The 67381-nt window shown below is 40.8% G+C and overlaps 2 protein-coding genes across 2 annotated transcripts; both read right to left on the reverse strand.

Moving 5' to 3' along the window:
- Positions 1–23955: 23955 nt before the first annotated feature.
- On the reverse strand, positions 23956–46749 carry LOC123738257 (uncharacterized). Its single transcript, XM_082977242.1, has 14 exons — positions 46540–46749; positions 46107–46168; positions 45418–45566; positions 45095–45223; positions 44855–44966; positions 44704–44770; positions 44569–44615; positions 34960–35141; positions 34705–34819; positions 34297–34307; positions 27831–28117; positions 27601–27699; positions 24806–24877; positions 23956–24431 (listed from the first exon to the last, which is right to left on the reverse strand). Exons 1-14 carry the CDS (start codon positions 46545–46547, stop codon positions 24428–24430), a joined length of 1344 nt encoding a protein of 447 aa, XP_082833368.1. The 5' UTR covers positions 46548–46749; the 3' UTR covers positions 23956–24427.
- A 10355-nt stretch (positions 46750–57104) lies between these two features.
- LOC123738258 (globoside alpha-1,3-N-acetylgalactosaminyltransferase 1-like) lies at positions 57105–59713 on the reverse strand. The gene is made up of 2 exons (XM_082978077.1): positions 59584–59713; positions 57105–58169 (listed from the first exon to the last, which is right to left on the reverse strand). The coding sequence occupies exons 1-2, from the start codon at positions 59622–59624 to the stop codon at positions 57479–57481; spliced, it is 732 nt and encodes a 243-aa protein (XP_082834203.1). The 5' UTR covers positions 59625–59713; the 3' UTR covers positions 57105–57478.
- Between the last annotated feature and the right edge of the window lie 7668 nt (positions 59714–67381).

Below are 67381 nucleotides of genomic sequence, written 5' to 3' on the forward strand. Positions count from 1 at the left end.
AGATACATTTAAGTAGCTATGGAATAAGACAATGAGACATTTAGTACTCCCCTGCAATGCTGAGACCTTGATGAGTTGGAAGTAGAAGGAGGAGAGCATAAGCAAGGAAGAGAAGATAAAAGTGAAACAGAAGAATTAGATAACGGTTAGTGAGTGACGACCAGCATAGTTAAATTATAAACAGGTGAGGACATAAATGACACTGGGAGAGACAGAAAATACATAAGAATAGAAGATAGAAGGATAATTTAGTTAGGTTCGTTTAGATAGTCACTCCATGTATTAATATCCTATCAGCTCCATTGGCATGTATTTTAGTTTTGATTTTAAGTTTATGTTTGGTAAATTCTATCAGGAGAGATATAACTATTTACACAGACAAGCACATAGGCATTTAAAACCACACAAAGCAGCACAGATAAATCTTAAGACACTTGGTAGAGAATTGTTACAGGGTAACTAAGGATGAATGCCCCAGGGAGAATTGGACATGTGTAAAATGAAAGGGGGCAATCCTACAAGAGAAGGGCTGAAATAAGGATAATTTACTGATCTTACCAAAGACATTGTTTAGATATGCAGTAAAATTGATACATGGCTTGAGCCATGTATAAAAAGGGGGAGTATGGTAGAGCAGGCGATAGAACAGGATAGGATGCTACTAGAACAAAAACATTTTTTGTAGAATTTCCATTCCAACATTTGGAAATGGACTTATTGAACTATTCCGAATTGAGGGGAAGAAGGGGTGTTTAACAATAACAGATAAGTATAGCAAATGGGTAGAAGCGTTCCCAACTTACTTGGTGGACATGATTATGGTAGCTAAAATATTAGGACAAGATATAATCCCTAGTGTTGATACTGGGATCTATCTTTTTAAATGATGGATGACAGTTTAGCTAATCAGGTAGAGCCTATAGAATGCCAGAGTTAGAGATACCAGAACAGGTAGACAAAGACGTTGAAGAAATACTAGCAGAGCACATGAGAAGACTGTTTGTTAACCAAACCCGTATGTCCAAGATTTTGTGTCCAACAGGTGAATTACAAGAGAAGGTGATTCACTCAATCCAACTAGGAGACTGGGTGTGGATCCAGTCCCTGAGGAGAAAAAACTGGAAGCAGTCCCGTTGGGAAGGCCCATACCAGGTGCTGTTAAACCATTGCCTTTGCCATTAGAAAAGCTGAGAGAGTCACTTGGGTCCACGTTACCCACTGCAAGAAGGTATGTACACATATGAACACTGCTGATCACACACAGAGTTAGGAGAAGAACCGAGAACCAACAAGGTCCGGGGGTTACCTCCTTAACAAAGATTTCCTATCCCGACCGTTCATCACTGTGTGTGCTCCTAGAGGTGTGAGTATGGGGTGGTACCAAGCAGAGAGACTAAGGGCAGGAGAGGGTTGACGGTTTTTGGGAAGAGTAGAAACTCTGAGCTGCATCATAGTCTAATCTTTCTGATATATTCAGATCCACCACCTACTGGTACTAATCATAGGATACCATTGTCATTGAGAAGAAGTAGAAGATAAACTATATAATACACTGATGAGTGACGTACAGAATAAGGAATCAAAGAAGATCAAGATGTAGAATTTAAGGTAAACATTAAACAACTTCCTGGGGAAGCAGACAACTGTACAGGAATTTGGGGTTGGCCAGATTGAAGTACTCAGCCAACCCACCTCGGTTCACCTAAATTCCGGATGAATGCCAGTGTTATAGATACAAGAAGGGCACCGAGAAAAAATATGATTTTAATGGCTGGAAAGGTAATCGTTGATGCGACTGACTTAGGTTTGAAAGCACAGGAGAAAATGTGTAACCTCATAGCACCTATAACTGATGAAGGGTGGGCTAGTACCAGCAAAGGACGCATACGACAGAAATGACCACAAAGGGTGGTTAGGAACTTGCGCCCTGGGGATATTGGTTCAACCAGTTCGAATTAGTTATCAGAGACCAGTTATAGGAGGCTAAAGAAGGCACAGGAGGAGTTTTGACCAGGACGGGAATAGCTTTGAATAAATGGATGCTATTGGCATCCTAAGGGAGGTTCCAGATGAATACAAAGTTATGAATCAAATATGTGAAGGCTTTAACACTATATTATTTTGGTAGTTGACAATAAATAAAAATATCCGCCACTTCCCTCATGACCTGGTAAAATAGACTGACTCTTGAAATGATACGGGCAAAGAGGATGGTGTAGGTAGAATGATTAGGTTCATTGCTGTACGTACATTTCTGATAACACAGCTCATGTTTGGGAAATGGAAAAGTGTTGTAGGAACTGTATTATGGGCTGCTTTCACCTGTATGAGTGTGTTTGGGTTGTGTGGTTGTTGTTTGGTCCCGTGTGCGAGAGGTTTAATCACCAGAACTCTAGAGAGATGGATAACGGAGCAGATGGTGAGATACGGACCGAGTCAAAGTTCAGACCAATGAGACGACAAGTACCTACCGCCGAGCAAGGTGGAGGATTCATTCAAATATCAGGAGCACATGTTAGATGAGACCATCTATTGGGATGCATGAATTAGTTTGAATTTGTGTGAAATTTCTGAATCCAATAAAAATAGATGTGTTATAATGTATGTGAAATATCTAGCAAAACAGGTGGATTGTAATGGAAATATGATTTTAAGGTCCCAGCTAGCACATTTGGTTCCTTGTAAGTTGTGGGAAGGTTTGTTTTTGTATTGGTTGTGAGAACGAAGCCATACGTTTCCTGACTGGAAAAACAGAAAGTTTTTATGCGTTCTGAGAACAGAAGCGAACATATCACCTGTTCTGGGAATGTTTATTTTTAGGATGCAGGGAGGTTCTGAGAACGTCTTACTATGGTTCCAGGGAGGTTCTGAGAACGTCTTACTATGGTTCCAGGGAGGTTCTGAGAACGTCTTACTATGGTTCCAGGGAGGTTCTGAGAACGTCTTACTATGGTTCCAGGGAGGTTCTGAGAACGTCTTACTATGGTTCCAGGGAGGTTCTGAGAACGTCTTACTATGGTTCCAGGGAGGTTCTGAGAACGTCTTACTATGGTTCCAGGGAGGTTCTGAGAATGTTCTACTATGGTTCCTTGAAAGTTTTCATGGGAGGTTTTATTAACGCTCAGAGAATACACATTTTAGATCATTTTGAGGTTTTTGAGTGTCCCCACTTGCGCCAGCGAATAGGTAGCTTTTCGCGTGGCGCCGACTGGTAAGACGATTTAGGAGGGCGGTCACATGTGCTAGCAAGGCAGAGGTACTCGCCAAGCAAGCAGCGTGACGTCCTTAAGGGCTGAGACAAAACATTGTTGTTGGAATGCAGTGGGAATTTACCATTCCCTTGTTATTCAACATCTGTTTCCTCATTTCATTACTATTATTACTGAGGTAAAAAGGCCTAGGACGCTGCAACTGGGCACGAAGATACTATTATTACTGAGGTAAAAAGGCCTAGGAGGGTGCAACTCAGCAAGAAGATACTATTATTACTGAGGTAAAAAGGCCTAGGAGGGTGCAACTCAGCAAGAAGATACTATTATTACTGAGGTAAAAAGGCCTAGGAGGGTGCAACTCAGCAAGAAGATAAATGCCTATAGGCCACACCCTCTCATACAATGCCATGCAAATATAACACTGGCTTACAAACTTCTACATGCCAACTTCAACATGAAGAGGACCAGAGGACCACCAGGTTACTTGAGAAAGTCATGGTACTTTAAACACTGTTGTTTCCTATCATCCATTATATCATGTACGACGATGACATAATATTACAGAGATGTTACTAGTGGGCACCAATATTGATCCTTCTGTATGATATGGATATCGTTTGATATCGATATGAACAAGGTATATCGTCATGTCTGTTTGTCCTTGCTGTTAACCTACACTATTATGAAAAAGAGCCAACATTACTTTTCCCGCAGGTTATATATGGGTTCTGATATGTACTGACAGCATGGGTTAGTGATTATTGAAAACATCACGCTCATATTTGATTTAGCCGTTGACACTCCATAGGAGCTGGGTGGGTGTAAACTTACTGTCATATGGGATGACGCTGGAGAGACGAAGCAGGTACGGGGGAGTAAAACATTTAATGAATAACGGACATGGAACGAGACAGGAACAGCGTCAGCAAACAGGTAACACAAACAAAAGACAATCAATGGAGCAGCAGGGAACAAAGCAAAGGAACTGACAAATATAGGGGAGGAAATAAACAGATGAGTGAGTCCAATAACGCTGACGTGCGTGACGAGGGACGGCAGGTGTGCGTAATGGATAGAAGGAGTGCGTGATGCAGGGCAGCCTGGTGCCCTCATGCGCCAGGGGAAGGGAAGAGTGGGAGAAGATGTGACAGTACCCCCCCCCTCTTGTTGCGTAACCCGGCGTCCCACCTGGGCGAACCGGCCGAGACATGGGAGCTGGGCTAGCCGGTTGGGGCGTGGGAGCCTGACGAACCAGCAGGAGCGTGGGAGCCTTACGAGCCGGCTGAGGCATGAAAGCCTATGGACCCTGGTCAAATGTAGTGGACTGCACTATGTAGGGAATAGGGTGTCATTTGGAACGGAGGAGGAACAGGGTGCCATTTGGAACGCAGACGGAGTCCCCTGACCACCCACTCATTGATCTTTCTCTCAATCAGCATTTTTACCAGCTAGGAGAGAGTGTCTATGAGGAGCTGAGGCAGGTAGGGGTGAATTAATGCAGTCTGACTTCTACTATTGACCAACCTTTATATTTGGCGCTCTCATGTGGTAGTCAGGGTGCATTTCAGATATAAATATATATTCTGGATCTTCGTGATTTGGACAGTTCTAATCTTACCGTGAAAAAGTATAGCGGAAAACACATATTATGACTTTAAATGGAGGGGATATATTGTATAACATAAATACAATGTAACTTCAATATCCTTGTTGTAGGAAGTGCATGATTTTGGGAGTGGGAATGCTGCACAACAACATTTTGTCATTCGGAAAGTATTCAGCCCCCTTGACTTTTTCCACATTTTGTTACATTACAGCCTTATTCTAAAATGGATGTGATTAACCTGTTAGGGCTAGGGGGCAGTATTGACACGGCTGGATAAAAAACGTACCCGATTTAATCTGGTTACCACTCCTACCCAGTAACTAGAATATGCATATACTTATTACATATGGATAGAAAACACCCTAAAGTTTCTAAAACTGTTTGAATGGTGTCTGTGAGTATAACAGAACTCAAATGGCAGGTCAAAACCTGAGAGATTCCTTTACAGGAAGTGGCCTGTCTGACCATTTCTGGAACTTCTTTGCCATCTCTATCTTTTACTAAGGATCTCTGCTCTAACGTGACACTTCCTACGTCGTCCATAGGCGCTCAGAGCCCGGGAAAAACCTGAATGTCGTCATCCCAGCCCCAGGCTGAAACACATTATCGCCTTTCTCAAGTGGCCGATCAAGGGACTCTGGGCTTAGGCGCGTGACCTGACCGCCCCCGTCTTTGTGATTTTTTCCTCTGTTTGCCGAAAAGGAGATTCCCGGTCGGAATATTATCGCTTTTCTACGAGAAAAATGGCATAAAAATGGATTTTAAACAGCGGTTGACATGCTTCGAAGTACGGTAATTGAATATTTTGATTTTTTGCATTACAACGAAAGCAAAACATTAGATTATGTCAGCAGAGTACCCAGCAAGAAATAATCAGACACCCATTTTTCAAGCTAGCATATAACGTCACATAAACCAAAACCACAGCTAAATGCAGCACTAACCTTTGATGATCTTCATCAGATGACAATCCTAGGACATCATGTTATACAATACATGCATGTTTTTGTTCAATCAAGTTCATATTTATATCAAAAAACAGCTTTTTACATTAGCATGTGACGTTCAGAACTAGCATACCCACCGCAAACTTCCGGTGAATTTACTAAATTACTCACGATAAACGTTCACAAAAAACATAACAATTATTTTAAGAGTTATAGATACAGAACTCCTTTATGCAATCGCTATGTCCGATTTTAAAATAGCTTTTCGGCAAAAGCACATTTTGCAATATTCTGAGTAGATAGCCCAGCCATCACGGCTAGCTAATTTGACACCCACCAAGTTTGGCCCTCACCAAACTCCGATTTACTATTCGAAAAATTTGATTACCTTTGCTGTTCTACGTCAGAATGCACTCCCAGGACTTATACTTCAATAACAAATGTTGGTTTGGTTCAAAATAATCCATAGTTATGTTCAAATATCCTCTGTTTTGTTCGTGCGTTCAAGACACTATCCGAAGGGTGACGCCACCGACGCGTTTCGTGACAAAAAAATTCTAAATATTCCATTACCGTTCTTCGAAGCATGTCAACCGCTGTTTAAAATCAATTTTTATGCGATTTTTCTCGTAAAAAAGCGACAATATTCCGACCGGGAAACCCTGTTTAAGTTCAAAGACGAAAAAAAAACATGGTGTCGCCTCGTGCACGCACCTCAGTCTCATTGTTCTCTGATCGACCATTATCCAAATGCGCTACTGTTTTTCAGCCAGGGCCTGCAAAGACATCATTCACCGGTTTGCCGCCTTCTGAGAGCCTATGGGAGCCGTAGGAAGTGTCACGTTACAGTAGATATCCTCAGTTTTCAATAAAGAGAGTGTAGAAGCCCAAGAAAGCGGTCAGACAGGCCACTTCCTGTAAGGACTCTTCTCAGGTTTTTGCCTGCCATATGAGTTCTGTTATTCTCACAGACACCATTCAAACAGTTTTAGAAACTTTAGGGTGTTTTCTGTCCAAAGCCAATAATTATATGCATATTCTAGTTTCTGGGCAGTAGTAATAACCAGATTTAATCCGGCCGTGCAAATACTGCCCCCTAGCCCCAACAGGTTAATTAATATTTATTAGTGGTTAATACTCTGATTTATTGTGTGGGGTATTTTTATTTTGGTTTTAGGATGCTGTACACAAATTACATTTTCTGAAGTTTTGGGTTCACATATGTAAATTCTCTTGATTAGAAGAAATGTACTGAAAAGTCCAATATAAACCTGATTCACAAAATGTTTGAAATATCTGTAAATAATGTCTTAGGTACAGAAAAACAAACACTCACGTTTTTCAACAGAATCGGCAGAATGAATACACCCTGATCACACAGTTCATTTTCATAGCAGCTACATAAAAACACCATGATCAGTTTGCTCTCTCCTCCACTCACCTTTTTCCTTCGCTTGTGAACTTCAACACATCATCTGTCTGTGAACAGGCAAAAAAACCTTTCCAAGCCAAGCCTTCATATCATTACCACAAACCGCTACACACAGCCTACATCGTTGTGACCATATTAGCTAACGTCATACTCAACATAGCTACTAGAACTAATGCGTTAGTAAGCCCGCTACTTTCATGCAAAAACAGTGTACAGTCAGCAAGCAGTTTAGCAATGACACCAGCAGGCCCCAGTGGCAATAAATTAATTAAACCAAAAGCCTACCTTGACTTGGAAGAATTCCAGTCTTTGATAGCTATAGCCAGTTAGCCAACATAGCATCTCTCTGTTTGAGCAGGGTGAGTACATTTGATACACATTTGATACACTGCATGCTAGCTAGCTGTATCTTATGATTTGAGTACTAGATTCATTCTCCGATCTTTTGATTGGGTGGACAGAGCTCTGATAGGTTGGAGGATGTCCTCCGGAAGTTGACATAATAACTATGAAAGTCTATGGAAAGGGGTGAGAACCATGAGCCTCTTAGATTTTATACTGAAGTCAATGTACCCAGAGAACGATGGAAGCTAGCTGTCCTTCGGCAACACCTTGGTGCTACCCTACAAAGTGCGGTCGAGACTACAGTAGAGCTGGTTTAATAAGTTATTTGGTGATGTGAATATATTTAGTATAGTTTTATCTATAAATGATACCCTTTTTAACGTATCACTATTTTTTTTATACATTTACTGAGTATGACCTGAGTGGTCATAGATGGACAGAGTTCTTTCTTTCTTTCTTTCTTTCTTTCTGTGACTCACAGAACCAAAAATCTCAAATTTGTACTCATCAGACCAAAGGACAGATTTCCACCGTTCCAATGTCCATGGTTCGTGTTTCTTGGCCCAAGCAAGTCTCTTCTTATTATTGGTGTTCTTTAGTAGTGGTTTCTTTGCAGCAATTCCACCATGAAGATTTGATTCACACAGTCTCCTCTGAACAGTTGATGTTCAGATGTGTCTGTTACTTGAACTCTGTAAAACATTTATTTAGGCTGCAATTTCTGAAGCTGGTAACTCTAATGAACTTATCCTCTGCAGCAGAGGTAACTCTGGGTCTTTCTTTCCTGTGGCGGTCCTCATGAGAGCCGGTTTCATCATGATGGTTTTTGTGACTGCACTTGAAGAAACGTTCAAAGTTCTTGATTGACTGACCTTCATGTCTTAAAGTAATGGTAGACTGTCATTTCTCTTTGCTTATTTGAGCTGTTCTTGCCATAATATGGCCTTGGTCTTTTACCAAATAGGGCCATCTTCTGTATACACACCCTACCTTGTCACAGCACAACTGATTGGCTCAAAAGTTAAGGAAAGAAATTCCACAAATTAACTTTTAAGAAGGCACACCTGTTAATTGAAATGCATTCCAGGTGACTACCTCGTGAAGCTGGTTGTGAGAATGCCAGGAGTGTGCAACACTGGCTACTTTGAAGAATTTCAAATATAACATTTGGAATTGTTTAACACTTTTTGTGTGTTGTGTTATTTCATAGTTTTAATGTCATCACTATTATTAAACAATGTAGAAAATAAAATAAAAATTAAGAAAAACCCTGGAGTGAGTAGGTGTCCAAACTTTTGACTGGTACTGTACATTTGCAAACATTTCTAAAAACCTGTTTTCGATTTGCCGTTATGGGTATTGTGTGTAGATTGATGAGGAAAAGCATTAATTTAATCCATTTTAGAATAAGGCTGTAATGTAATAAAATGTGGAAAAAGTCAAGGGGTCTGAATACTTTCCGAACGCAATGTATGATGGTGTACATAAAATGTTTTTGTGCAGTATTCCCACTCCCAAAATCATGCACTTCCTACAACAAGGATATTGAAGTTACATTGTATTTATGTTATACAATATATCCCCTCCATTTAAAGTCATTATATGTGTTTTCCTCTATACTTGATCACGGTAAGATTAGAACTGTCCAAATCATGAAGATCCATAATTTATATTTATATCTGAAACGCACCCTGACTACCACATGAGGGCGCCAAACATAAAGACATGTTGATATCAGCAGTCAGCCTGCATTAATTCCCCCCTACCTGCCTCAGCTCCTCATAGACACTCTCTCCTAGCTGGTAAAAATGCTGATTGAGAGAAAGAGCAATGAGTGGGTGGTCAGGGGACTCCGTCTGCATTCCAAATGGCACCCTATTCCCTACATGGTGCAGTCCACTACCTTTGACCAGGGTCCATAGGTAATAGGGTGCCATTTGGGACACAGCCTGTCCCATAATGTTCCTCAATTCACCATGGATCATCAGTTTAGACTGGTTGGTAGAACAGAACAGATATGAATCAATGAAAGGAGGACAGTTGGGACATTCTTGAGAGAATGAATGACACTACATTTACTAAACTGATTCAGTCGCTTATTTAGGTCCTTGCTTCCCAAAATAATCAGCATAAAATATGATGTAAGATTTACATCCAGCAAGCGCCTATGGAGTACCAACGGCTACATCATATATTATGTAAGTGTCACGTATTCTCCCACTCTTCCCCCCCTGGCGCTCGAGGGCGTCAGGTTGCCCTGTGTCACGCCTCCCTCAGAATCTGGATTGACAGGCATCTTGCCTCAGCCGGATTGTCGGGCTTTCATGCCTCAGCCGGCTCGCAAGGCTCTCACGCTCCAACAGGCTTGCCCAAGCACCCATGTCTCGGCCTGTTCACCCAGGTGGAATGATGGATGGCGCCCCAAGAGGGGGGGGGGGGGTACTGTCACGTCTGCTTCCGCTCTTCCCTTCCCCTGGCGCATGGGGGCGCCAGGCTGTCCTGCATCACGCACTCCTTCTATCCATTACGCACACCTGCCTTCCCTCGTCACGCGCGTCAGCGTTATTGGACTCACTCATCTGTTTATTTCCTCCCCTATATTTGTCAGTTCCCTTTGCTTTGTTCCCTGTTACTCCATTGATTGTCTTTTGTTTGTGTTACCTGTTTGCTGACGCTGTTCCTGTCTCGTTCCATGTCCGTTATTCATTAAATGTTTTACTCCCCCGTACCTGCTTCGTCTCTCCAGCGTCATCCCATGTGACAGTAAGTTTATGTCCACCCAGCTCCTATGGAGTGTCAACGGCTAAATCAAATATGAGCGTGATGTTTTCAATAATCACTAACCCATGCTGTCAGTACATATCAGAACACATATATAACCTGCAGGAAAAGTCATGTTTGCGCTTTTTCATAATAGTGTAGGTTAACAGCAAGGACAAACAGACATGACGATATACCTTGTTCATATCGATATCAAACGATATCCATATCATACAGAAGGATCAATATTCGTGCCCACTAGTAACATCTCTGTAATATTATGTCATCGCTGTACATGATATCATGGATGATAGGAAACAACAGTGTTTAAAGTACCATGACTTTCTCAAGTAACCTGGTGGTCCTCTGGTCCTCTTCAGGTTGAAGAGGCAGAGACCATCGTCGACGCCCTGACAGCGGGGATGTTCAGCAGGTTTGGAGCTGCGGAGTCCATCCACAGCGACCAAGGTAGAAACTTTGAGTCCCGTGTGTTCGCCACCATGTGTGAGAGGCTGGGTATGCACAAGACCCGCACTACTCCTCTCCATCCTCAAAGTGATGACCTTGTAGAGCGCTTCAACAAAACGCTTGGACAGCAGCTGGCCATCGTCTCTGCCAAACACCAGCGTGACTGGGACAAGCACCTGCCTATGGTCCTCATGGCATGCCGTTCCGCTGTCCAAGACTCCACCTCCTGCACGCCTGCCCTCCTCATGCTGGGGAGAGTGATCCGCACCCCTGCGGAGATGGCGTTTGGTCGGCCCCTGGATAGCCCTCATGTTCCCCCGGGGCCGGAGTATGCCCGGAGACTCCAGGACCGCCTGGAGACAGCCCACAACTTCGCCAGAGAGCAGCTGGTGAATGCAGGTGTGAGGCAGAAGAGGAACTATGACGTGCACACCCGGGGAAGGCACTTTGTGGCTGGGGAGCTGGTCTGGGTCTACAGCCCCCTAAGGAAAAAAGGCAGATGCCCCAAGTTGGACAGTCACTGGGTGGGGCCCTGCAGCGTCCTGGAGAGGGTAGGGGAGGTTGCGTACCGGGTGCAGCTTCCTTCCAGGGGGAGAAAGGTGGCACTGCACCGTGACAGGTTAGCCCCATACAGAGGGGCCGCTTCTCCCCAAACCCCAGGGACCCCCACAATTTCCCTCTCTGGCAATGACATTCTCCAGGCACCCACCCCCATGTGCCGTTGACAAGGCTCCAGACGGCCCACTCCCCCTGTCTCCCTCCCTGTGTCACCGCGTGGTTCCCCGGAGCCACGGACTGTATTCCCCGTTCCCGCTTCCTTGTCCCCCATATCCCTTCCTTCATCCCCTGGGTCCCAGAGGGACAGCCCCCTGCCACGGATGGAGCCCCCTGTTTCACATCTGGACTGCAACCATCACGGCCACGCAGGCAAAGGAGACCTCCGGGTCGCTTCAGAGACTTTGTTTGTTTCCTCGGGGACGAGGGACTTTGTGGTGGGGGGGGGGGGGGCTGTGTAGCAACCCGCACAGACAGTTGTGGGTTATGTGTTAGGCTATTAGTGGGTTGTGTCGTACTTACCAGTGTTCGCGGGGTCATGCCAATCAACCTGCTAACACCACATATGAGGTGTTCTGGTCCACTGGACCCCCCTACACATTTATATTACATATGTGGTGTTCTGGTCCACTGGACCAGAGGGTAATAAAAGTGTGGAAGTGTGTGTGTGTGTGTGTGTGTGTGTGTGTGTGTGTGTGTGTGTGTGTGTGTGTGTGTGTGTGTGTGTGTGTGTGTGTGTGTAGGTGAAAACAATTAAAAATGAAACAAATGTTTGTTGTGTGACTACACTCTGTCTTCGTCTTCCCTGGGCCTGCTGTTTCAATATAGCACCAAAACCTGTTTGTCTCCCTGCCTTGTCTGCCCGTCTCCCGTTTATCTCATACTCTTAACCCTTTGTAGCGTGTGAAACTACACAATGTCTTGCAGGAACCTTTTCAATGTTATTACAATACATTACTTCAATACATTATTCCAATACATTGTAAAACTCTCTACCCCAGCCAGGTGCAACTTGGAGGAGGGAAACAACAAATAAATAGCTTTGCATGTGTGGCTCATTACCACAATCAATCAGTATGGCAAAAATAATCTCTGCTCAGAGGACCTTAGAAAGATTTTTGAAGATAGAGAAGCTAGTGTGGAAGGAGCGCCTTCCACCTTGCAACATTAAGCATTTTATGAATATGATGATCATGTCTCTGTCAATTAAACGAGGGCACTCCGTTCATCCACCTCTGGCCTGCTCGCCTCCCTACCTCTGAGGAAGCACAGTTCACGCTCAGCCCAGTCAAAACTGTTCGCTGCTCTGGCACCCCAATGGTGGAACAAGCTCCCTCACGACGCCAGGACAGCGGAGTCAATCACCACCTTCCGGAGACACCTGAAACCCCACCTCTTCAAGGAATACCTGGGATAGGATAAAGTAATCCTTCTAACCCCCCCCTTAAAAGATTTAGATGCACTATTGTAAAGTGGTTGTTCCACTGGATATTATAAGGTGAATGCACCAATTTGTAAGTCGCTCTGGATAAGAGCGTCTGCTAAATGACTAAAATGTAAAAATGTAAATGTAAATTCGGAGTCTGACAGTGAGTTGGACGAAGAGGATGAGATTGACCCTCAGCTAACTCCAGGACCAGCCCTTCAGCAGCCAGCCCCAGGACCAGCCCTTCAGCAGCCAGCCCCAGGACCAGCCCTTCAGGCGCCAGCCCCTGAACCTGCCCGTCAGCAACAAGCCCCAGGACCAGCCCGTCAGCAACCAGCCCCAGGACCAGCCCGTTAGCAGCCAGCCCCAGGACCAGCCCATCAGCCGCCATCCCCATGACCAGCCCATCAGCCGCCAGCCCCATGACCAGCCCATCAGCAGCCAGCCCCAGGACCAGCCCATCAGCAGCCAGCCCCAGGACCAGCCCGTCAGCAGCAAGCCCCAGGACCAGCCCGTCAGCAGCCAGCCCCAGGACCAGCCCATCAGCAGCCAGCCCCAGGACCAGCCCGTCAGCAGCCAGCCCCAGGACTAGCCCATCAGGCTGGAGAAATATGGATGTTAAAAATGTTTGAAAATGAATGGTCTTCTTGGACAAGGCTTAAGACACCCCGGTTGCCAATGTGATAAGGATGTAACAAGGGCCGACATGGATGGAGGTTCCTTATGTACACAACATAAAGTCTTCTTTTGAACTGTTCATCCCAGACACCATCCAAAAAAATAATTCTGGACTGCACAAACTTGGAGGGAAGGCGTGTTTTTGGAAAGAGATGGAAGGAGATGGACCAAACTCATTTACATGCATACTTTGGGGGTCTTATCCTTGCTGGTGTTTTCAGATCCAATGTGAATCCACAGAATCCCTGTGGGATTCAGAAACTGACAGAGAACTTTTCTGTGCAACAATGTCTCTGGAAAATTTCCACATAGTTTCCAGGATTATCCGCTTCGATAACCGAGACACCAGACTAGCTCGGCGGCAGAGAGACAAGCTAGCTGCAATCAGGTCAGTGTGGGACAAGTAGGTGGACTGCTTTCCCCTGTTTTAAAACCCTGGGCCCAACATTACTGTTGATGAGCAGTTTATGCCATTTAGGGTCCGCTGCCCCTTCAGACAGTTCATTCTGTCTAAACCCGCAAAATATCGAATCAAGATCTGGGCTGCCTGTGATGCTGCTTCATCATATGCGTGGAACTTGCAAGTGTATACAGGGAAGCCAGATGGAGGAGCCCCTGAGAAGAACCAAGGGATGCAGGTTGTCCTGGACGTGACACAGGGACACAGTGGCCCCAACATCACATGCAATAACTTCTTTATTTCCCAAAAGATGGGACAGGAGCTCCTCAAGAGGAAGCTGACGATGGTAGGAACAGTATGAAAAAACAAGCCAGAGCTCCCACCTCAGCAGTTGAATAAATGGAACAGGCCTATCAATTCCTCTAAGTTTGTGTTCACGGCCGACATGTCCCTAGTGTCCTACCGCCAAAGAAAAGCAAAAATGTGGTACTCGTGAGTACGCTGCATAGGGGTGGGAGAATTTTATGTAAAAAAATGTATTTAACCTTTATTTAAGAACAAACCCTTTTTACAATGATGGCATACCGGGGAACAGTGGCTAGGGGGCAGTATTTTCACGGCTGGATAAAAAACGTACCCGATTTAATCTGGTTACTACTCCTGCCCAGTAACTACAATATGCATATAATTGTTGGCTTTGGATAGAAAACACTCCAAAGTTTCTAAAACTGTTTGAATGGTGTCTGTGAGTATAACAGAACTCAAATGGCAGGTCAAAACCTGAGAGATTCCTTTACAGGAAGTGGCCTGTCTGACCATTTCTTGAACTTCTTTGCCATCTCTATCTTTTACTAAGGATCTCTGCTCTAACGTGACACTTCCTACGTCTTCCATGGGCGCTCAGAGCCCGGGAAAAAGCAGAATGTCGTCATCCAAGCCCCAGGCTGAAACACATTATCGCCTTTCTCAAGTGGCCGATCAAGGGACTGTGGGCTTAGGCGCGTGACCTGGCCACCCCCGTCTTTGTGATTTTTCCTCTGTTTGCCGAAAAGGAGATTCCCGGTCGGAATATTATCCCTTTTTTACGAGAAAAATGGCATAAAAATGGATTTTAAACAGCGGTTGACATGCTTCGAAGTACGGTAATTGAATATTTTGATTTTTTTTGTCTCGAATTGCGCCATGCGCACGACCCTGATTTACCATTTCGGATAGTGTCTGGGACGCACGAACAAAACGCCGCTATTCGGATATAACGATGGATTATTTTGGACCAAACCAACATTTGTTATTGAAGTAGCAGTCCTGGGAGTGCATTCTGACGAAGACAACAAAAGGTAATCAAACTTTTACAATAGTAAATCTGATATTGGTGAGTGCTAAACTTGCCGGGTGTCTAAATAGCTAGCCCGTGATGGCTGGGCTATGTACTTAGAATATTGCAAAATGTGCTTTCACCAAAAAGCTATTTTAAAATCGGACATATCGAGTGCATAGAGGAGTTCTGTATCTATAATTCTTTAAATAATTGTTATGCTTTTTGTGAACGTTTATCGTGAGTAATTTAGTAAATTGTTAGCAAATTCCCAGGAAGTTTGCGGGGGGTATGCTAGTTCTGAACGTCACATGCTAATGTAAAAAGCTGTTTTTTTGATATAAATATGAACTTGATTGAACAAAACATGCATGTATTGTATAACATAATGTCCTAGGGTTGTCATCTGATGAAGATCATCAAAGGTTAGTGCTGCATTTAGCTGTCTTCTGGGTTTTTGTGACATTATATGCTAGCTTGAAAAATGGGTGTCTGATTATTTCTGGCTTGGTACTCTGCTGACATAATCTAATGTTTTGCTTTCGCTGTAAAGCCTTTTTGAAATCGGACAGTGTGGTTAGATAAAGGAGGGTCTTGTCTGTAAAATGCTGTGAAATAGTCATATGTTTGAAAAATTGAAGTTTTTGTATTTTTGAGGAATTTGTAATTCGCGCCACGCCTATCATTGGATATTGGAGCAGGTGTTCCGCTAGCGGAAGGTCTAGATGTAAGAGGTTAACTGCCTTGTTCAGGGGCAGAATGACAGATTTTGTGTCCAGAAACATCAAAATCCCGAAATCATAATGGATCACAATGCCACAAAAGGAGGGGTGGAAAATTTGGACAAGTTGGTGACTGGCTACATCTGCAAAAGAAGAACCCTACGCTGGCCACTTGTGATATTCTCCAACATCTTGGACATCTCGGTGAACAACGCATTTGTCATCTGGATGGAGTTGAACCCATATTGGAACAGAGGGAAGCTCCAGAGGAGATGGCTCTTTCTCGAGGAGTTGGGCATGGCATTGGTAAGACCTCAAATCCAGAGGAGGCAACATATCCCAAGGACCCCAGCTTCTGCAGCCATCGTGAGGAGGATTCAGGAGGAAGATGCTGGTGTCACATCCGCCCAATCGATTATTAATGGATAATGATTTTACCATTATCCTTTACATGTGTTTAAATCAGTCATTTTGACTGTAAAAAGTCATGTTTTGTTAACCTCTACCCAACAGCCAGTGGAATCCCGTGGCGCGATATTCAAATACCTTAGAAATGATATTACTTCAATTTCTCAAACATATGACTATTTTACAGCTATTTAAAGACAAGACTCTCGTTAATCTAACCACACTGTCCGATTTCAAAAAGGCTTTACAACGAAAGCAAAACATTAGATTATGTCAGCAGAGTACCAAGCCAGAAATAATCAGACACCCATTTTTCAAGCTAGCATATAATGTCACAAAAACCCAGAAGACAGCTAAATGCAGCACTAACCTTTGATGATCTTCATCAGATGACAACCCTAGGACATTATGTTAAACAATAAATGCATGTTTTGTTCAATCAAGTTCATATTTATATCAAAAAACAGCTTTTTACATTAGCATGTGACGTTCAGAACTAGCATACCCCCCGCAAACCTCCGGTGAATTTACTAAATTACTCACGATAAACGTTCACAAAAAAACATAACAATTATTTTAAGAATTATAGATACAGAACTCCTTTGTGCAATCGAGGTGTCCGATTTTAAAATAGCTTTTCGGTGAAAGCACATTTTGCAATATTCTCAGTAGATAGCCCAGCCATCACGGCTAGCCATTTAGACACCGACCAAGTTTAGCCCTGAAAAAACTCCGATTTACTATTACAAAAGTTTGATTACCTTTGTTGTCTTCGTCAGAATGCACTCCCAGGACTGCTACTTCAATAACAAATGTTGGTTTGGTCCAAAATAATCCATCGTTATATCCAAATAGCGACGTTTTGTTCGTGCGTTCCAAGACACTATCCGAAGTGTAAATAAGGGTGACGAGCATGGCGCAATTCGTGACAAAAAAATTCTAAATATTCCATTACCGTACTTCGACGCATGTCAACCGCTGTTTAAAATCCATTTTTATTCCATTTTTCTCGTAAAAAAAGCGATAATATTCCGACCGGGAATCTGCGTTTAGGTAAACAGAGGAAAGAAAACAAGCATTCGGTCGACGCGGGCATGCGCCTGAGTCTCACAGTAATGTAACCAGCCACTACCCAAACGCGCTACTTTTTTTCAACCAGAGCCTGCAAAGTCACGATTCAGCTTTTTGCCGCCTTCTGAGAGCCCATTGGAGCCGTAGGAAGTATCACGTAACAGCAGAGATCCTTTGTTTTGGATAGAGATGACAAAGAAGGCCAAGAAATGGTCAGACAGGGTACTTCCTGTAAAGGAATCTTCTCAGGTTTTGACCTGCCATTTGAGTTCTGTTATACTCACAGACACCATTCAAACAGTTTTAGAAACTTTGGAGTGTTTTCTATCCAAAGCCAATAATTATATGCATATTCCAGTTACTGGGCAGGAGTAGTAACCAGATTAAATCGGGCACGTTTTTTATCCAGCCGTGTCAATACTGCCCCCTACCCCTAACAGGTTAAAAATGCTAACTTCAATTTCTCAAACATATGACTATTTTACACCATTTTATAGACAAGACTCTCGTTAATCTAACCACATTGTCCGATTTCAAAAAGGCTTTACAACGAAAGCAAAACATTAGATTATGTCAGGAGAGTACCCAGCCAGAAATAATCACACACCCATTTTTCAAGCTAGCATATAATGTAAAAAAAAAAAAAACACAGCTAAATGCAACACTAACCTTTGATGATCTTCATCAGATGAGTGTCATCTGTTTTGTTCAATCATGCATGTTTTGTTCAATCAAGTTCATATTTATATCAAAAACCAGCTTTTTACATTAGCATGTGACTTTCAGAACTAGCAAACATACCGAAAACTTCAGTTGAACTTATTAAATAACTCACGATAAACGTTCACAAAAAAACATAACAATTATTTTAAGAATTATAGATACAGAACTCCTTTATGCAATCACGGTGTCATCACTGGCTAGCTAATTTGACACCCACCAAGTTTGGCGTTCACTAAACTCAGATTTACTATAAGAAAAATTGGATTACCTTTGCTGTTCTTCGTCAGAATGCACTCCCAGGACTTCTACTTCAACCACAAATGTTGTTTTGGTTCAAAATAATCCATAGTTATGTTCAAATATCCTCTGTTTTGTTTGTGTGTTCAGATCCCTATCCGAACGGTGACGTGCGGACGCATGTCGTGACAAAAAAATTCTAAATATTCCATTACCGTACTTCGAAGCATGTCAAACCCTGTTTCAAATAAATTTTTATGCGATTTTTCTCGTAAAATAGCGATAATATTCCGACCGGGAGACGTTGTTTTCGTTCAAAGACTCAAAGAAGAAAACGGACTCTTCATGTGCACGCGCGTATTTCATTGTTCTCAGATCGACCACTTTCCAAATGCGCTACTGTTTTTCAGCCAGGGACTGCAGAGTCATCATTCCCCATTCGGGCGCCTTCTGAGAGCCTATGGGAGCCTTAGAAAATGTCACGTTACAGCAGAGATCCTCTGTTTTCGATAAAGAGGCTATAGAAGGCCAAGAAATGGTCAGAGAGGGCACTTCCTGTATAGAATCTTCTCAGGTTTTGGCCTGCCATATGAGTTCTGTTATACTCAGACACCATTCAAACAGTTTTAGAAACTTTAGGGTGTTTTCTATCCAAATCAAACAATTATATGCATATTCTAGTTTTTGGGCAGGAGTAATAACCAGATTAAATCGGGTACGTTTTTTATCCGGATGTGAAAATACTGCCTCCTACCCTAGAGAGGTTAACTACAGCATATGCAGCAGCTGTAGTGGCTTGCGAAAGTATTCACCCCCCTTGGCATTTTTCCTATTTTGTTTCCTTACATCCTGGAATTAAAAGTTTGTGTCATTTGATTTACACAACATGCCTACCACTTTGAAGATGCAAAATATTTTTTATTGTGAAACAAACAAGAAATAAGACAGACAGAACTTGAGCGTGCATAACTATTCACCCCCCAAAAGTCAATACTTTGTTGAGCCTCCTTTTGCAGAAATTACAGCTGCAAGTCTCTTGGGGTATGTCTCTATAAGCTTGGTACATCTAGCCACTGGGATTTTTGCCCATTCTTCAAGGAAAAACTTCTCCAGCTCCTTCAAGTAGGATAGGTTCCGCTGTGGTACAGCAATCTTTAACCTCTTACATCTAGACGTTCTGCTAGCGGAACACCTGCTCCAATATCCAATGATAGGCGTGGCGCGAATTACAAATTCCTCAAAAATACAAAAACTTCAATTTTTCAAACATATGACTATTTCACAGCATTTTAAAGACAAGACTCTCCTTTATCTAACCACACTGTCCGATTTCAAAAAGGCTTTACAGCGAAAGCAAAACATTAGATTATGTCAGCAGAGTACCAAGCCAGAAATAATCAGACAAGCTAGCATATAATGTCACAAAAACCCAGAAGACAGCTAAATGCAGCACTAACCTTTGATGATCTTCATCAGATGACACACCTAGGACATTATGTTATACAATACATGCGTGTTTTGTTCAATCAAGTTCATATTTATATAAAAAAACACCTTTTTACATTAGCATGTGACGTTCAGAACAAGCATACCCCCCGCAAACTTCCGGAGGAATTTGCTAACATTTTACTAAATTACTCACGATAAAAGTTCACAAAAAGCATAACAATTATTTTAAGAATTATAGATACAGAACTCCTCTATGCACTCGATATGTCCGATTTTAAAATAGCTTTTTGGTGAAAGCACATTTTGCAATATTCTAAGTACATAGCCCAGCCATCACAGGCTAGCTATTTAGACACCCGGCAAGTTTAGCACTCACCAATATCAGATTTACTATTATAAAAGTTTGATTACCTTTTGTTGTCTTCGTCAGAATGCACTCCCAGGACTGCTACTTCAATAACAAATGTTGGTTTGGTCCAAAATAATCCATCGTTATATCCGAATAGCGGCGTTTTGTGACAAAAAAAATCTAAATATTCCATTACCGTACCTCGAAGCATGTCAACCGCTGTTTAAAATCCATTTTTATGCCATTTTTATCGTAAAAAAGCGATAATATTCCGACCGGGAATGTCCATTTAGCTAAACAGAGGAAAGTAAACAAAGCTTTCGGTCGACGCGGGCACGAGCCTGAGTCTCACAGTACTGTAACCAGCCACTACCCAAACGCGCTACTTTGTTTCAGCCAGAGCCTGCAAAGCCACGATTCATTATTTTGCCGCCTTCTGAGAGCCTATGGCAGCCGTAGGAAGTGTCACGGGACAGCTAAGATCCTCACTCTTCAATAAACAGAGACAAGAAGAACGACACCTTGTCAGACAGGCCACTTCCTGCATGAAATCTTCTCAGGTTTTTGCCTGCCATATGAGTTCTGTTATACTCACAGACACCATTCAAACAGTTTTAGAAACTTTGGAGTGTTTTCTATCCAAAGCCAATAATTATATGCATATTCTAGTTACTGGGCAGGAGTAGTAACCAGATTAAATCGGGTACGTTTTTTATCCAGCCGTGAAAATACTGCCCCCTAGCCATAACAGGTTAAGTCATACCACATATTCTCAATTGGATTGAGGTCTGGGCTTTGACTAGGCCATTCCAAGACATTTAAATGTTTCCCCTTAACTTCTATGGGCTAGGTGGGACGCTAGACCTGCGGGACACAGCCAGTGTAATATCAGGGCGGCAAATTCAAAAACAACAAAATGTCATAATTCAACTTTCTCAAACATACAACTATTTTACACCATTTTAAAGATACACTTCTCCTTGATGTAACCACATTGTCCGATTTCAAAAAGGCGTTACAGCGAAAGCAAAACATTAGATTATGTTAGGAGAGTACATAGACAAAAATAATCACAAAGCCATTTTCCAAGCAAGGACATGTGTCAATAAAACACAAAACACAGTTAAATGCAGCACTAACCTTTGATCTTCATCAGATGACACTCCTAGGACATTATGTTATACAATACATGCATGTTTTGTTCAATCAAGTTCATACTTATATCAAAAACCAGCTTTTTACATTAGCATGTGATGTTCAGAACTAGCATACCCACCGAAAACTTCCGGTGAATTTATTAAATTACTCATGATAAACGTTGACAAAAAACATAATTCTTAAAATAATTATAGATACAGAACTCCTTTATGCAATCGCGGTGTCAGATTTTAAAATAGCTTTTCGGTGAAAGCACATTTTGCAATATTCTGAGTACATAGCCCGGCCATCATGGCTAGCTAATTTGACACCCACCAAGTTTGGCCCTCACCAAACTCAGATTTACTATGAGAAATATTGGATTACCTTTGCTGTTCTTCATCAGAATGCACTCCCAGGACTTCTACTTCAACAACAAATGTTGTTTTGGTTCGAAATAATCCATAGTTATATCCAAATAGCTCCGTTTTGTTCGTGCGTTCAAGTCACTATCCGAAGGGTGACGCGCCTGCACATTTCGTGACAATATTTTTTTAAATATTCCATTACCGTATTTTGAAGCATGTCAAACGCTGTTTAAAATAAATTTGTATGCTATTTTTCTCGTAAAATAGCGATAATATTCCAACCGGGCGACGTTGTATTCGTTCAAATACTGAAAGAAAAAAATGGAGTACTCTCATGCACACGCGCTCCATTGTCATTGTTCTCAGCAGAACCACTCACAAAAACTCCTGCTGTTTTTCGCCCTGAGACTGGAGAGCTCTCATTCCACTTTCTGGCGCCTTCTGAGAGCCAATGAAAGCCTTAGAAAATGTCACGTTACAGCAAAGATTCTGTATTTTTGATAGAGATGCCCTAGAAGGAGAACAAATTGACAGACAGGACACATCCTGTATAGAATCTTCTCAGGTTTTGGCCTGCCATATGAGTTCTGTTATACTCACAGACACCATTCAAACAGTTTTAGAAACTTTAGAGTGTTTTCTATCCAGATCTACTAATTATATGCATATTCTAGTTTCTGGGCAGGAGTAGTAACCAGATTAATTCGGGTACGTTTTTTATCCGGCCGTGAAAATACTGACCCCTATACCATAACAGGTTAACATGTTTTTATGAAAAAATATTAAATCCTACTATCACCAGTCTTGGAGAGAGAGAGAGAGATAGGGAAACAGAGAGGACTGTCCATCTACCACTCAGTAATACAGGAGCAGGTAAGAAGTCACTGGTAGAGCCACTCACACGCACACACACACACACACACACACACACACACACACACACACACACACACACACACACACACACACACACACACACACACACACACACACACACACACACACACACACACACACACACACACACACACACACACACACACACACACACACACACCACACACACACACACACACACACACACACACACACACACACACACACACACGTTTGGAGGTAGTGGTTGCGCTACCAATAATTAATCATTGGAGCGAATTCGGGGCTCATGTTCTACCAACATTGACACACTCACAGACACAGACCTGGTATGGAATCCTGACATCAGCTGCTGTATTCACTCTAGACTCATTGATTTTCTGCTTATTTTTTCTTACCGTGCAAATTTTATGGGAGAAACCATCGGGCTTCTAACTATCCTCTGTCACGCCCTGACATGAGAGAGACGTTTTTCTCTGTTTGGTTAGGTCAGGGTGTGACATGGGGTGGGCATTCTATGTGTTATATTTCTATGTTGTCTTTTTCTTTGATTGGCCTAGTATGGTTTCCAATCAGAGGCAGCTGTCTATTGTTGTCTCTGATTGGGAATCATACTTAAACAGCCTTTTTCCCCACCTGTGTTTGTGGGTAGTTTTCTGTTTAGTTTTCTGTACATAACAGAACTGTTGGCTTGTTTTCTTTTTGTTCAAGTGTTTCATAGTGGAATAAATCATGAGCACTTACCACGCTGCGCTTTGGTCCTCTCATTCTGAAGAAAGCCATGACAACAGCTTTGTGGAAGTTACTTGTGGCGCTGATGTTTAGGCCGAAGTATGTATAGTTTTTGTGTGCTCTAGAGCAACAGTGTCTAGATGGAATTTGTACTGGTTGTCTTGGCAACTGGACTTTTTTTGATCTACGTTTTGAATAGATAACTCTTCCTTTTGCTTGTTTAGTGTTTTTTTTCCCCACAGTCAGTTGTGGGATCTTGTCTTGGTGTTACATGTGTTTACACGCATAGCTTTTCGTTCGTTGTATTGTTTGTTTTTGCTGGTTCACATTGAAAATAAAATAATGAACCCAACTCGCGCAGCGCCTTCGTCTACCCTTAATGACGAACGTCACATCCTCGCTCCTCGCCATGTAAATCTGTCATTGTCATCCAGACCATAAATTCTGATTTAAAACCCTCTATTTTTCTCAATCCACTCGTCAGGATTGGAACTTCACACGTTATACCCAGAAGGGTGAAAGTGTTAACAGGAGTTACGTTTGGTACTTCCCAAAGAGAAAGGGTTTGATCTATTCATTTAAGAACAGGTTTACATAGAAACCATAATGTTAGCCAAGTTGTTTTGATTGTAAATCCAGGAAATAATTAAAGACACAGAAATTAGGCGTGATAAGGACAACTATTGTCTAATTGTTTGAAATCAGTGGATCCAACATGAATATAAAACATGAACACAGGAAAAATACAACAGTTTATATAATGGAGAATTCAAATATTGGCCAAGTGCCAGTCGGGCAACCTTAGCTTTTTCTGATTGGTCAATTCTTGGAAGAAATACCATCTGTTTATTGGCTAGCCAGAGCAATTCTTCTGATTGTGGAAGAGAACAGCAATGTGATTGGCTGTATAATATTCATATTGCAACACCCATAAGAAAATACCATTTTACAGTTCACACAGTTTCATTGATTTTATCTAAATGTTTTTTATTTTATTGTAGCTCCTTTGTTGACATTTATTAGATGTGTACATTCATTGTGTTATTGCATTAATACAGTTTAAACAGTAGTTGTTGGGGAGAAGTTTCAAACATAAAAGTGGAATATTGGAATATGTCTGACAAGAGGAACAGTCCTGCCCAGTGTGAAAACCAACACACACAGCCAAACACACACAGCTCCCTGTATTATACAGCTGCACTGCTACAGCTTCACCTAGAGAAGAGAGACAGAAACAACCAGATTTAAGGGACAGGACAAACAAGACCAATGAACGATAACACATCTTATCTGAAAGGCTCTCCTGACATAGCTGTCCCTAGAGTCACTATAAACCAGAAACGAACTGGCCATAAGACAGTTTGGGGCCAGATGGGCCGGTCCATCTTTAAGCACAGTGGGCTGGTCTAAATTGGGAGTTTTGCAAAGAATAACTGTTTTGGGAGGGGGGAGGGGGGGGGAGGGGGGGACCGTGTGTTAGAAAATAAATGTGAAAGTTAAAAAGAAAAACAGTCACATTATCAGTTGTACACAATCCTCGACTGATTTCAATACAAGATAAACATGTCATAAGTAAATACGTCACTCACGCTAACGTCAGGTCCAGACTCCACAGGTTGGGTTGGTCTTCCACTTCCTCCTCGTCACCAGTGGGAAACCAACTAGGATAATATTACACAGACGGATTAGATTACATCAGATATTAATTGATTTATAGAATTGATTTGATATTTAACCTCTTACATCTAGACGTTCCGCTAGCGGAACTCCTGCTCCATTATCCAATGATGGGCGTGGCACGAATTACAAACTCCTCTAAAATACAAAAACTTCCATTTTTCAAACATATGACTATTTCACAGCATTTTAAAGATAAGACTCTCCTTTATCTAACCACACTGTCCGATTTCAAAAAGGCTTTACAACGAAAGCAAAACATTAGATTATGTCAGCAGAGTACCAAGCCAGAAATAATCAGACACCCATTTTTCAAGCTAGCATATAATGTCACAAAAACCTAGAAGACAGCTAAATGCAACACTAACCTTTGATGATCTTCATCAGATGACAACCCTAGGACATTGTGTTATACAATACATGCATGTTTTGTTCAATCAAGTTCATATTTATATCAAAAACCAGCTTTTTACATTAGCATGTGACGTTCAGAACTAGCATACCCCCCGCAAACTTCCGGGGAATTCGCTAACATTTTACTAAATTACTCACGATAAACGTTCACAAAAAGCATAACAATTATTTTAAGAATTATAGATACAGACCTCTATGCACTCGACATGTCCGATTTTAAAATAGCTTTTTGGTGAAAGCACATTTTGCAATATTCTAAGTACATAGCCCAGGCATCACGGGCTAGCTATTTAGACACCCGGCAAGTTTAGCACTCACCAATATCAGCTTTACTATTATAAAAGTTTCATTACCTTTTGTTGTCTTCGTCAGAATGCACTCCCAGGACTGCTACTTCAATAACAAATGTTGGTTTGGTCCAAAATAATCCATCGTTATATCCGAATAGCGGCGTTTTGTTCGTGCGTCCCAGACACTATCTGAAATGGTAAATCAGGGTCGTGCGCATGGCGCAATTCGTGACAAAAAAAATCAAAATATTCCATTACCGTACTTCGAAGCATGTCAACCGCTGTTTAAAATCCATTTTTATGCCATTTTTCTCGTAAAAAAGCGATAATATTGCGACCAGGAATCTCCTTTTAGCTAAACTGAGGAAAGTAAACAAAGCTTTCGGTCGACGCGGGCACGAGCCTGAGTCTCACAGTACTGTAACCAGCCACTACCCAAACACGCTACTTTTTTTCATCCAGAGCCTGCAAAGCCACGATTCAGCTTTTTACCGCCTTCTGAGACCCTATGGCAGCCGTAGGAAGTGTCACGGGACAGCTAAGATCCTCACTCTTCAATAAACAGAGACAAGAAGAACGACACCTTGTCAGACAGGCCACTTCCTGCCTGAAACCTTGTCAGGTTTTTGCCTGCCAAATGAGTTCTGTTATACTCACAGACACCATTCAAACAGTTTTAGAAACTTTGGAGTGTTTTCTATCCATATGTAATAAGTATATGCATATTCTAGTTACTGGGTAGGAGTGGTAACCAGATTAAATCGGGTATGTTTTTTATCCAGCCGTGAAAATACTGCCCCCTAGCCATAACAGGTTAAAAGTATTAGGACGCTCCAGCCAGAGACAACATTATATATGACCTCAGTTATATTACGCTGCCAGCTAGTAATACAGAGATGAACATCACAGAGATATTTAACATTAATACAGAGATCACCTGGTTAATGTGATACACGTGTTCTACTGTAGTGTTTCACTGAGACCCTGAAATCCAGACCCTTTTTTGTGCTAACATCCCAGCTAGCTCATAAAGTTGCGGCCCTTGTCCTATTTGTGCTTGGACTTTAAAAAAGTTAAGCCAAAAAAAGCTAAAACTTTTGTTAAAAGTATTATTGAAACATTCAGTGAACGTTTTAAGGAACAAAAAAAAAAAAACTACAAATAACCAATAATTCCGTTTCTCTGAGCGTTAAAATAAAACCTCCCAGGAAAATGTTCGGGGAACCATAGTAAGACGTTCTCAGAACCTCCTTGGAACTATAGTAAGACATTCTCAGAAACCTCCCTGGAACCATAGTAAGACGTTCTCAGAACCTCCCTAGAACCATAGTAAGACATTCTCAGAAACCTCCCTGGAACCATAGTAAGACGTTCTCAGAACCTCCCTGGAACCATAGTAAGACGTTCTCAGAACCTCCCTGGAACCATAGTAAGACGTTCTCAGAAACGTCACTGGAACCATAGTAAGACGTTCTCAGAAACCTCCCTGCAACCTAAAACTTAACGTTCCCAGAACAGGCTAAGTTTTCAGAATTCCGTTTTACTGTTCAGTAAAGTTATTGCTTCCTCCCCAGAATCAATGGTAAACCAAAAATGTACGTTCCCACAACTTCAACAAACCAAATTCCCTGGTTGGGATTCCACTTCCTGTACTCTATGTCATATGCCAAATTATGTTGACAAGGAATAGAATGATATCACTAATTAGACTGGCACCCAGGCTATGGAGGTCCGTAGGGTTGAGAGCCTGTTTTGCGAGGGAGACTTGGCAAGACTTGTTTAGCAGGACCAAGCTAACTGTATACTTAGTAAGCAGGACCAAGCTAACTGTATACTTAGTAAGCAGGACCTGGCTAACTGTAGAATGAGATAGCAGGACCAGGCTAACTGTAGACCTAAGTCGAGCTAACTGTAGACCTAAGTCGGGCTAACTGTAGACCTAAGTCGGGCTAACTGTAGACCTAAGTCGGGCTAACTGTAGACCTAAGTCAGGCTAACCGCACCTGGAGGTGAAGAGAGCCTTCTCGTTGATCATCTGGACTCTCAAGATGTTGACAGCCTTATAGACATCTATCACATCCTGGTACTTCTCCAGTAGAGGCCTGGAGAGAGAAACAGGTTAGAAAAGAGTCACTCCACAATATCACCACACTTGACAAGATTAAACACAACAATGTTTTGTGAGTTGAGTTGAGACACTATAAACCTCCATAGGCTATAAACTTCAAGATACCTGTAATATGCCCCTGACTTGTCTTTCTGGTTCCTCTGGTCTGACTTCATGTCCTCTCCCCCCCACTGGTAGCAGGGGCAGGGGAAGAGGCTTAGCCAGGGGTAGAGGCAGGGCCTGGGGCCTGGTCTGGTCCTCTCTCCCAGGGGCAGGTTCTTTGCCAGGTAAGGTCTGAGCAGGGCTCTGGGCAGCAGAGACACCAGCCAGTAGATGGGCTCCTCATTCACAATGTCATGGAAGCTCTGGAGGTACTGATGCACGGCTGCAGAGGGCTGGATGGAGGACAGGTTCTGTAGGCAGGAGGAGGAGGAGGAGGAGGAAGAGACAGGAAGTTTACTATGTGGTTATGGAAGGTGTGAAGGTACTGAAACACAGCTGCAGAGGGCTGGATGGAGGACCGGTTCTGTAGGCAGGCGGAGGATGAGGAAAATCGAATTACATTTATTTGTCACATGCGCTGAATACAACTGGTGTAGACTTTACTGTGAAATGCTTACAAGCCCTTCCCAACGATGCAGAGTTAAAACATAATAGCACAAATAAAAGTAACAGGAGGAATAAAATAAATGTGGAACTATATACAGGAAGTACCAGTACCAGATCAATGTGGAGCTATATACAGGAAGTAACAGTAGTAGATCAATATGGAGCTATATACAGGAAGTACCAGTACCAGATCAATGTGGAGCTATATACAGGAAGTACCAGTACCAGATCAATGTGGAGCTATATACAGGTAGTACCAGATCAACATTCAGCTATATACAGGGAATACCAGTACCAGATCAATGTGGAGCTATATACAGGAAGTACCAGTACCAGATCAATGTGGAGCTATATACAGGAAGTACCAGTACCAGATCAATGTGGAGCTATATACAGGGAATACCAGTACCAGATCAATGTGGAGCTATATACAGGAAGTACCAGTACCAGATCAATGTGGAGCTGTATACAGGAAGTACCAGTACCAGATCAATGTGGAGCTATATACAGGAAGTACCAGTACAAGATCAATGTGGAGCTATATACAGGGAATACCAGTACCAGATCAATGTGGAGCTATATACAGGGAATACCAGTACCATATCAATGTGGAGCTATATACAGGGAGTACCAGTACCAGATCATTGTGGAGCTATATACAGGGAATACCAGTACCAGATCAATGTGGAGCTATATACAGGGAGTACCAGTACCAGATCACTGTGGAGCTATATACAGGGAATACCAGTACCAGATCAATGTGGAGCTATATACAGGGAATACCAGTACCAGATCAATGTGGAGCTGTATACAGGAAGTACCAGTACCAGATCAATGTGGAGCTATATACAGGAAGTACCAGTACAAGATCAATGTGGAGCTATATACAGGGAATACCAGTACCAGATCAATGTGGAGCTATATACAGGAAGTACCAGTACCAGATCAATGTGGAGCTATATACAGGGAATACCAGTACCAGATCAATGTGGAGCTATATACAGGGAATACCAGTACCAGATCAATGTGGAGCTATATACAGGGAATACCAGTACCAGATCAATGTGGAGCTGTATACAGGAAGTACCAGTACCAGATCAATGTGGAGCTATATACAGGAAGTACCAGTACAAGATCAATGTGGAGCTATATACAGGGAATACCAGTACCAGATCAATGTGGAGCTATATACAGGAAGTACCAGTACCAGATCAATGTGGAGCTATATACAGGAAGTACCAGTACCAGATCAATGTGGAGCTATATACAGGAAGTACCAGTACCAGATCAATGTGGAGCTATATACAGGAAGTACCAGTACCAGATCAATGTGGAGCTATATACAGGAAGTAACAGTAGTAGATCAATATGGAGCTATATACAGGAAGTACCAGTAACAGATCAATGTGGAGCTATATACAGGAAGTACCAGTACCAGATCAATGTGGAGCTATATACAGGAAGTACCAGTACCAGATCAATGTGGAGCTATATACAGGTAGTACCAGTACCATATCAATGTAGAGGTATTATCACGGAATACCAGTACCAGATCAATGTGGAGCTATATACAGGGAACAACAGTACCAGATCAATGTGGAGCTATATACAGGAAGTACCAGTACCAGATCAATGTGGAGCTATATACAGGGAACAACAGTACCAGATCAATGTGGAGCTATATACAGGAAGTACCAGTACCAGATCAATTTGGAGCTATATACAGGGAATACCAGTACCAGATCAATGTGGAGCTATATACAGGGAATACCAGCACCAGATCAATGTGGAGCTATATACAGGGAACACCAGTACCAGATCAATGTGGAGCTATATACAGGAAGTACCAGTACCAGATCAATGTGGAGCTATATACAGGGAATACCAGCACCAGATCAATGTGGAGCTGTATACAGGGAATACCAGTACCATATCAATGTAGAGGTATTATCACGGAATACCAGTACCAGATCAATGTGGAGCTATATACAGGGAACAACAGTACCAGATCAATGTGGAGCTATATACAGGGAATACCAGTACCAGATCAATGTGGAGCTATATACAGGGAATACCAGTACCAGATCAATGTGGAGCTGTATACAGGGAATACCAGCACCAGATCAATGTGGAGCTATATACAGGAAGTACCAGTACCAGATCAATGTGGAGCTATATACAGGGAATACCAGTACCAGATCAATGTGGAGCTGTATACAGGGAGTACCAGTACCAGATCAATGTGGAGCTATATACAGGGAGTACCAGTACCAGATCAATGTTCATAGTTATAAGGCATTTGATGTTGATACAGTATGTACATGAAGGCAGGGTAAAGTGACTATGCATCAGGATAGATATTAGTAAGGTATTTGAAGTAGAAGTCAGAAGTTTACATACACTTAGGTTGGAGTCATTAAAACTTGTTTTTCAACCACTCCACAAATTTCTTGTCAACAAACTATAGTTTTGTCAAGTCGGTTAGGACATCTACTTTGTACATGACACAAGTAATATTTCCAACAATTGTTAACAGCCAGATATTTTTCACTTATATCTCACTGTATCACAATTCCAGTGGGTCAGAAGTTTACATACACTAAGTTGACTGTGCCTTTAAACAGTTGGGAAAATTCCAGAAAATGATGTCATGGCTTTGGAAGCTTCTGATAGGCTAGTAGAAAGATGAGGAAGGGAAGCGCTACTAAGGTACACAATAGTACATTTTGGTAGACAGAAGGTGCTCTTTGGCAAAAGGGGTGAATTGGTCATCAAAAAGAAAGGAGGACCAAGGCACTCTTCATATAATTAATTAAAATACCTTTATTTGTATGGCATGTTCAATAGAAAAAGTTTTAAAAATCCGACGTGTTTCGCCTGCATGGCCTTCGTCAGGGAGTACAAAGAAATAATACAATGTCCTCTTTTGAACAGCTTTTCCAATTAGCCATAATTTGAAGAGGGAGTGGTTACAAAATTGATTGGACACACCTAGTAAGCAATACTATGCACATTAAAAAGTGAAATACTGTAGCTATGTTATCATAAAAATACAACTCCAAGCTAGAAGTATCAGAACACTTAGAAAGGTAGTTCTAACCTTAAATATGACTGGGAGAAGTGTGAAGAATAAGAAAGAAATATATTCCATAGTACACTAGAACACAGCCAAACATGAACAACAACAGTCTAAACATAGCTGAGGGCAATTGAGCAAATTGTCCACTAGATGACAGCAAATGGACTTATCACGACCCTACAGGAAGGGTGGGAAATCCATATCTTCATTTAAACCAGGGTACTTAGTGGCCTGTAGTTTATAAATCCAAAAACTTTCCCTTTAGTTTAACTGTTTTAGACGGTCCCCTTTTCTAATAGAGGCCGGAACATGATCAATACCCATAGCTTGTAGGGAGGCAGGGTTGCCATGGTGTAAGGACTTGTAGTGCCTTGCCATGGGGTAGTCTTTATTGCCTACCCGTATGGCATACTTGTGTTCCGCTAAGCAGTCTTGAAGGCGTCTCTTTGTCCATCCAATTTAGAACACCTTGCACTGTGGACATTCCAATCTATAGATGACATGAGTGGTTTTGCAGTTAATGAAATGCTTGGCGTAATACTCCATTTTGGAAGCTGTGTCAACAAAACACTTTTTCTGTGCAATATTTCTGCAATGGTTGCACTGGTTACATTTAAAAGAGCCCTTGGGTTTGTGGTCAAGCCAAGTTTTTGGAGAGTCACCCAGAAGATAACTGTGGACTGATAGGCTAATTTACATCATTTGAGTCAATTGGAGATGTACTTGTGGATGTATTTCAAGGCCTACAAACTCAGTGCCTCTTTGCTTGACATCTATCCTGATGCCTTGTCACTTTACCCTGCCTTCATGTACATGCAGTTGAAGTCAGAAGTTTACATACACCTTAGCCAAATACATTTAAACTCAGTTTTCACAATTCCTGACATTTAATCCCAGTACAAATTCCCTGTTTTAGGTCAGTTAGGATCACAACTTTATTTTAAGAATGTGAAATGTCAGAATAATAGTAGAGAGATTTATATATTTCAGCTTTTATTTCTTTCATCACATTCCCAGTGGGTCAGAAGTTTACATAAACTCAATTAGTATTTGGTAGCATTGCCTTCAAAATGTTTAACTTGGGTCAAATGTTTCGTGTAGCCTTCTACAAACTTCCCACAATAAGTTGGGTGAATTTTGGCCCTTTACTCCTGACAGAGCTGGTGTAACTGAGTCAGGTTTGTAGGCCTCCTCGCTCGCACACACTTTTTCAGTTCTGCCCACACATTTTCTATGGGATTGAGGTCAGGGATTTGTGATGGCCACTCCAATACCTTGACTTTTTTAACCTTAAGTCATTTTGCCACAACTTTGCAAGTATGCTTGGGTCATTGTCCATTTGGAAGACCCATTTGCGACCAAGGTTTAACTTCCTGACTGATGTCTTGAGATGTTGCTTCAATATATCCACATAATTTTCCTCCCTCATGATGCCATCTATTTTGTGAAGTGCACCAGTCTCTCCTGCAGCAAAGCACCCCCACAACATCATGCTGCCATTCCCGTGTTTCACGGTTGGTATGGTGTTCTTCGGCTTGCAAGCCTCCCCCTTTTTCCTCCAAACATAACGATGGTCATTATGGCCAAACAGTTCTATTTTTGTTTCATCAGACAAGAGGACATTTCTCCAAAAAGTACAATCTTTGTCCCCATGTGGAGTTGCAAACCATAGTCTGGCATTTTTTTATGGCGGTTTTGGAGCAGGGGCTTCTTTCTTGCTGAGCGGCCTTTCAGGTTATGTCGATATAGGACTCGTTTTACTATGGACATAGATACTTTTCTACCTGTTTTCTCCAGCATCTTCACTAGGTCCTTTGCTGTTGTTCTGGAATTGATTTGCACTTCTCGCACCAAATTAAATTCATCTCTAGGAGACAGAACGCATCTCCTTCCTGAGCAGTATGACGGATGCGTACCTTCAGGCGTTTGGAAATTGCTCCCAAGGATGAACCAGACTTGTGGAGGTCTACAATTTGTTTCTGAGGTCTTGACTGATTTCTCTTGATTTTCCCATGATGTCAAGCAAAGAGGCACTAAGTTTGAAGGTAGGCCTTTAAATACATCCACAGGTACACCTCCAATTGACTCAAATGATGTCAATTAGCCTATCAGAAGCTTCTAAAGCCATGACATCATTTTCTGGAATTTTCCAAGCTGTTTAAAGTCATAGTCAACTTAGTTTATGTAAACTTCTGACCCACTGGAATTGTGATACAGTGAGTTATAAGTGAAATAATCTGTCTGTAAACAATTGTTGGAAAAATGACTTGTGTCATGCCCAAAGTAGATGTCCTAACCGTCTTGCAAAAACTATAGTTTGTTAACAAGAAACCTAAGTGTATGTAAACTTCCAACTTCAACTGTATATATGTGTATATATATGCACACACACACACACCACAACAAGACAGACAACACGACACTACATAAAGAGAGACCTAAGACAACAATATAGGCTACTGGTAAATTTATCAGTTGAAAAACGTTCTGGAACGTTGCAGATAGAAATTCTATGAATATTACCACCATTATTCCTTTTTCAACAGTCAGAGAGGGATGTTTATTCTTGATCCTGCTGAACACACCCCTAGGTAGTTAACTATTGCTAGCTAATGAGGTAACATGACTGATCAAGGTGTAGCCTAAACAAATGGTTAACAGTCCACAAGTAGCCTAGTTTTAGAACGGCCCGCGATATGCTTTATGAATGTAAAATGCGGCCTGCCAAATCATGATAAAAAGAAAAAACCGTACCACCGGTGTTATGGGTCATGTCTTTTGAACAGTAGAATCAAGCCATTTTCTCTGAGAAAAAGAGGGAGACTTAGCTACAGAATTTGTATTTGAAATGCAGTGGTGAAAGTGTGAGGGTTGAGTGAGACTACAAATTCAAAGACTACCTACTTTTCTATAGTCTACGGGACAGATCTACATTTACAGGTTGGGAGGGGGGGTCCAAAATAGGGCAGGGTTGTCAATGTTTTTTTGCTTTGGGGAGGGTTGTATGGTATTTTATTGGGCACAGTGGAGGGAAGTGCATTTTTTCCCAGGTTTACATTCACTCTTCTGCTTGTATTTTCCCTATAAACAATGACTTGATTTACTTGAGATATTACCCTAATAAAGTTAAGAAACGTTTGTGAAGGTTTGGTATGGTGTGGCTATTATATAAGCTTTAGCTACTGCGTAATATACTGTATATTAAGATATATTATCTTAAATTGTATATTAAGAAATATTATCTTAAATTGTATATTAAGATATATTATCTTAAATGGTATATTAAGGGTGATTGTTATAACAGCTTCTTACCAGGTGTGGTGGAGTTTGGTTCTGGGGCCTCCTTCAGAGACTCCTGGTAGCGTTGATGTGTTCTCTGGAGAAACTGCATGATGTCTGGAGGACCCTGGACTGTTCTGATCAGCACCTGGCTCACACACACGCATACACACATTTACACACACAGAGCAACTTATCTTAAGATAGCTAGGGATGACAACCACGTATCACAGTCATAGTAAGTAAAACGTTACGGTATTTGTTTTATTTAATGTATTTTCTTTTCACCTGCAGCATGGTGATGACTCTGTCCAGGTATAGCATCTCCTGGTGGCAGAAGTCAGCATAGCAGCGGGCAGGCAGACGTCTGGAATACATCCCTCTGAGGAAGGCTGAGTAGAGGGCCTCATCTGCTACTCTCTTACTGGTCTCCCACAGGACGTCATAAATACTCACCTCTTCAACCAGCTCTGGGGGAGGGAGGGAGGAGAGAGAAAGATATATATATGTGTTTGTCATTGCTTTGGTGCAGTTTTCACAAGTATGTGGTACATTTTAGCAACGCTTTGTACGAAACTCAAAACCGTTAATCAAAAAGACAGTTGTTTCAAAACTCTGAGCACATTTTTTTAATTGACAATTACAACACATACAATCATACAGTCACTTATTCACCAAACTTAATCAGTGTTTCATCTAGAAATACATGTTTCACATTGCTAGTTATATAGCAGTTAATTCAACAGTGGGAAGTTAGCTACATTAAACTAGTTCTATAGCAGTTAATTCAACAGTGGGAAGTTAGCTACATTAAACTAGTTCTATAGCAGTTAATTCAACAGTGGGAAGTTAGCTACATTAAACTAGTTCTATAGCAGTTAATTCAACAGTGGGAAGTTAGCTACATTAAACTAGTTCTATAGCAGTTAATTCAACAGTGGGAAGTTAGCTACATTAAACTAGTTCTATAGCAGTTAATTCAACAGTGGGAAGTTAGCTACATTAAACTAGTTCTATAGCAGTTAATTCAACAGTGGGAAGTTAGCTACATTAAACTAGTTCTATAGCAGTTAATTCAACAGTGGGATGTTAGCTACATTAAACTAGTTCTATAGCAGTTAATTCAACAGTGGGAAGTTAGCTACATTAAACTAGTTCTATAGCAGTTAATTCAACAGTGGGAAGTTAGCTACATTAAACTAGTTATATAGCAGTTAATTCAACAGTGGGAAGTTAGCTACATTAAACTAGTTCTATAGCAGTTAATTCAACAGTGGGAAGTTAGCTACATTAAACTAGTTCTATAGCAGTTAATTCAACAGTGGGAAGTTAGCTACATTAAACTAGTTATATAGCAGTTAATTCAACAGTAGGAAGTTAGCTACATTAAACTAGTTCTATAGCAGTTAATTCAACAGTGGGAAGTTAGCTACATTAAACTAGTTCTATAGCAGTTAATTCAACAGTAGGAAGTTAGCTACATTAAACTAGTTCTATAGCAGTTAATTCAACAGTAGGAAGTTAGCTACATTAAACTAGTTCTATAGCAGTTAATTCAACAGTGGGAAGTTAGCTACATTAAACTAGTTATATAGCAGTTAATTCAACAGTGGGAAGTTAGCTACATTAAACTAGTTCTATAGCAGTTAATTCAACAGTAGGAAGTTAGCTACATTAAACTAGTTCTATAGCAGTTAATTCAACAGTAGGAAGTTAGCTACATTAAACTAGTTCTATAGCAGTTAATTCAACAGTGGGAAGTTAGCTACATTAAACTAGTTCTATAGCAGTTAATTCAACAGTAGGAAGTTAGCTACATTAAACTAGTTCTATAGCAGTTAATTCAACAGTGGGAAGTTAGCTACATTAAACTAGTTCTATAGCAGTTAATTCAACAGTGGGAAGTTAGCTACATTAAACTAGTTATATAGCAGTTAATTCAACAGTGGAAGTTAGCTACATTAAACTAGTTCTATAGCAGTTAATTCAACAGTGGGAAGTTAGCTACATTAAACTAGTTCTATAGCAGTTAATTCAACAGTGGGAAGTTAGCTACATTAAACTAGTTCTATAGCAGTTAATTCAACAGTGGGAAGTTAGCTACATTAAACTAGTTCTATAGCAGTTAATTCAACAGTGGGAAGTTAGCTACATTAAACTAGTTCTATAGCAGTTAATTCAACAGTGGGAAGTTAGCTACATTAAACTAGTTCTATAGCAGTTAATTCAACAGTGGGAAGTTAGCTACATTAAACTAGTTTATAGCAGTTAATTCAAGCAGTTAATTCAACAGTAGGAAGTTAGCTACATTAAACTAGTTCTATAGCAGTTAATTCAACAGTGGGAAGTTAGCTACATTAAACTAGTTCTATAGCAGTTAATTCAACAGTGGGAAGTTAGCTACATTAAACTAGTTCTATAGCAGTTAATTCAACAGTAGGAAGTTAGCTACATTAAACTAGTTCTATAGCAGTTAATTCAACAGTGGGAAGTTAGCTACATTAAACTAGTTCTATAGCAGTTAATTCAACAGTAGGAAGTTAGCTACATTAAACTAGTTCTATAGCAGTTAATTCAACAGTGGGAAGTTAGCTACATTAAACTAGTTCTATAGCAGTTAATTCAACAGTGGGAAGTTAGCTACATTAAACTAGTTATATAGCAGTTAATTCAACAGTGGGAAGTTAGCTACATTAAACTAGTTCTATAGCAGTTAATTCAACAGTAGGAAGTTAGCTACATTAAACTAGTTCTATAGCAGTTAATTCAACAGTGGGAAGTTAGCTACATTAAACTAGTTCTATAGCAGTTAATTCAACAGTAGGAAGTTAGCTACATTAAACTAGTTCTATAGCAGTTAATTCAACAGTGGGAAGTTAGCTACATTAAACTAGTTATATAGCAGTTAATTCAACAGTGGGAAGTTAGCTACATTAAACTAGTTATATAGCAGTTAATTCAACAGTGGGAAGTTAGCTACATTAAACTAGTTCTATAGCAGTTAATTCAACAGTGGGAAGTTAGCTACATTAAACTAGTTCTATAGCAGTTAATTCAACAGTAGGAAGTTAGCTACATTAAACTAGTTCTATAGCAGTTAATTCAACAGTGGGAAGTTAGCTACATTAAACTAGTTATATAGCAGTTAATTCAACAGTGGGAAGTTAGCTACATTAAACTAGTTCTATAGCAGTTAATTCAACAGTGGGAAGTTAGCTACATTAAACTAGTTCTATAGCAGTTAATTCAACAGTGGGAAGTTAGCTACATTAAACTAGTTCTATAGCAGTTAATTCAACAGTGGGAAGTTAGCTACATTAAACTAGTTCTATAGCAGTTAATTCAACAGTGGGAAGTTAGCTACATTAAACTAGTTCTATAGCAGTTAATTCAACAGTGGGAAGTTAGCTACATTAAACTAGTTCTATAGCAGTTAATTCAACAGTGGGAAGTTAGCTACATTAAACTAGTTCTATAGCAGTTAATTCAACAGTGGGAAGTTAGCTACATTAAACTAGTTCTATAGCAGTTAATTCAACAGTGGGAAGTTAGCTACATTAAACTAGTTCTATAGCAGTTAATTCAACAGTGGGAAGTTAGCTACATTAAACTAGTTCTATAGCAGTTAATTCAACAGTGGGAAGTTAGCTACATTAAACTAGTTCTATAGCAGTTAATTCAACAGTGGGAAGTTAGCTACATTAAACTAGTTCTATAGCAGTTAATTCAACAGTAGGAAGTTAGCTACATTAAACTAGTTCTATAGCAGTTAATTCAACAGTAGGAAGTTAGCTACATTAAACTAGTTATATAGCAGTTAATTCAACAGTGGGAAGTTAGCTACATTAAACTAGTTCTATAGCAGTTAATTCAACAGTGGGAATGTTAGCTACATTAAACTAGTTATAATAGCAGTTAATTCAACAGTGGGAAGTTAGCTACATTAAACTAGTTATATAGCAGTTAATTCAACAGTGGGAAGTTAGCTACATTAAACTAGTTATAATAGCAGTTAATTCAACAGTGGGAAGTTAGCTACATTAAACTAGTTCTATAGCAGTTAATTCAACAGTGGGAAGTTAGCTACATTAAACTAGTTATATAGCAGTTAATTCAACAGTGGGAAGTTAGCTACATTAAACTAGTTCTATAGCAGTTAATTCAACAGTGGGAAGTTAGCTACATTAAACTAGTTATATAGCAGTTAATTCAACAGTAGGAAGTTAGCTACATTAAACTAGTTCTATAGCAGTTAATTCAACAGTAGGAAGTTAGCTACATTAAACTAGTTCTATAGCAGTTAATTCAACAGTGGGAAGTTAGCTACATTAAACTAGTTCTATAGCAGTTAATTCAACAGTAGGAAGTTAGCTACATTAAACTAGTTCTATAGCAGTTAATTCAACAGTAGGAAGTTAGCTACATTAAACTAGTTCTATAGCAGTTAATTCAACAGTGGGAAGTTAGCTACATTAAACTAGTTATATAGCAGTTAATTCAACAGTGGGAAGTTAGCTACATTAAACTAGTTCTATAGCAGTTAATTCAACAGTAGGAAGTTAGCTACATTAAACTAGTTCTATAGCAGTTAATTCAACAGTAGGAAGTTAGCTACTTTAAACTAGTTGTATAGCAGTTAATTCAACAGTGGGAAGTTAGCTACATTAAACTAGTTCTATAGCAGTTAATTCAACAGTGGGAAGTTAGCTACATTAAACTAGTTCTATAGCAGTTAATTCAACAGTGGGAAGTTAGCTACATTAAACTAGTTCTATAGCAGTTAATTCAACAGTGGGAAGTTAGCTACATTAAACTAGTTCTATAGCAGTTAATTCAACAGTGGGAAGTTAGCTACATTAAACTAGTTATATAGCAGTTAATTCAACAGTAGGAAGTTAGCTACATTAAACTAGTTCTATAGCAGTTAATTCAACAGTGGGAAGTTAGCTACATTAAACTAGTTCTATAGCAGTTAATTCAACAGTGGGAAGTTAGCTACATTAAACTAGTTCTATAGCAGTTAATTCAACAGTGGGAAGTTAGCTACATTAAACTAGTTCTATAGCAGTTAATTCAACAGTGGGAAGTTAGCTACATTAAACTAGTTCTATAGCAGTTAATTCAACAGTGGGAAGTTAGCTACATTAAACTAGTTATATAGCAGTTAATTCAACAGTGGGAAGTTAGCTACATTAAACTAGTTCTATAGCAGTTAATTCAACAGTAGGAAGTTAGCTACATTAAACTAGTTCTATAGCAGTTAATTCAACAGTGGGAAGTTAGCTACATTAAACTAGTTCTATAGCAGTTAATTCAACAGTGGGAAGTTAGCTACATTAAACTAGTTCTATAGCAGTTAATTCAACAGTGGGAAGTTAGCTACATTAAACTAGTTCTATAGCAGTTAATTCAACAGTGGGAAGTTAGCTACATTAAACTAGTTCTATAGCAGTTAATTCAACAGTGGGAAGTTAGCTACATTAAACTAGTTCTATAGCAGTTAATTCAACAGTGGGAAGTTAGCTACATTAAACTAGTTCTATAGCAGTTAATTCAACAGTGGGAAGTTAGCTACATTAAACTAGTTCTATAGCAGTTAATTCAACAGTGGGAAGTTAGCTACATTAAACTAGTTATATAGCAGTTAATTCAACAGTGGGAAGTTAGCTACATTAAACTAGTTCTATAGCAGTTAATTCAACAGTGGGAAGTTAGCTACATTAAACTAGTTCTATAGCAGTTAATTCAACAGTGGGAAGTTAGCTACATTAAACTAGTTCTATAGCAGTTAATTCAACAGTGGGAAGTTAGCTACATTAAACTAGTTCTATAGCAGTTAATTCAACAGTAGGAAGTTAGCTACATTAAACTAGTTCTATAGCAGTTAATTCAACAGTAGGAAGTTAGCTACATTAAACTAGTTCTATAGCAGTTAATTCAACAGTGGGAAGTTAGCTACATTAAACTAGTTCTATAGCAGTTAATTCAACAGTAGGAAGTTAGCTACATTAAACTAGTTCTATAGCAGTTAATTCAACAGTAGGAAGTTAGCTACATTAAACTAGTTCTATAGCAGTTAATTCAACAGTGGGAAGTTAGCTACATTAAACTAGTTCTATAGCAGTTAATTCAACAGTGGGAAGTTAGCTACATTAAACTAGTTCTATAGCAGTTAATTCAACAGTGGGAAGTTAGCTACATTAAACTAGTTCTATAGCAGTTAATTCAACAGTAGGAAGTTAGCTACATTAAACTAGTTCTATAGCAGTTAATTCAACAGTGGGAAGTTAGCTACATTAAACTAGTTATATAGCAGTTAATTCAACAGTGGGAAGTTAGCTACATTAAACTAGTTCTATAGCAGTTAATTCAACAGTGGGAAGTTAGCTACATTAAACTAGTTCTATAGCAGTTAATTCAACAGTGGGAAGTTAGCTACATTAAACTAGTTCTATAGCAGTTAATTCAACAGTGGGAAGTTAGCTACATTAAACTAGTTCTATAGCAGTTAATTCAACAGTAGGAAGTTAGCTACATTAAACTAGTTCTATAGCAGTTAATTCAACAGTGGGAAGTTAGCTACATTAAACTAGTTCTATAGCAGTTAATTCAACAGTGGGAAGTTAGCTACATTAAACTAGTTCTATAGCAGTTAATTCAACAGTGGGAAGTTAGCTACATTAAACTAGTTCTATAGCAGTTAATTCAACAGTGGGAAGTTAGCTACATTAAACTAGTTCTATAGCAGTTAATTCAACAGTGGGAAGTTAGCTACATTAAACTAGTTCTATAGCAGTTAATTCAACAGTGGGAAGTTAGCTACATTAAACTAGTTCTATAGCAGTTAATTCAACAGTGGGAAGTTAGCTACATTAAACTAGTTCTATAGCAGTTAATTCAACAGTGGGAAGTTAGCTACATTAAACTAGTTCTATAGCAGTTAATTCAACAGTGGGAAGTTAGCTACATTAAACTAGTTCTATAGCAGTTAATTCAACAGTAGGAAGTTAGCTACATTAAACTAGTTCTATAGCAGTTAATTCAACAGTAGGAAGTTAGCTACATTAAACTAGTTATATAGCAGTTAATTCAACAGTGGGATGTTAGCTACATTAAACTAGTTCTATAGCAGTTAGTTCAACAGTGGGAAGTTAGCTACATTAAACTAGTTCTATAGCAGTTAATTCAACAGTGGGAAGTTAGCTACATTAAACTAGTTCTATAGCAGTTAATTCAACAGTGGGAAGTTAGCTACATTAAACTAGTTCTATAGCAGTTAATTCAACAGTAGGAAGTTAGCTACATTAAACTAGTTCTATAGCAGTTAATTCAACAGTGGGAAGTTAGCTACATTAAACTAGTTCTATAGCAGTTAATTCAACAGTAGGAAGTTAGCTACATTAAACTAGTTCTATAGCAGTTAATTCAACAGTAGGAAGTTAGCTACATTAAACTAGTTCTATAGCAGTTAATTCAACAGTGGGAAGTTAGCTACATTAAACTAGTTCTATAGCAGTTAATTCAACAGTGGGAAGTTAGCTACATTAAACTAGTTCTATAGCAGTTAATTCAACAGTGGGAAGTTAGCTACATTAAACTAGTTATATAGCAGTTAATTCAACAGTGGGATGTTAGCTACATTAAACTAGTTCTATAGCAGTTAATTCAACAGTGGGAAGTTAGCTACATTAAACTAGTTCTATAGCAGTTAATTCAACAGTGGGAAGTTAGCTACATTAAACTAGTTCTATAGCAGTTAATTCAACAGTGGGAAGTTAGCTACATTAAACTAGTTCTATAGCAGTTAATTCAACAGTGGGAAGTTAGCTACATTAAACTAGTTCTATAGCAGTTAATTCAACAGTGGGAAGTTAGCTACATTAAACTAGTTCTATAGCAGTTAATTCAACAGTAGGAAGTTAGCTACATTAAACTAGTTCTATAGCAGTTAATTCAACAGTAGGAAGTTAGCTACATTAAACTAGTTCTATAGCAGTTAATTCAACAGTGGGAAGTTAGCTACATTAAACTAGTTCTATAGCAGTTAATTCAACAGTGGGAAGTTAGCTACATTAAACTAGTTCTATAGCAGTTAATTCAACAGTAGGAAGTTAGCTACATTAAACTAGTTCTATAGCAGTTAATTCAACAGTGGGAAGTTAGCTACATTAAACTAGTTCTATAGCAGTTAATTCAACAGTGGGAAGTTAGCTACATTAAACTAGTTCTATAGCAGTTAATTCAACAGTGGGAAGTTAGCTACATTAAACTAGTTCTATAGCAGTTAATTCAACAGTAGGAAGTTAGCTACATTAAACTAGTTCTATAGCAGTTAATTCAACAGTGGGAAGTTAGCTACATTAAACTAGTTCTATAGCAGTTAATTCAACAGTAGGAAGTTAGCTACATTAAACTAGTTCTATAGCAGTTAATTCAACAGTAGGAAGTTAGCTACATTAAACTAGTTCTATAGCAGTTAATTCAACAGTGGGAAGTTAGCTACATTAAACTAGTTCTATAGCAGTTAATTCAACAGTGGGAAGTTAGCTACATTAAACTAGTTCTATAGCAGTTAATTCAACAGTAGGAAGTTAGCTACATTAAACTAGTTATATAGCAGTTAATTCAACAGTGGGAAGTTAGCTACATTAAACTAGTTCTATAGCAGTTAATTCAACAGTGGGAAGTTAGCTACTTTAAACTAGTTATATAGCAGTTAATTCAACAGTGGGAAGTTAGCTACATTAAACTAGTTCTATAGCAGTTAATTCAACAGTGGGAAGTTAGCTACATTAAACTAGTTCTATAGCAGTTAATTCAACAGTAGGAAGTTAGCTACATTAAACTAGTTCTATAGCAGTTAATTCAACAGTGGGAAGTTAGCTACATTAAACTAGTTCTATAGCAGTTAATTCAACAGTAGGAAGTTAGCTACATTAAACTAGTTCTATAGCAGTTAATTCAACAGTAGGAAGTTAGCTACATTAAACTAGTTCTATAGCAGTTAATTCAACAGTGGGAAGTTAGCTACATTAAACTAGTTCTATAGCAGTTAATTCAACAGTAGGAAGTTAGCTACATTAAACTAGTTATATAGCAGTTAATTCAACAGTAGGAAGTTAGCTACATTAAACTAGTTCTGTAGCAGTTAATTCAACAGTAGGAAGTTAGCTACATTAAACTAGTTATATAGCAGTTAATTCAACAGTGGGAAGTTAGCTACATTAAACTAGTTCTATAGCAGTTAATTCAACAGTAGGAAGTTAGCTACATTAAACTAGTTCTATAGCAGTTAATTCAACAGTAGGAAGTTAGCTACATTAAACTAGTTCTATAGCAGTTAATTCAACAGTAGGAAGTTAGCTACATTAAACTAGTTCTATAGCAGTTAATTCAACAGTAGGAAGTTAGCTACATTAAACTAGTTGATGCAGTTACCAAAACAGCTGTATAGTTTGACTGGTAAAAGTTATTTCTGTTCTAATTTTAGATTTGAATAGCAGAGTAGACTAATAATATGCTCTACGTTTTTGTCGAAGCTACTGGGTAAGGGGTCAAAATAGCTGATTCGTGTCAAAGGCACATTGTTTAGAGTGAACAGAATGTTGGAAGTCAGATTTAAAGTGGGAGATTTAAATAAAGGGAGCTTTATAATGTTGAAGATATCCCATTAAAGAGGAAGAGATTTTATAGGAGGACAAAAAGTGTCATAATTTAAAAACAATTCTAGCCAGATCAACATGTTTTAAAGTTTGAAATGGCATAGCATTCGCAAGCGTCATTAATCATCAGACAGCTGTCATCTTCTACATGTCAGAGTGCCATTCAACAAGGAACTGTACCTGTAACAAAATAAACGTTTTGTCTAGCCTAGGCAATGGGCCAAGACAATCCTACCTCTCTCGTCTGCTTCCTTCTGACTTGGCAATGCTGCTAAACTAGATCTAAAAGAAAAAATACATGAATGTAATTTAGTGTTAATATGGTCTCTGTAAGAACATGTCCAGATACAAGACAGTGTTATCCTGCTACCTTGTCTCCATAGAACACACATAGAACCTCAGCTCTCCACAGGACACGTCATTCCAACCCTGCCCACCTGTTGTCAAGGCAACAACAAATCACACTTCAGTTATTTCAATGTGCTCCGAGTGTGTGTGTGTGTGTGTGTGTGTGTGTGTACCTCCAGTGTGTAGCTCCATACAGTTCTCCCCCTGTCCAGAGTTACTGGGCTCATCCTCCTCCCAGTAAACATCGTCAACAGCTGAGCCGTCACTCCACAGCCACATCCCCTCCTTATCACAGAAAAACATTGATTGGTTGATTAATTGATTGAAACCACTTCTTTTTGTTTTTAAACCTGTAGACATTTGACAGATTGATTGACAGACTGACTGACTGATGAATTATTGACCCAGTTTACCAGAGCTGCGTCGTAGCCTCCTATCCAGACCGGCTGGTATGTGTGTCTCCTGACCAGATCCTGGACAAACATCTGTTGACCAGGGCTGTGAACCGACACCAGGTTCCCTCTGTGCTGGGAGCAGTACGACTAGAGGGACAGCCAGAAAACACTGTGTTAGCCCGCTGAGCTAAAGCCCAGGCAGTACCTCAGGGAGCAAAGATCAATGCAGGCTAGAAATTGACATTTCCTGAAGTAAATGTGTGCTTGCTAGTCTTGAAGTATCAATGGTTGTGAAATAGTAGTAGTAATTAGTAATTGTCTCTCTCTATTACAAGTATTACCTCTGCAGTGGCCCAGGTGGCCCAGACGGGGTAGAAGGAGAAGCAGCGATGCTCATTCTGATGCCACCCGGCTGGGCATGGTGACTGGGAGTCCACCCCTTCCACCTCCTCCTCTGTAGTGTTCACCACCCCCGAGGCAGCATCCACCCCTGGAACAACAACACACACCTACAGTATGTACTGTTCAAGAGCTGTGGTTGACTTAGTTTACCTGGTACATTGAAGCAATTAATGGAATAATCCCAAAAGTGCAAACTAAGCTAGACCAAGTAGCACCTCAAATACTTTATAGCATTTAGAGTTGTGTTTGACCAGATACAATGCAATTTTACAGTTAACAAATTGACAACAGACTTTCAGCATGCTTATAGAGGTGGACATTGAACATGTACGACGCTTACAAAAATGGTTGATGATTGGCTGAGTGAAAATCATGATAAAAAGATTGTGGGAGCTGTTTTGTTAGACTTCAGTGTGGCCTTTGACATTATCAATCAAAGTCTGATACTGGAAAAACGTATGTGTTATGGCTTTACACCACCTGCTATATTGTGGATAAAGAGTTACCTGACCTGCCTAGTTAAATAAAGGTTACATGGTTTTACAGAACACAGAGGGTGTTCTTTATCATTGAATTAAACTATTTACACACACACTGTTTCATTTCAAGTTTCAACTTTTATATTTGCCTGTTGCGAGGTGCAGAGCCATCACTGCCCAACAAAGCAGCAGAGACATCCTACCAACCGATCTACAGAGGAAACAATGATATTATATTACATAACAACATAGCTTTACATTTAATAACCTTTAATAGTGTTAAAGGGATCATGAATACCATTTTAACGTCTCTGTGTGCATTATGAAGGAAGGTAGTGGTTGTTTCACGAGCAAATGCTATCTAGCATTAGCACAATGACTGGAAGTCTCCAGGTACGGTAGCATTGCTAATGTACCTGTAGACTTCCAGTCATTGCGCTAGAATCGTACATTATGCATTTAACATAACTTAATTTAATATGATATTGCGTAACATAACATGACAAAACATAACACAACTTTTAAGTGACATAAGTTAACATGACATAACAGAGCAGCTCCATCTGTAACGTAGTACATTACCTGTACATAGATCAGAGAATGTTGAAAGTACCTGAGCTAGCTAGTAACACAGTGACAGTAGTAGTAGCTCGGTCCTGGTAGGATACCTCAGAACATCTGCTCTTTTCTACCTGCTTCTGGCTTGGATTAGTCACTGTTGAGGAGCAGGAGGAGTGAAATGAGATGATGTGAGGGGAAGAGATGAGGAAAGCATAAGGTACTGCAGAACAGCGGCCAGCCCATATCGTCCTCTCTACACTAGTGGGTGTGTCCTAAAAGCATCAGCCCTGCCCACTCTCATTATCAGTCAGACTAGAATCACATCAACAACCTGCTAGTTCTAACAACACATCTCCTGTTCTGACAGACTAGAATCACATCAACATCCTGCTAGTTCTAACAACACATCTCCTGTTCTGACAGACTAGAATCACATCAACATCCTGCTAGTTCTAACAACACATCTCCTGTTCTGACAGACTAGAATCACATCAACATCCTGCTAGTTCTAACAACACATCTCCTGTTCTGACAGACTAGAATCACATCAACATCCTGCTAGTTCTAACAACACATCTCCTGTTCTGACAGACTAGAATCACATCAACATCCTGCTAGTTCTAACAACACATCTCCTGTTCTGACAGACTAGAATCACATCAACATCCTGCTAGTTCTAACAACACATCTCCTGTTCTGACAGACTAGAATCACATCAACATCCTGCTAGTTCTAACAACACATCTCCTGCTCTGACAGACTAGAATCACATCAACATCCTGCTAGTTCTAACAACACATCTCCTGTTCTGACAGACTAGAATCACATCAACATCCTGCTAGTTCTAACAACACATCTCCTGTTCTGACAGACTAGAATCACATCAACATCCTGCTAGTTCTAACAACACATCTCCTGCTCTGACAGACTAGAATCACATCAACATCCTGCTAGTTCTAACAACACATCTCCTGTTCTGACAGACTAGAATCACATCAACATCCTGCTAGTTCTAACAACACATCTCCTGTTCTGACAGACTAGAATCACATCAACATCCTGCTAGTTCTAACAACACATCTCCTGTTCTGACAGACTAGAATCACATCAACATCCTGCTAGTTCTAACACCACATCTCCTGTTCTGACAGACTAGAATCACATCAACATCCTGCTAGTTCTAACAACACATCTCCTGTTCTGACAGACTAGAACCACATCAACATCCTGCTAGTTCTAACAACACATCTCCTGTTCTGACAGACTAGAATCACATCAACATCCTGCTAGTTCTAACAACACATCTCCTGCTCTGACAGAAGACACAGAGCGTACCCCTCAGTTTCTTGGCAATTTCTCACATGGAATAGACTGATGAGTTTCAGAAGAAAGTTCTTTGTTTCTGGCCATTTTAAGCCTGTAGTCCAACCCACAAATGCTGATGCTCCAGATACTCAACTAGTCTAAAGAAGGCCAGTTTTATTGCTTCTTTAATCAACATGACAGTTTTTCAGCTGTGCTAACATAATTGCAAAAGGGTTTTCTAATGATCAATTAGCCTTTTAAAATGATAAACTTGGATTAGCGAACACAACGTGCCATTGGAACACAGGAGTGATGGTTGCTGATAATGGGCCTCAATTCGCCTATGTATATATTCCATAAATAATAACATGTTTCCAGCTACAATAGTAATTTACAACATTAACAATGTCTACACAGTATTTCTGATCAATTTCATGTTATTGTAATGGACCAAAAATGAGCTTTTCTTCCAAAAACAAGGACATTTCTACGTGACCCCAAACTTTTGAACGGTAGTGAATATGAAAATAAAGGTAAATACATATTTCAATGTCCAGATGTAGAAAGTTATGATTTACCAATAATTTACCAATTTATTCATTAATTTAGTAACACCATCCTCATAAGTTATACTATTAAAGATATTCTGCAACGTAAACCTATGTAAGCTGCCTATCAATAGGCTACTGATGCTCTACTGGCAGATTTTGCATTGCAATTGTCCAGTAATGCAACAACACCAATGAATAACAGATTCCTCAAAATTGTTGAGTGTTTTTAGCTGAAAGACCGAGCTAACAGTTTCTTATTTTGTTGCAGATACTGTGTGAGGGCTTGGCTCCTCTAGTGCCTCACAGAGGTGGACGAAAATAGGGTGTAGTCCTCCCTGAGGCAGGAGAGTTTCAGGGGAGTGGCGGACCGGTTCAAGCTGCCGCAGCTGAGCTAACATTCCGAGAATGTCCACCCAAAATTTTGGGCAGATTATCCCCCAGGCAATCGATCAATTTCACCCTTTCTCCCTCCTCTTGCGTGTAAATCGTCTTGCACCTATCGTATTCGGGCCCAGCTATGAATAAAAACATAATTTGACTAACACTATTAGCTTGCGGTCCAGTAGGATCTCTCTCTCTCTCTCTCTCTCTCTCTCTCTCTCTCTCTCGTGCCTGTCAGTAATAGCTGCACCATAGACCTACAGTACCTAGTGAAAGTGTACACACCACAGTTGTCAGATTTTGCTGCCGTGAAATTAAATCTAAAAAGGGATTAAATTAGATTTTTTTCCCTACAGAGCCACACAAAATAACAAATTTAAAATGAAGATGTCTTGATTGTGTTTGTCTTCACACCTCAAGAGTGAATACTTGGTAGAAGACCCTTTGGCAGCTATTACAGCTGTAAAGCATTCTGAGTAAGAAGTCTACACCAGTCTTAGGGCAACATACAGTATGTCATGTATTGTTATAAAGAATTGAATCATGCAATATTAAATTAGGCTCAAACTTGGTGAAGGCTACAGGACTGAAAGCCTTTGAATGCAAACACACTCATGGGTGGTACTGGTAACACAAACATGTACTTGAAAGGCACCCTGGGAAATCTGCAAATGACCCACTCGGCAAAAAACTGGTTGAATCAATGTTGTTTCCATGTCAATTCAACAAATAACCCACTGGGCAAAAAAAACGGGTTAAATCAACGTTGTTTCCACGTCAATTCAACAAAATAAATAAATGTGATGACGTTGAATCAATGTGGAAACCTGATTGGATTTGTAAAAAGTTAAGGAATGTTGTAACCTTTTAACCTATATCCAATAATATAAATCAATATTAGACGTTGAACTGATGCCTGTGCCCAGTGGGAAGGCTTTTCATCCTACAGTGTTAAACAAAATCCAAAACCTTTTCAGACTGCAGTGGTTCCTCAGAAGGAGGAAGGAGAGAACCGTCCTCCTCAGTGAATTTCATGATTTTTTAAAAACATTTATAAAAGTTATCATTTTTAGATAAACTATAGTAAATGCATTCACATGTCACCAAATAATTTATTAAAACACACTGTTTTGCAATGAAGGTCTACAGTAGCCTCAACAGCACTCTGTAGGGTAGCACAATGGTGGGTACATTGACTTCAATACAAAACCTAGGAGACTCATGGTTCTAACCCCCTTCCATAGACTTACACAGTAATTATGAAAACTTCCGGAAGACGTCCTCCAACCCTTCAGAGCTCTTGCAGCATGAAATGACATGTTGTCCACCCAATCCAAGGGTCAGATAATTAATCTTGTACTGAACACATAAGCTACAGCTAGCTAGCACTACAGTGCATAAAATATGGTGAGTAGTTGACTCAAAGAGAGAGAAAGACAATAGTTTCAACAAATACATTTCTTCCAAAATTAAGGAGAAGCATGAGAGAGAGACTTTCAGTTCCACTTACTAAGATAGCAAATGTAGCTAGCTAGTTTAACGTACTCAGACACCCTGCTCAAAAAGAGGGATGCTATGTTAGCTAGCTGGCTATGACTATTCAACACAACACTGGAACTCAAGGTAAGCTTTTTGTTTTCCAAATGTATTGCACAGGGGCCTGCCGGTGTAAGTGCTAAACTTCTTACTGACTGTACACTGTAATGCTACTGCATGATTGTTGCAAGATTACTAAGTCGTTAGTTATATTAGATGTGTTGACTATGACGTTACGTTAGCTAATAAGGTGACAACGATGTGGGCTGTGTGTAGCGATTATCATATTGTCTGGTTTGGAAAGTTTTTTTCACCTTATCATATACAGCTGATGTCCACAAGTGAAGGGAGAAGATGAGAGGAGGTTAGCACATAGATGCGAGAATGAATACAATGTGGCTGCTATGAAAGTGAACTTTGTTTAGGGGTGTATTCATTTCTCCGATTCTGTTGAAAAAGATTCTTAAATAGAAGCAAACGGAACGGGGATAAACATACCTGAATTCGACCAATACAAACTTTAATTTGCAACTGTTGGACTAATGATTACACCCTAGATCAGCTTCAACTAGATGCAGGAAAGAGTGTGCAAAGCGATATTGAATGTGTCACTGTCTGTCACCTTGGTTACTCCAAATTCTCTCGACCTCTTCACCTACATTGTAAACTTTCATTCATAGGCTAGGTTGTAGCAACCTTATGATGTGTGCAGGGACAATTTGAGTGTAACATATACGCAGGGAGTCAGGAAGCAGGTGCAGAAGATGAGATAAATGAAGAAAATACAAAACAGGAGAAGTGTACTGAACGTAACCTAAACCAAGTCTGTCTGATGACTGAGGCTACAGAGGGCTATACATATGAGTAATCAGGGTGGCGATGAAGTCCAGGTGTGCTTAACGATGGTTGCCAGGTGTGCGCAATGTGGGTTGCCAGGACCGGTGGTCGGTAGACCGGCGACGTCACACGCTGGAGGGAGGGAGGAGTAGGTGTGACATGGAGTATCACGTAGTAGCCTAAACCTATCCATGTTACATTGAGCTGAGTGAATGGAATATGAATGACAGTAATCCAATATACTGTTATAGAAACAAGGCCATGCTCATAAAACAAATGATCATCCTCCCTCGTCTTAAACGGCGCCGACCGCCACTGTTTCCGCCACTGTTTAAGAGGTATATTTTTGCCACTGAAAGGAACAAACGGCTTTGTCACTGTGGTGGTACCATAAACGAGCATTTGTGTACAGACTTGAAATCATTGGCCGCTTTAGTAAATGGATCACGAGTCACTTTAATAATGTCAATTTAAGAATGCTTACATATCTTGCATTACATTTACATTTACATTTAAGTCATTTAGCAGACGCTCTTATCCAGAGCGACTTACAAATTGGTGCATTCACCTTATGATATCCAGTGGAACAACCACTTTACAATAGTGCATCTAAATCTTTTAAGGGGGGGGGGGGGTAGAAGGATTACTTTATCCTATCCTAGGTATTCCTTAAAGAGGTGGGGTTCCAGGTGTCTCCGGAAGGTGGTGATTGACTCCACTGTCCTGGCGTCGTGAGGGAGCTTGTTCCACCATTGGGGTGCCAGAGCAGCGAACAGTTTTGCCTGGGCTGAGCGGGAACTGTGCTTCCTCAGAGGTAGGGGGGCCAGCAGGCCAGAGGTGGATGAACGCAGTGCCCTTGTTTGGGTGTAGGGCCTGATCAGAGCCTGAAGTTATGGAGGTGCCGTTCCCTTCACAGCTCCGTAGGCAATCACCATGGTCTTGTAGCGGATGCGAGCTTCAACTGGAAGCCAGTGGAGAGAGCGGAGGAGCGGGGTGACGTGAGAGAACTTGGGAAGGTTGAACACCAGATGGGCTGCGGCGTTCTGGATGAGTTGTAGGGGTTTAATGGCACAGGCAGGGAGCCCAGCCAACAGCGAGTTGCAGTAATCCAGACGGGAGATGACAAGTGCCTGCGCCGCTTCCTGTGTGAGGCAGGGTCGTACTCTGCGAATGTTGTAGAGCATGAACCTACAGGATCGGGTCACCGCCTTGATGTTAGTGGAGAACGACAGGGTGTTTTCCAGGATCACGCCAAGGTTCTTAGCACTCTGGGAGGAGGACACAAGGGAGTTGTCAACCGTGATGGCGAGATCATGGAACGGGCAGTCCTTCCCCGGGAGGAAGAGCAGCTCCGTCTTGCCGAGGTTCAGCTTGAGCTGGTGATCCGTCATCCACACTGATATGTCTGACAGACATGCAGAGATGTGATTCGCCGCCTGGTTATCAGAAGGGGGAAAGGAGAAGATTAATTGTGTGTCGTCTGCATAGCAATGATAGGATAGACCATGTGAGGATATGACAGAGCCAAGTGACTTGGTGTATAGCGAGAATAGGAGAGGGCCTAGAACAGAGCCCTGGGGGACACCAGTGGTGAGAGCGCATGGTGCGGAGACAGATTCTCGCCACGCCACCTGGTAGGAGCGACCTGTCAGGTAGGACGCAATCCAAGCGTGGGCCGCGCCGGAGATGCCCAACTCGGAGAGGGTGGAGAGGAGGATCTGATGGTTCACAGTATCAAAGGCAGCAGATAGGTCTAGAAGGATGAGAGCAGAGGAGAGAGAGTTAGCTTTAGCAGTGCGGAGAGCCTCCGTGACACAGAGAAGAGCAGTCTCAGTTGAATGCCCAGTCTTGAAACCTGACTGATTAGGATCAAGAAGGTCATTCTGAGAGAGATAGCAGGAGAGCTGGCCAAGAACGGCATGTTCAAGAGTTTTGGAGAGAAAAGAAAGAAGGGATACTGGTCTGTAGTTGTTGACATCGGAGGGATCGAGTGTAGGTTTTTTCAGAAGGGGTGCAACTCTCGCTCTCTTGAAGACGGAAGGGACGTAGCCAGCGGTCAAGGATGAGTTGATGAGCGAGGTGAGGAAGGGGAGAAGGTCTCCGGAAATGGTCTGGAGAAGAGAGGAGGGGATAGGGTCAAGTGGGCAGGTTGTTGGGCGGCCGGCCGTCACAAGACGCGAGATTTCATCTGGAGAGAGAGGGGAGAAAGAGGTCAAAGCACAGGGTAGGGCAGTGTGAGCAGGACAAGCAGTGTCGTTTGACTTAGCAAACGAGGATCGGATATCGTCAACCTTCTTTTCAAAATGGTTGACGAAGTCATCCGCAGAGAGGGAGGAGGGGGGGGGGGGAGGGGGAGGAGGATTCAGGAGGGAGGAGAAGGTAGCAAAGAGCTTCCTAGGGTTAGAGGCAGATGCTTGGAATTTAGAGTGGTAGAAAGTGGCTTTAGCAGCAGAGACAGAAGAGGAGAATGTTGAGAGGAGGGAGTGAAAGGATGCCAGGTCCGCAGGGAGGCGAGTTTTCCTCCATTTCCGCTCGGCTGCCCGGAGCCCTGTTCTGTGAGCTCGTAGTGAGTCGTCGAGCCACGGAGCAGGAGGGGAGGACCGAGCCGGCCTGGAGGATAGGGGACAGAGAAAATCAAAGGATGCAGAAAGGGAGGAGAGGAGGGTTGAGGAGGCAGAATCAGGAGATTGTTGGAGAAGGTTTGAGCAGAGGGAAGAGATGATAGGATGGAAGAGGAGAGAGTAGCGGGAGAGAGAGAGCGAAGGTTTGGACGGCGCAATACCATCCGAGTAGGGGCAGAGTGAGAAGTGTTGGATGAGAGCAAGAGGGAAAAGGATACAAGGTAGTGGTCGGAGATTTGGAGGGGAGTTGCAATGAGATTAGTGGAAGAACAGCATCTAGTAAAGATGAGGTCAAGCGTATTGCCTGCCTTGTGAGTAGGGGGGGAAGGTGAGAGGGTGAGGTCAAAAGAGGAGAGGAGTGGAAAGAAGGAGGCAGAGAGGAATGAGTCAAAGGTAGACGTGGGGAGGTTAAAGTCACCCAGAACTGTGAGAGGTGAGCCATCCTCAGGAAAGGAACTTATCAAGGCGTCAAGCTCATTGATGAACTCTCCAAGGGAACCTGGAGGGCGATAAATGATAAGGATGTTAAGATTACATTATAAGCATTACTCATCTCATATGTATATACTGTATTCTATTCTTGCCGCTGGGTCATTGCTCATCCATATTTTTATATGTGTATATATTCTTATTCCATTCCTTTACTTAGATTTGTGTGTATTAGGTAGTTGTTGTGGAATTGTTATATTACTTGTTAGATATTGCTGCACTGTCGCAACTAAAAGCACAAGCATTTTGCTACACTCGCATTAACATCTGCTAACCATGTGTATGCGTTTGATTTGATGTGTACCTTTTCAAAATATATGCTTATGTATCTGTACTAAGGCAAACATATCTTAAAACCAGTTTTTTCTTTGTCATTATGCGGTATTATGTGAAGATTGATGAGGGGGAAAAAACGATTTAAATCCTTTTTAGAATAAGTCTGTAACGTAACAAAATGTGGAAAAAGTCAAGGGGTCTGCATACTTTCCAATGCACTATATATAGTGTATTTGTATTTATTATAGATCTCCATTAGTTCCTATCAAGGCAGCAGCTACTCTTCCTGGGGTTTATTATGGATCCCCATTAGTTCCTGCCAAGGCAGCAGCTACTCTTCCTGGGGTTTATTATGGATCCCCATTAGTTCCTGCCAAGGCAGCAGCTACCCTTCCTGGGGTTTATTATGGATCCCCATTAGTTGCTGCCAAGGCAGCAGCTACTCTTCCTGGGGTTTATTATGGATCCCCATTAGTTCCTGCCAAGGCAGCAGCTACTCTTCCTGGGGTTTATTATGGATCCCAGTTAGTTGCTGCCAAGGAAGCAGCTACTCTTCCTGGGGTTTATTATGGATCCCCATTAGTTCCTGCCAGGGCAGCAGCTACTCTTCCTGGGGTTTATTATGGATCCCCATTAGTTGCTGCCAAGGCAGCGGCTACTCTTCCTGGGGTTTATTATGGATTCCCATTAGTTGCTGCCAAGGAAGCAGCTACTCTTCCTGGGGTTTATTATGGATCCCCATTAGTTCCTGCCAAGGCAGCAGCTACTCTTCCTGGGGTTTATTATGGATCCCCATTAGTTCTTGCCAAGGCAGCAGCTACTCTTCCTGGGGTTTATTATGGATCCCCATTAGTTGCTGCCAAGGAAGCGGCTACTCTTCCTGGGGTTTATTATGGATCCCCATTAGTTCCTGCCAGGGCAGCAGCTACTCTTCCTGGGGTTTATTATGGATCCCCATTAGTTCCTGCCAAGGCAGCAGCTACTCTTCCTGGGGTTTATTATGGATCCCCATTAGTTCCTGCCAAGGCAGCAGCTACTCTTCCTGGGGTTTATTATGGATCCCCATTAGTTCCTGCCAAGGCAGCGGCTACTCTTCCTGGGGTTTATTATGGATCCCCATTAGTTCCTGCCAAGGCAGCAGCTACTCTTCCTGGGGTTTATTATGGATCCCCATTAGTTGCTGCCAAGGCAGCAACTACGCTTCCTGGGGTCCAGCAAATTTCAGGCAGTTTATACAATTTCAAAAACATTACCACAAAATCCATTATGTACATGTGTGTATAGTGCATATGCTAACGAGTGTGTGTGTATGCATGTGTCTGTGCCTATGTTTGTGTTGCTTCACAGTCCCCACTGTTCCATATGGTGTTTGTTTTTCTGTTTTTTAAATCTAATTTTACTGCTTCCATTAGTTACTTGATGTGGAATGTAGTCATGGCTCTATTTAGTACTGTGTGCCTTCCATAGTCTGTTCTGGACTTGGGGACTGTGAAGAGACCTCTTGTGGCAAGTCGTGTGGGGTATACATGGGTGTCCGAGCTGTGAGCCAGTACTTCAAACAGACAGCTCGGCGCATTCAACATGTCAATACCTCTCATAAATACAAGCAGTGACAAAGTCAATCTCTCCTCCACTTTGAGCCAGGAGAGATTGACATGCATATTAGTAATATTAGCTCTCTGTGTACATCCAAGGGCCAGCCATGCTGCCCTGTTCTGAACGAATTGCAATTTTCCTAAGTCCTTTTTTGTGGCACCTGACCATAAGACTGAACAGTAGTCCAGGTACAACACAACTAGAGCCTGTAGGACCTGCCTTGATGATAGTGCTGTTAAAACTACTTCAGGATTGGTGGGTCCCCTGAGGGATGTTTGAGCTAACGTAGGCTAATGTGATTAGCATGAGGTTGTAATTAACAAGAACATTTCCCAGGACACAGACATATCTGATATTGGCAGAAAGCTTAAATTCTTGTTAATCTAACTGCGCTGTCCAATTTACAGAAGCTATTACAGTGAAATAATACCATGCTATTGTTTGAGAAGACTGCACAGTTTTGAACATAGTTATTAATAAACACATTAGGCACATTTGGGCAGTCTTGATACAAAATTTCAACATATGCAATGGTTCATTGGATCAGACTAAAACTTTGCACATACACTGCTGCCATCTAGTGGGCAATATCTAAATTGCGCCTGGGCTGGAATAATACATTATGGCCTTTCTCTTGCATTTCAAAGATGACGGTACCAAAAAAATACAAAAAAATGTTGTTGTTTTTTTCTTTGTATTATCTTTTACCAGATCTAATGTGTTATATTCTCCTACATTCCTTTCACATTTCCACAAACTTCAGTGTTTCCTTTCAAATGGTACCAAGAGTATGCATATCCTTGCTTCATTTTAGGCTAAAATTTAAAAAGGGGCGGATCCTTAAGAGGTTTTAATCATACACCTCATATCCTTGTCAAAGGGGAAAAGTTGTTTTTAGTTAGGTGATAGAAAATATAACATGTAGGGAAATACACAAACATTCTGAAAGTGGTTAAATATTTATTTCAAGAAAAATACACAATCGTAATATTTTTAAAAATATATATATTTATTGAGATTGTTCCCAGTAATCAACATACACAGTAGATAGGCTACAGAATACAGGATGAAAAAGGTAATGAAAAAACAAATATTTTCTTATAAGGGAAGAACGTTTTTATCCCAAAACTACAACAAACTAACTGATACAATTTAAAATAATAGTTTTATGGCAGAAAATGAGTGGCGCCAGGCAGCTGTACAGATACCCAATGTCACCTTTTATGCCTTTCCCTAACCTTAACCCAAACCTCAGTGAAACTATACCTGAACTTAACCTTAACCTAACATTAACCATAATCAATTAATTTCAAGCACTATGCCTAAATTACGTTTTTCTTCTGCCGGTCGAATATCCACTTCCAAGTCCTATTCATTGGGACGAATTTCAGCATAGTTTTTAACGATGGAAGAGAAGCGAATGACTTTGACCTCATTGGTTTTGGTCTTCTTGTCATCCCACTGGTACTCTGGAGACAACAGCTTGCTGGGCTTGTTGTAAAGCAGGTACCTGTTGAGGTGACTCTCCTCCTGCCAGGCAGCCTCGATGGAATTCCTCGCGTCCTCTTCAAGCTGGTTCCGACATACCTTTGTTAGTGTGTACACATCCTCCACGGACCCTCCGAACACAGCCCCGGCGTAGTAGTAGTCTCCCTCATCCATGGGGATGTAGGCTGTCGAGGCTGGGCGCCGTTCGGATGTGAAGTGGTCACGGGTCTGCTGGTAAAACCATGGGTGAATCACAGCAACCAGCCTGCCCAGAGACTCGGCCCCCCAGCGAGCGTGGAACTTGCTGTCCACGTCCAGACAGAAGATGTAGTCGGCCTCCCTGCTGATCTGACGTTCGATGGCTGTCTGGATGATCTCCATCCTCCGGGCTGATATCTCCTGCCAGCGGTTTGAACCTGGGACCTGGATCACACTCAAATGTCTCCCCTGGGACAGGTTCACTGATGGAACATCATCGGGACGATCAGTGAAAACGTAGTAGCGCACGTTGAAGTCGACCATGAAGTGCTTCTCTGCTGTCTCCAGGAAATCTTGGAGAAAGCGGACGTATCTGTCAGAATTTAAAGACACACAGGTAACTGACAAAATATAGGAAACATCAACATAAAGGGTACTTAATAAGAGAGTTGGGCCACCACCAGCAGCCTTGGGCCACCACGAGCCACCTTGGGCCACCACGAGCAACCTTGGGCCACCACCACCAGCCACCTTGGGCCCCACCAGCAACCTTGGGCCACCACGAGCCACCTTTGGCCACCACCAGCCACCTTTGACCACCACCAGCCACCTTGGGCCACCACCACCAGCAACCTTGGGCCACCACCAGCAACCTTGGGCCACCACGAGCCACCTTTGGCCACCACCAGCCACCTTTGGCCACAACCAGCCACATTGGGCCGCCACAACCAGCCACCTGGGGCCGCCACCACCAGCCACCTGGGGCCACCACCAGCCACCTGGGGCCACCACCAGCCACCAACAGCCACCAGAACAGCTCTAATGCACCTTGGCAAAGATTCTACAAGTGTCTGAAACTCTATCGGAGGGATAATTTGGTGTTTTGTTGATGGTGGTGGAAACACTATCTCAGGCTCATTTGGATTGAGATCTGGTGACTGGCATATGGTTTACATCGTTTTCATGCTCATCAAACCATTAGATGACCACTTGTGCCCTGTAAATTGTTGATCTGGGGGCATAGCCATGGTAGCAAAAAGAATGACTGAAATAATGGTCAGCCCAGCCTTTTTATACATGACCGTTAGCATAATGGGATGTTCATTGCTTAATTAACTCAGAAACCACACCTGTGTGGAAGCACCTACATTCAATATACTTTGTATCCCTCATTTACTAGTGTTTTCCACTATTTTGTCAGTTACCTGTACATAACATAAGGGTTTAAGGTGCCTTGCTCAAGTGCACAATGGCAGTATCAGGCTCCTGCGATTCTGATGCCAGAAACCCTCTGTAACTGTATGGTCATTCTCATAGGACTGTATAGGACCTACTTAACCGTTTCTGAACAGAAATTACAGTCTACCAGGAAATAAACAAAGTACAGTTATTCAAATCTTAGCCAAGCTGTGAATCATGACATCATGATATTGTATTACCTGCCATGTGACATTAGCTGGTTAGGTCCTCATACACTGAGTGGTTTTTTGTTGTCTTGCCCATTCACCATCGGAATGGCACACATACACAATCCATGTCTCAATTGTGTCGAGGCTTAACAATCCTTCTTTAACCTGTCTCCTCCCCTTCGTCTACACTGATTGAAGTGGATTTAACAAGTGACATCAATAAGGGATCATAGCTTTCACCTGGATCACCTAGTCAATCTGTTATGGAGAAAGCACGTGTTCATAATGTTTGTACACTCAGTGTAGTTTCAATGTTGTAAAAATAATGATAGTTTAACTTCCCTTTTGAATATTTGGGAAAAGTTGTAGGCTACTCACTTTCCAACGGCAAACACTGTGGTTGCTATGGTGAGGTTCATGGACTTGTAGATTATGTCAACGAGGTCAGGGTCAAAGGTTCCTTCCCAGACGATGGGTGCCAACCATGGGGTGACTGCCACCACATCAGTACGACTAAAGAAACAGAACAAGATCAAGCCTGACTGTGTTGTACTGATTATGATCTCAATGTTTACAGATATTCAGATCAAGCCTGACTGTGTGGTACTGATTATGATCTCAATGTTTACAGATATACAGATCAAGCCTCACTGTGTGGTACTGATTATGATCTCAATGTTTACAGATATTCAGATCAAGCCTGACTGTGTGGTACTGATTATGATCTCAATGTTTACAGATATACAGATCAAGCTGGAATGTGTTGATTACTTCAATTTCTCAAACATATGACTATTTTACAGCATTTTAAAGACAAGACTCTCTTTAATCTAACCACACTGTCCGATTTCAAAAAGGCTTTACAACGAAAGCAAAACATTAGATTATGTCAGCAGAGTACCCAGCCAGAAATAATCAGACACCCATTTTTCAAGCAAGCATATAATGTCACAAAAACCCAGAAGACAGCTAAATGCAGCACTAACCTTTGATGATCTTCATCAGATGACAACCCTAGGACATTATGTTATACAATACATGCATGTTTTGTTCAATCAAGTTCATATTTATATCAAAAAACAGCTTTTTACATTAGCATGTGACGTTCAGAACTAGCATCCCCGCAAACTTCCGGGGAATTTACTAACAATTTACTAAATTACTCACGATAAACGTTCACAAAAAGCATAACAATTATTTTAAGTATTATAGATACAGAACTCCTCTATGCACTCGATATGTCCGATTTTGAAATAGCTTTTTGGTGAAAGCACATTTTGCAATATTCTAAGTACATAGCCCAGCCATCACGGGCTAGCTATTTAGACACCCGGTAAGTTTAGCCTTCACCAAAATCAGATTTACTATTACAAAAGTTTGATTACCTTTTGTTGTCTTCGTCAGAATGCACTCCCAGGACTTCTACTTCAATAGCAAATGTTGGTTTGGTCCAAAATAATCCATCGTTATATCCGAATAGCGGCGTTTTGTTCGTGCGTTCCAGAAACTATCCGAAATGGTAAATCAGGGTCGTGCGCATGGCGCATTTCGTGACAAAAAAATTCTAAATATTCCATTACCGTACTTCGAAGCATGTCAACCGCTGTTTAAAATCAATTTTTATGCAATTTATCTCGTAAAAAAGCGATAATATTCCGACCGGGAATCTCCTTTTCGGCAAACAGAGGAAAAAACACAAAGACGGGGCGGCCAGTGCACGCGCCTAAGCCCACAGTCCCTTGATCGGCCACTTGAGAAAGTGCGATAATGTGTTTCAGCCTGGGGCTGGAATGACGACATTCAGGTTTTTCTCCCGGGCTCTGAGAGCCTATTGGAGCCGTGGGAAGTGTCACGTTACCGCAGAGATCCTTTGTAATGGAATGAGATGTCAAAGAAAGACAATAAATGGTCAGACAGGCCACTTCCTGTGAAGGAATCTCTCAGGTTTTGACCTGCTCATTTGAGTTCTGTTATACTCACAGACACCATTTCAAACAGTTTTAGAAACTTTGGAGTGTTTTCTATCCAAAGCCAATAATTATTATGCATATTCTAGTTACTGGGCAGGAGTAGTAACCAGATTAAATCGGGTACGTTTTTTTATCCAGCCGTGTCAATACTGCCCCCCTTCGCCTTTGTGACAACGATTCCCAATGGTAGAGCAGAGGCATGAGCATCTCGTAATTAAAGAAGATCTCAGTTTTATCACCTACAACAGTGTAGGAACATAACATCTAATCAGTTAATTCACCAGGTCTACCCAGAACGTAATAATATTCCACCTGCTCTACCCAGAACGTAATAATATTCCACCTGCTCTACCCAGAACGTAATAATATTCCACCTGCTCTACCCAGAACGTAATAATATTCCACCTGCTCTACCCAGAGCGTAATATTCCACCTGCCCTACCCAGAACGTAATAATATTCCACCTGCCCTACCCAGAACGTAATAATATTCCACCTGCTCTACCCAGAACGTAATAATATTCCACCTGCCCTACCCAGAACGAAATAATATTCCACCTGCTCTACCCAGAATGAAATAATATTCCACCTGCTCTACCCAGAATGAAATAATATTCCGCCTGCTCTACCCAGAACGAAATAATATTCCACCTGCTCTACCCAGAACGAAATAATATTCCACCTGCTCTACCCAGAATGTAATAATATTCCACCTGCTCTACCCAGAACGTAATATAGATTCTTTCCAGACAAGGCATTTTTTCAGTTGCTTGCATCTTTTTATTCAGACCTTATTTGGAAGTACATAAAGGTCGTGACGGCAGTAATGACGATAGTTGCTCAGAGAAACTCCATTCTTTGGTAGCTAATTCCCAAATATATTTTGACAGTATTAAGCTTGAAAAGCTGGTGAATGTCAAATTGAAAGGCTGCTTCCTGGGTTTAAAGTGGAACTGACTGCGTTTTAGAAACATGAAATCATATTAAAATCTGTTCATTTACAACCCAGGAATTTCTGACAAGAGAGCACTTAGATTTGGTAATTTTCACGGTTTCATAAATTCATAGAATGTTTGGGAATTATGTATAGTAAGTAATTTGTGAAAATTCCATAGCAATATAGAGTGGGAAAGTGGACTTGCGTTTGGACAATTTATTAGACACTGCAGTAAATAAACCATATTTCTTGTCCAGGACCAGAGTCTATGCAGACTGGTGCACCATAGCCAATCAGAACTACAGTAGGACTATATACAAACATGCCATTTGCACACAGGCCTGTCATCATTCACTATGAACTGGACTGTGTTTACAGGCAGTAGGGCCTGCCATCATTCACTATGAACTGGACTGTGTGTTTACAGGAAGTAGGGCCTGTCATCATTCACTATGAACTGGACTGTGTGTTTACAGGAAGTAGCAACAGAGCGACTTTAGGTCAATAGAACACATTCACCAAAAGCCACAAAATACACCTGAATGGATTTCTGTAAATATGTAAATACCATGGGAGTCCTCTTACATTTGGGAACTTTTATAGTCCTGTTGATCAAACAATCATGACAAGGTAGGCTATCTTTTCCTATATGCACATCGACAACAAGATCAACAACTAATGCTAGTCAGAGCAAGATTATCTCAAATCTAATGGAGGAACATTAGATAAACCCTCTCAAACTGTTTCAGCGAGTTGGTCGTCAAACCTGCACTGATAAGCAACGGGGAATTGTAGCCTCCTCGTCCTTCTGCTGCTTGCCTGCCAATGCATGCTTGTCCCAACCAAGCACCCAGGCTAACTGGCTAAAGTTGGGCGGCAGGTAACCTAGTGGTTAGAGTGTTGGGCCAGTAACCGAAAGGTTGGTGGATCAAGTCCCTGAGCTGACAAGGTTAAAAATCTGTTGACAAGGTAAAAATCTGCCCCTGAACAAGGCAGTTAAAACCTGTTAGGGCTAGGGGGCAGTATTGACACAGCTGGATAAAAATCGTACCCGATTTAATCTGGTTACTACTCCTGCCCAGTAACTAGAATATGCATATAATTATTGGCTTTGCATAGAAAACACCCTAAAGTTTATAAAACTGTTTGAATGGTGTCTGTGAGTATAACAGAACTCCTATGGCAGGCCAAAACCTGAGAAGATTTCAAGCAGGAAGTGGCCTGTCTGAGAAGTAGTGTTTCATCTTGGCTCTTTTTATTGAAGACTCAGGATCTGTGCAATAACGTGACACTTCCTACGTCTTCCATAGGGTCTCAGAGCCCGGGAAAAAGTTGAACGATATCGAGGCAGGCTCTGGCTGAAACACTTTATCGCTTTTGGCAAGTGGCCACTCAGAGTACTATGGGCTTAGGCGCGCGCCCGCGTCGACCGAATGCTTTCTTTTCTTTTGTCTGTTTATTTAAACGCAGATTCCCGGTCAGAATATTATCGCTTTTTTATGAGAAAAATTGCATAAAAATTGATTTTAAACAGCGGTTGACATGCTTCGAAGTACGGTAATGTAATATTTAGAATTCTTTTGTCACGAATTGCGCAATGCTGGTCACCCTTAGTTACCCTTTAGGATAGTGTCTAGAACGCACGAACAAAACGCCGCTGTTTGGATATAACGATGGATTATTTTGAACCAAACCAACATTTGTTATTGAAGTAGAAGTCCTGGGAGTGCATTCTGACGAAGACAACAAAGGTAATAACATTTTTCTTATAGTAAATCTGACTTTGATGAGTGCTAAACCTGCTAGGTGTCTAAATAGCTAGCCCTGTGATGCCGGGCTATCTACTGAGAATATTGCAAAATGTGCTTTCACCGAAAAGCTATTTTAAAATCGGACATATCGAGTGCATAGAGGAGTTCTGTATCTATAATTCTTAAAATAATTGTTATGCTTTTTGTGAACGTTTATCGTGAGTAATTTAGTAAATTCACCGGCAGTGTTCGGTGGGAATGCTAGTCACATGCTAGTCACATGCTAATGTAAAAAGCTGGTTTTTGATATAAATATGAACTTGATTGAACAAAACATGCATGTATTGTATAACATAATGTCCTAGGGTTGTCATCTGATGAAGATCAAAGGTTAGTGCTGCATTTAGCTGTGGTTTTGGTTTTTGTGACATTATATGCTAGCTTGAAAAATGGGTGTCTGATTATTTCTGGCTCGGTACTCTGCTGACATAATCTAATGTTTTACTTTCGTTGTAAAGCCTTTTTGAAATCGGACAGTGTGGTTAGATTAACGAGAGTCTTATCTTTCAAATGGTGTAAAATAGTCATATTTTTGAAAAATTGAAGTAATATCATATCTAAGGTATTTGAATAACGTGCCACAGGATTCAACTGGCTGTTGAGTAGCCCATAGAGGTTAACAGACTGTTCCTAGGCCGTCCTTGTAAAGAAGAATTTGTTCTTAACTGACTTGCCTAGTTAAATAAAGGTTAAATAAAAAATAAAAGTTGGCTAGCTAGCTACACAAATGAGAGAACACCTCACTCTGCCCATTTGACTCACCCCAGAATGCAAACACCCTTGTTAGGCTGTTTGCATGTTATTTAGCATGTTTGTGACTGACTTACTTTCATTGCCTACATTTACTGACACCAGTCATATTCAGCAGGTGTTGCATTGGTCAATTCATCAGTTATTTTGCGCTCTGGCGAGAGTGCTCTGAAATCTAAGTAGATATTGTGAGATTTGGCCCTTCATAATGGGGCGCTAAGCTTTAAGCTATACTTTTAAGCTATTAAGTATAATGGAGTATAATAAACTGAAGAACTTGTGCTATGCATAGATGTGAGCATGCGAGGGAAGTGGGGTGCGATCTAAACTGTGTTAAATGCAACAGCTTAAAGAGTGTGAAAGAACAATGGAAATACACTGAGAAAGAACATAACAGGAAACTTCAGTGCAAACAACGAGAGCGCCAACCCGAGACCCTGCTTCTGCAAAGATGACCACGGAGCTACAGCGCTAAGGGGCTGGACTAGCTTTAGCGCCAACACCAGCGATAGGCCAGTAAGTTTAAACCATGCTGAGCCTCTACTCTAACAGGCCTGTTCGCAAACAGGAACTATCTCTGTTAGAGTATAAGTCAAGGGGATGTTGGGGTGTTGGGACTTCTCTGTTTTCATCCTGCGTGATGTTACAGTGAACCCGTATATACGGAATTTGCATTTACCATTTATTAACTGCTGAATAAATATTGACATTAGTATAAAATATAATTGACTCTTTGTTCCTATATCAGATTCGAACACATGCAGCCTTAACAATAGTCAAGAGTGAATTTGCAAAACGCAAGAGATATGCTAACTGGATAACAGTCGTTCAATTTCAGAATAGCTAAACGATGAACATGTCTTGCTAGCAAACCAAATGACACCTGCATCCCCATCTCTGTAGCCACCGGAAAATTCAGTCACTCACCCACTCCTCCGATGACATCCTCCTAGCAGCTAGCTATCTAGCTAAGTTCAGTCTCTGTGTTTTAGCTTGCTACATAAATAGATACGCTAGCCTATCAGCCACATTTTAACTGACTTGTGATCACTGGCCTTGGCCTTGCTAGTTTGATTGTATTGACATTCCCAGCCTTAGTTACATTCGTCAAATTCTGTCCAAAATATTGAGTCGTTGAAAGTGAAACAGTATATATCGAATGGAGGAAGGAACAATGTACCAGGGCAGCTGTAATTTACATTGTGATAGCAATATGTTTTGGCCGACCAAAAACAATGCCTTCATGTGTGTCATGGAATGTTGAGTCAAATATAACCTATTTTTAAAACCTGGTTTCTGAGCATAAACTGAGAATTTGATATTTTTGACTGCAAAGTAGTTAAAACGCTGTCAGTTCCACTTTAAACAGTCCAAGGGACACTCACCAAAAATGTGTTGTTCTAATTGGAGACCTATTAGATTATTAAATACAGATAATAAATTGATAACTTTAGCATAAGCTAATAGACTTAAAATGGGCCAAAAACCACCTTATTAATGAAACCCAAATTGGTTTCATGAAATGTCGCCACATCAGCTGTAACATTAGTTTAGTTTTAGACTTGATTGTTCGCGCTGATTCAGTTGACTCCGACAGTATTATAATATTCCTCAACTTTTGTAAAGCATTTTATACAATAGAACACAAGTCCCTAATACATTCGTTGCACACGTTTGGTTTCGGTACTAGCTTTTCTCTGTGATCGATCTGTTTTTATAACGATATTAATTGTGTTAAGATGAATCATAATAGAACATCTAAAATATTTAATATTCACCGTAGTGTACGCCAGGGTTGCCCTTTTTCAGCTTTCTTATTCCTTTTAGTTGTAGAATTACTATTTATTAGCATTTTAAACAACCCTTGAATTACAAGGTATTTCAATTTTTTGAAAATAAATACAAATATCTCAATTAGGAGACGATACAGCTCTGCTTCTAAAAGACAAGAATCAAGTTGCTATTGGACTTAATATTATCAAATCATTATCTTCTGCTTCTGGTCTGGAACTTAACTTAAATAAATGCGAAATATTGTCCCATAATAACTCAAATTACCAATCTGTTGAGAATATTCCAGTGAAAGGTAATGTGAAATATTTAGGGGTGCACATGGCGAAAAATCATATTGTCCGTCAACATCTCAATTTCTCTCTCTATTATTGGAAGGGTTTTACTGTCCAAAGCAGATGGTCTGTCACGGTTTGTCTACCATGCTCTATCCCTATCTGATCAAACCAGCAAGGATATCAACAAAACTTTCCTAGACTTTATATGGAAAAATAAACGACGCAAACTTAATAAGTCTGTAATATCAAACCATAGAGCTTATGGTGGGCTTGATGTACTAGAATTCATTGATATCAACAATACCTTTTTTAAAGGTAAACTGGATAAAAAGCTGTATGCTTCGCTCTGAATCTATATGGTTCTTCATTCCCTGTCATATTTTTATGAAATGGGGTGGTCTTCAATTTTTTTGTGGATGTGCAATTATTCTCCAGCAGAATTACCATCAAACTGTCCAAATTTCATGAACTGGCTCTTCTATCCTGGAAACTATGTTGTCTACAACTCTTCAGCCACACAAGGCACTTCTGTGGAACAACAAAGATATTGTTGTTAAAAAACCAAGTCTTTGTTCTTAAGTGGTTTGTAATAAATATTATATTTGTGCTTGATTTTTTTGATAAAGAAGGGAATATACTA

Source organism: Salmo salar, chromosome 07, assembly GCF_965601325.2.
Source record: "Salmo salar chromosome 07, fSalSal1, whole genome shotgun sequence".
Taxonomy (NCBI): domain Eukaryota; kingdom Metazoa; phylum Chordata; class Actinopteri; order Salmoniformes; family Salmonidae; genus Salmo; species Salmo salar.

Excerpts from the sequence above, each read along its gene's own strand:
- LOC123738258 (XM_082978077.1), bottom strand. The coding sequence starts at position 59,624 with ATGAACCTCACCATAGCAACCACAGTGTTTGCCGTTGGAAA. Across the intron at positions 58,170-59,583 it reads ACAGTGTTTGCCGTTGGAAA|ATACGTCCGCTTTCTCCAAG; the intron begins GTGAGTAGCCTA and ends AAATTCTGACAG.
- LOC123738257 (XM_082977242.1), bottom strand. Across the intron at positions 45,567-46,106 it reads GGCTCTGCACCTCGCAACAG|GGGTGGATGCTGCCTCGGGG; the intron begins GCAAATATAAAA and ends TTGTTGTTCCAG. Across the intron at positions 35,142-44,568 it reads GAAGGAAGCAGACGAGAGAG|AGCTGGTTGAAGAGGTGAGT; the intron begins GTAGGATTGTCT and ends TCCCTCCCCCAG.